General features: G+C 41.9%; 4 protein-coding genes across 4 annotated transcripts in view; 2 read left to right on the top strand and 2 right to left on the bottom strand.

The window, feature by feature from the left end:
• The first annotated feature begins 9651 nt into the window (after positions 1–9651).
• Positions 9652–17232, top strand: LOC145396053 (vacuolar protein sorting-associated protein 26C). Its single transcript, XM_080269517.1, has 7 exons — positions 9652–9825; positions 10195–10338; positions 11121–11354; positions 12416–12574; positions 13285–13381; positions 15073–15198; positions 17070–17232. Exons 1-7 carry the CDS (start codon positions 9769–9771, stop codon positions 17150–17152), a joined length of 900 nt encoding a protein of 299 aa, XP_080125643.1. The 5' UTR covers positions 9652–9768; the 3' UTR covers positions 17153–17232.
• Positions 17233–23239: 6007 nt separating this feature from the next.
• Positions 23240–41387, bottom strand: l(2)dtl (WD40 domain-containing protein denticleless). Its single transcript, XM_080269549.1, has 8 exons — positions 41282–41387; positions 39234–39482; positions 36737–36928; positions 33964–34068; positions 28369–28498; positions 25386–25591; positions 24678–24880; positions 23240–24322 (listed from the first exon to the last, which is right to left on the bottom strand). Exons 1-8 carry the CDS (start codon positions 41385–41387, stop codon positions 23240–23242), a joined length of 2274 nt encoding a protein of 757 aa, XP_080125675.1.
• Positions 41388–41719: 332 nt separating this feature from the next.
• Positions 41720–50428, top strand: LOC145396054 (small ribosomal subunit protein eS19-like). The gene is made up of 5 exons (XM_080269518.1): positions 41720–41749; positions 43438–43511; positions 45838–45880; positions 46131–46257; positions 50159–50428. The coding sequence occupies exons 2-5, from the start codon at positions 43441–43443 to the stop codon at positions 50398–50400; spliced, it is 483 nt and encodes a 160-aa protein (XP_080125644.1). The 5' UTR covers positions 41720–41749; positions 43438–43440; the 3' UTR covers positions 50401–50428.
• A 21191-nt stretch (positions 50429–71619) lies between these two features.
• The window catches only part of LOC145396055 (U6 snRNA-associated Sm-like protein LSm2), an 8548-nt gene continuing 8078 nt past the window's right edge, over positions 71620–72089 (bottom strand). The window contains exon 4 of the mRNA XM_080269519.1: positions 71620–72089. This exon is cut by the window's right edge and continues 2392 nt beyond it. The gene's annotated coding sequence lies outside the window, so the exon portion shown is untranslated.

Here is a 72089-nt window from a genome sequence, read left to right on the forward strand (position 1 = left end):
TGACAAGTATAACAACCTGAGACTTTTAAAGTGTGGCTATTTTAAGATAACCTCAGGCTTTTGTATATCGTTGCTGACTATATTAATGTGGAACTAAGGCTGCTCACATCTAACAAATAGGTGATCCATATATCGAATTTGTAGTCTTAAATTTGGGACTATTACGACGTCATGCACTCTGTTCCATTATTTCAGCCAAAGCATCTCTTTTTAAGTGGTATGAAACTTCGCAGCACTTTATCTAACTTGCACACATTTTCTCTCTCTTGATTGGTCTTTGCAGTTTTGATATATGCTTTGTATGCATCGTTAACAATGGAATATTTAAGTGTTATGAGAGGAATTAATCGCTAGCAAGGTGTTACGGGATAGCCAGTATTACTTAAACAACAATCCCATGTCTCGTGTGAATAATTTTGCATTATCCTTTTCAGTAGTGCAACATCTTACTCGCTTTTCCTTCAGACGACTGTATTTAGCTTTGAAGTGATTTGCAGTTACAAATTATATTATAGCACTCGACCTTTTTAGTAATACAGATCCTTTCCTCTTTGACTAGTTCAAGATACCACGAATTACCCTTAGTCTACTTTCACTTAGCAAAGATCTCCAACCTGTTTCAGACCAATTTATGGTGGTTAGATTAAATAACCAAAGAGACTTATTCATACCTCAATTAAGGCCCCATCAAATTTTATGCACGTACGGTTTAGTATTCTAATAATCAGAGCAAACCAGTTTCGTTAAACAAACCTGGTATGACAAGGACTTACCAGGCAATTTTCAGGTTCTTACAAATATACAAAAATTTCAGACCCAAGTAGACTGAAGGACGTCAGTAATAATGTCCCAGATTTATGCCTTTAATTTAATGATCTGTACATATGTGCAAATAAATACCGGTTAACATCAACCAAACAAGAGATGGCTAACTCATTTCATTTTAGATACCCTCTCTAACTAGCTAGCCTAAAAGAGAAGACAGTTGTGAGGAGTAAAGGGAACCGCTCCGGCCTTTAGTCACTGTACTCCAAACCAGCAAACTATTTTGTAGAGCCGCACCCTCTCAGTCACAATCCCAGACTCAGAGGAGGTCAATGTGAAATTTACCGGCAGTTTCGATAATAAAGAATCATCTGTCTGTTGGATTAAAATCAGGCATTAAAAAAAAAAAAACACCAAGTTAGTGCAGACTTAGGATTACACTGTGAACCTATTGACAAGTAGGCTGCGTGAAGTATATACTAAAGTTTACACCAGTGATCAGGATCCACAACTGCAACCAAGTCTCAGTACTGGCGTCACAAAGAGACTCAGTATTCTCCAAGGTAAACTTTCAGGCGTTCACTAAACAATTTCCATGAAGTTCTCAGTAATTCTGTCACAAGGAGAAAGTGTTTCCATGGGAAGACAGTTTCACGCAACTTCTAACATATGCTAGAAGTCTTTATCACTAGCACATCATTTAAGGTAGGTAGTTATCTGCTGACACTGGCCCTATAGCCTCTGTGACGAACGAGTCCTGCCACAACTGGAAGTCTCGCCTGACCCCACACTACCTCGTCTTTGAGTTAAGGCAGCACGAGTCCACCCTGCACAGAAATCGAGTTTGAAGTGCCATCCGACCCTACACTGCCGCGTCGTAGAGCTGCAAGTGCCATCTAACCCCACACTGACACGTCGTAGAGCAGCAAGCGCTACCTAACCCCACACTGCCGCGTCGTAGAGCTGCAAGTATCGTCTGATCCCACACAGCCCAGTCGTCGTGTTATTAAGAGTCATTTGAGCCCACACTGCCCAGTCATAAAGTTTTAAGTATAGTCTGAGCCCACACTGCCCAGACGTTGCGTTTCAAATGCCCTCTGAGTCCACACTGCAGAATCATAGAGTTTTAAGCGCAAACTAAGTCCGCACTTACGAGTACTATTGCCAGAAGTTTTTCCCGGAAGAGGGGGGGGCCGCAGTCACCCTGTCCTCCGCCATCATGCTGCCCTCTTATCTGGCCACACTCCCTCCGTCATATACCTCTCCACTCAACCCCACCATCTGTCTCCTCCTCCTCCCCAACTCCAACTCATTCACATACGCTCTCCTAGTCAGTCTCTCATTCTCCACTCTCTGTTCACACCCCTCTGTGCATGGGATTTCTGTCAAGATGAATAAAATCGTTTGACAAAAGCAAGAATAACATAAAAAAGGCGTGATGAAATGACTAGCTCTTTCAGTTCAGTAACGTGTTTTATGTTTTATTCTCGCTGCCATTAGACAATTTTATTCAAATTTGGACAGACTTTTAACAGTGAAGGAGGTAAAGAAACCATGTGCGTGAACTTAAAATAGCGAGGTGGGATGCGGACCCAAAATTTTTGACGACAATTTTTGAAGCATTTGAGGATGATGGAATGTATTTGGCTTTCCTATATGGTTGCTGGCTGCATTCTGTAGTATAGGATGCAGGTTGACCACACGTAATAGCCACAGGCATTTCCTAAATGGACGTCAAAATTTAAACGTTTGCACTCCACTTGGCTATTTCTAGTTTAAGCATGCGACACTGACTCCTCCAGTTCAGACAGTGTGCAAAGCTAGATTAAATGGTCTAGTGATGGTAACAATAGAATATCAGATACGTCATTGGAATGAAGTAGATTAAAAAGATGACAGATCCTCTTCATTCTCTCTCTCTCTCTCTCTCTCTCTCTCTCTATCTATCTATCTATCTATCTATCTATCTATCTATCTATCTATCTATCTGCAGTTGAGGATATAGACATTAATCCACTTGAGTTTGATTACGAACCAGTGCTGGAGAGGGACGCCTTCATGTGGTGGCACCGATATATCCGAGCTGCAATCCTGCCCAGTTATACAAGCGTCCCTCAACTCTCTTCCTCTTCCTCCCCAAAAAGGATGGAGGCTTCAGGAGGGGTGCAACTTTAGCCTGCAGTCCAACGGGTTCACGTAATGATGGACCTAGGCTTTTACTACTACTACTATTACTACTACTACTACTACTACTCTTACACCCGCAGCCGGCGACGAAGATGAGGTGCGTCAGCGCCTGTGTAGCAAAATGGCCTCAGTGTCGTGGCTTCAACCTCCTCCGGCTGCCTTCTGCTGCCCCTTCCACTGCTTACGCCTGCCAAATTATGCTCTCCTACTCCGACCTCCTGAAGGACCCAGCCGCCACGCTCTTTTATGATCGTGGTGGGTCATGCTATGCTCTTCTTACATGAATTTGGCTCAGATTTTCGTCCTTTTGCAGCCTATTTCACGCAGCTCAGTGGTAGGAAAAGACAATGCTACGGATATATATTATTTTCATTTTTTTTTTGTGTGTGTGTGACCAGCATCGTATTCTTGTGTTAATCTGCTACTGCAAAGCAGCATTCAAGATGGAGAGATGGCAGTTATAGACCAACTTTGAGTAAAAACAGAATAGTAGACTGAATCTTTTATCAGGGAAAAAGGTTGTTTGCGAATGTTTACACACACACACACACACACACACATGGTCGTAGTCTTGGTTTTGCTTTGCCTAGGCAATCTCTTTGGCATAGGATGTCAGTATCGTCTTGTGTGTTAAAGATGCAAAACTCCTGGATATTGAAAACACAAAATAACACAAGTGAGCAAACAGTACAACATAAACACCGTATCACTAAGGAAAACGAACTAAAAAAAATTACATCAGTGAGATAATCATATCTCCACACATGGAAGGAGGGAGGGGCCAAGTTGGGGGCTAATCCTTATTCAGGGAGGCTCACTGCTACGAAGTTGAATACAGGTAATCAGAAATTTCCAATGGAGGCTTAGGGTCTCATTAGCCTCTCCGGGATCCCCCATAGTTACTTTACTGGCTACGAAGTCCTTTGTGTCAGTGAGAATTTGACTTCATCTTCCTTTCAGACATGTACATCGATTTTGGGTTTCACTACGAACTGGATCGGTTTGTTTACTACCCGCGCGGTGTGGTGTCTCCCGGGAGCTGGTCAGAGGCGTGGAACTGGTGTAAGAAGAGGTGGTCGGAGCTTCTTGTGCCTCGCCGCCTGACGGAATGGCTGTGGATGCTGTTGGTGTACCAGAACCAAGGCTATCAGGGTCTCTTCGTGCCCATCAAGGAGTTAGGAGAGGCTGAATACTGGGAGCATGGTTATGTGTGGGAGACGTGGAAGGCTAACTCGACCTCAGGTAATGGGTCATAAGTCTGCAGACGGTAGGATCCTGTTTACTTTATTATTATTATTATTATTATTATTATTATTATTATTATATGGGTGTAGCAGAGAGGAAAAGTTTCGATATAGTGGAGATGAGGTGTCTGAGGAGTATGTGTGGAGTGACGCGTATGGATCGAGTGAGAAATGATTAAGTACGGAGGAGAACTGGAGTTATGTGGGAAATGGCTGATCAGATTGAGCAGAGAGTGTTGCGTTGGTTTGGGCTTATAGAGGGAATGGATGATGAGCGATTGGTGAAAAAGATAACTGGATCGGATGTGAGAGGTGTCAGGTTGAACTGCAGCTGAAAGGAAGGCCATGGATAGGATGGACGACAGTGTGAAGTGAGCATTGGATGCGAGAGGGATGTCTTTTGGGCAAGGAAGAGTGGCTGTGCGTGATAGAAATGACTGGAGAGAAATTGAATGATTAATGATGATGTGACCCCAAGGGGATATTCTCCCTCATTTGTTTCTGATCGGCTGATCTGGTCAGATGCGGGTAAGGGGATGGGTCCATTATGATGTGGCAGGGGTAAACCAGCTCTGCTGTTGGGCACTGCCTCGGATGTCGCTGATTTCAATGCGCAGTTGACCCCGTGAGGTGGGCATCTTTCCCTTCTCCCCTTGGGGCGAAGATACGAGTAAATGAGTGTGTCTGGATAAATTGGGAGTGTGTCGTTCTGTCTCGGCTACCTCCCTTTCTCTGGGGGAAGCAGCCTGGGTATATAGATAGGTAGAGATTATTATTATTATTATTATTATTATTATTATTATCATCATTATTATTATTATTATTGTTATTATTGTTTACCCATCTGTCTCTTTATTATTTGTTTAAGTTTTGGTTACTGTCAGGTGTTTTGACGGCAGATGGGAAGATATACAAATAATAAAAAAAAAATCATCGTATTGCAAGACTTAATTCCTTACGTTTTCTCGCTTCTCCAGCAAAACATAATACAGGATTCATTTCCCTATATTTTCTTCCTCCTCTAGCAAGTTTGGGCTTAATTCCCTATTTTTACTACCCACAGCACCAGGCATCCTTCCCATCCAAATCCTACCAGACGGGAAATCTTGCTGGAACCAACCTGGCTGGATCTGTGACCTCAAGGACTGTGGACGTCTGGCGGTGTCTTCGGTGCGTGAAAGTGTGCAGACGGTGATCATCGACGAGTGTTTTAATTATTTCCAAGGGCACGGTTACATCTGCGAAGGGGGTATACAAGACATGGACGCCTACTTCATGCCACACCTTTGAGGGATTTGTGGCTCATGCTCTCTGTCGACGGCTGGTGGTGGGAACTGTACAGGAGATTGGCTTTGACGTGTGTTAGAATTTTCAGGACCGCGGATATATCTGTGAAGCGGGTATGCAAGAAGAGGAGGCCTACTTCTTACCACACCCTTGGGAGAAATTTTGGAGCAATACTCTTAACTTGGCCGACATTTTCGTTGTTTTGTAGCTTATATCACATTGCTAAGTGGACGAAAAAGACAATACTTCGGCTCTCCATCTTTTCCACAACACAGCTTCGCGACTAGCACGATATTCGAGTGCTAATCTATTGCTAAAATCTAGAAATCAAAATGGAAAGATGACAGTATTAGGCCAAGGTACAGTAATAATAGTCTATTGGTGTTTTTAGTGGCGGAAATTGCACAGGAGGTTGGCTCTGGTGAATGCTATCATTTACCAAAGACATAGCTGCATCTCTGAGACGCGTATACAGGACGAGGATGAAAAATGACACACTCTTGAGAAGTTACAAAGACCATGTGCAGCTGGTGGGGTCCTACGGCTGTTCGCGGGAAGCGTAGAGAAGTTGGATACTGAAGTGTTACAGTGCTACCAGACTTTCTCAGGCTGAGTTTGTTTTTCTTCTGCTATATTTTCCTGGTCTTAGCATCTGTAATTCTTCAACGTTTGTAGTTACATAGTAATTCTTTTCGTAAATTTCGAAGTAGGGTCACCTAGAAAGAACCATAATGTTTGTGTTTCTGCAAATTTATATAACTGTGAATTATGCAGTTCTTACAATAACTCAGAGACTTGAAATATAAGAGTTACATTGATCTAATTTAGTGTTGTTCGCTGACATATACAAGTATTTATTATAATGGAATACCATCAATCCCTTCATTAGGTAGGGCTTCTTCTGAGCTGAATAAATTGTTTGGAAGTAGAAAAAATAAGATACAATAGGCGCAGTTCAGTAAAGGTGTAAACAGAAATGGTTTTTAACCCCTTCAGTACGAGTTGGGTTTATAAGTGTCGTCTTGGGGTGGTAAGCATAAGAGTGGTGCTGATCAGGAACCCTTTCATGTGGTGGCAAGATAATTGGCCTAATCAACTGCCTGGTCATACAAACGTCCGTCAGCTGCTTCCCGATCCCCCGAAAGGAGATTGGTGGACTGCAGGAAGAGGGCACCTTAGACCTGCAGTCCACAGCGTTCACTTTTCTGATGTGTCTGGGGCAACAACAAAAGCAAGAAAAAAATAAAAAAGGCATCAAACTAAAGGGTTAAAAGAACCTGCTAAAATATACAGACCATGACAGATAACAAGTTACAAAAGGATGGAAAAAAGGCAAAATATAAGAGGGAAGTGGAGAAGAGATTGGGTAAATATGGATTGAAGCAGATGGGGGACGTGGAAGGTGTGTACAATATATTCACAAAAGAAGTCTGTGCAGCATGTGAGGTGGTGTGTGGGGTGAAGAGAAGATGAAAAGGGGGTACAGGGAACAGCATGGTGGAATAAAGAGGTGAGACAGGCTGTGGCACAAGAAGAATGCATATAGAGAGTGGATGAGAATCAGGGATGTGGAAGAAGTTGTGGGACGGAAGAAAGAATTATATGCAGAGAGGAAGAGAAAGGTGAAAAGATTAGTAAGAGAGAGCGAGACGAGAGTGGATGAGGAATTTGGAAGGAACTTGAGTGTAAAGTGGAGGGAATGTGAGAAAATGTTCTGGAAAGAGGTAGAGAGAGTTAGACAGGGTGCCAAAGAAGTTAGTAGGGGAGTGAAAGATAAAAATGGTAGATTACTAATGGAGAAAGGAGAAAAAGTGAGCAGATGGAGAGTACACTTTAAGGAATTGTTGAACATAGAGAATGAAAGTAACGCAAGTATAAGTGGCTGGGGAATGGCTGGGAGAAGGAGGGATGTGAGAAGAGAGGAAGCAATCAGTAGGATGGAAGATGTGGAAGCAATGAAGAAAGTTATAATGGAGAAAGCCCCAGGAATTGATGTATTGTGTGGTGAAATGCTGAAGCATGGGGAAGAGATAGTAGTAGAATAGATGTGGAAGATGTGCGGATTGGTCTGAGAGGAAGGTAGAGTCCCGGAGGATTGGAAGTCAGGCACTGTATAATTATTCCCCTGTACAAAGGAAAAGGGGAAAAAGAAGTTTGTGGTAATCATAGGGGCATTTGTCTTCTTAGTGTAATGGGAAAAGTATATGGTAGGATACTTGTTGACAGAGTTAGGGATAACAGAGGAATTAGTTGGATAACAGGGAGTTTTTAGATAGGGAAGAGGCTTTGTAGATCAGATATTCATTCTTGGAGATTTAGTGGAAAAGTTTCTTGTGAAGGGAAAGAAGTTGTATGCGGCCTTCATGGATTTGGAGAAAGCATATAACAGGGTGGATAGAGAAGGCTTGTGGAAAGTATTAAGAATACATGGAGTAGATGGGAAGTTGTTGAAGGCCGTGAAGAGTATGTATGAGGGTGCTAAGGCTGCAGTGCGTGTGGATAGTCAACTGAGTGAATTTTTCTATCTGAAGGTTGGATCGAAACAAGGATGTGTCATGTCTCCATGGTTGTCCAATTTGTATATGGATGGGGTTATAAAAGAGATACAAAGTAGGGCAGTGGATGTTGGAGCGGCCCTAGTGAGAGAGGGCAGTGTTTGGAAACTTCCTGTACTGTTGTTTGCAGATGATGCTGTGTTGTAACGTGAAGTCGAAGGGGAGCTGCAGGGCTTGGTGGATGAGTCTGGGAGAGTGTGTAAGAAAAGAAATCTAAAGGTGAATGTAGGGAAAAGTATAGTTATGGTGTTCAAGCGAAGTGAAGTCACTGAATGTACAGTGAGTTTGGATGAGGAGGAAATGGAAAATGTGAGTGCGTTTAAGTACTTGGGTTGTATGATAAGCAAGGATGGAAGTTTAGAGTGTGAAGTGCTTGAAAGGGTACAACAGGGAAGAAAGGTTGTTGGTTCCTTGAAAGCAGTGATAAGAGACAGGGATGTGAGCATGGAAGTGAAAAAGCTACCACATGACAGTATTGTGATACCATCTCTAACGTATGGGAGTGAAGCTTGGACCTTGTTGGAGGGACAGAAGTCAAGAGTGAGAGCAGTGGAAATGAGTTATTTAAGAGGGGCGTGTGGAGTCACATGGAGAGACAGACTGACAAATGGGGAAGTGAAGGATCGTTGTGGTGTGGATGTGGATGTGATAGGAAGCGTTAGGAGAAACACATTGAGGTGGTTTGGCCATGTGGAGAGGAAGGGGAGTGGGAGACTGACGAGGAGAGTGTATGAGACTGTATGTGAGTGAGGTGGAGGGGGGGAGAGGAAGGGGGAGGCCAATGATGAGATGGAGGGATGGAGTGGAGAGGTATCTGAGAGAGAGGGGTGTGAGCTGGGAGCAGGGCAATGAAATGACGGGGGACAGGGCGACATGGAGGCGATTTGTTTGTGGCCACCCCTTCGGGGATTAAGGTGTCTGGCAATAGATAGATTGACAGATAACAAAAAGCAAAACAAAGTGTGATGTAAAACAGATGACTCTAATCCAATCACGGGATCTCAGACGACCCTGTGTTCTATTAATTACTTCAGTCAGGCTCTTTCTTGCCACCCTGAGATGACTATATTCGCATCAAGAGAGACCCTCCTAAGATGAAGAAAATCGCTTGGAGATAACAAGAATAAAATGATAGGTCATCGTATTTGAAGGGCTAAATTACCTTTGAGTTTATTAAAGCGCTGTATTGTGATTACTTAGTTTTCTGTCTCCATGACATGCCAGTCACACACACACACACACACACACACACACACACCTCCCTTACTTTATCACTTTCCATAGTATTGCTTCGTGACTAGTATTAATATATTGTTACAACTCAGCATTCAGTATGTAGAGATAGCAGTCTTAGACCCAGTTAAAGTGAAAAGATAATAATGCCTCCATCCCCGAAACATCACCCTGCCTCACATACTGTGAAGTGTTTGCACGACACCCATTATTTATGTTCACTTATTATGCAAGAAATATTACCCACCATACCTAATTAATTCTAATCTGTCACTATTAGGAAAAAAAATGTTAATACTTGCACACCATCATATCAGTATGAAAAAGGGATACTGGGCTGTTATTATCAAGCTTCTGTGATAAAGCGACCAAACATGGGCGGTGTCAGTAATCTTTGGGTACGGAGTAGGTGATGAATGTACAGTGGTTCTCAGCAGTATCTTTGAATGACAAGCCCCCTCAGACAGAAACAGTAACTCCACTGTGAAAACTGAATCATGTCCATCACCCTGGATATTCAGCTGAAGAGATACAACAGGATATATCATCAAGGAGTAAGATGCAAGAACTTTAGTATTGGTGAAAGTGTTATCTACATACTCAGTATTTCCATAGCAGATTGATGCATGGTTAGACTAGATACGGTGTACGTAGAAAAGATTCAGCCATATAGTTCAGGAATTTAGTAGGAGAGATGTTAGTCATAATATGATGCAAAGGATATTCACTGCCTGAACGATTTTGAGCATAGTAGGATTATGCATTATGTCACCTGTCCTGTATCATCAGGAACTGAATTACACATTAGTGCTAGATTTTCATTATCTAAAGATTTGCATAACGGTATGTTTTGCAACCCTACATTAGCCTTAGTTGTGTTAAATCTTTGATTCAGAGTTGATCATTTATATTGTTAATGACAGGAGATAGTGAGTGGGGTGGTGGTTGTGGAGAGCCGGTCTGAGACTCGTCACGATGGCATCACCCTCACCATGGATGGTGTGGCCAGCATTCAACTCTCGCCAAGGAGTGCTGGTCTTATTGAGAGCATCGTCAACTCATCCAAGGTATGAGTATGGTCATGCAGATTCTAGTGAAGATTTACAGTTTTGAAAAGACTGTGATGAAAGTTTTTATTTTACTGGAGGATTATGGTATACGTGGTGAAGTAGATTCTGGTGGAGGGTTGCAATTTAGTAAGATTCATATGATTCATGAACACTAAAAAGAAAGTTAAGTGAATCATTATAGTTGTTGGTATTGTAAACCAGTCCTGGTCTGTCTGATCAAGCAGACCCCTCAGCCACAGACAAGCATTCACCCCTAAAGAGCTCTCCCGTTCAGTGAACTGATAATCTCTTTGATTGACAATCTTTCACAACAGCAATACCAGTACTTTATGCTGTTGAAAATGATGTCCTTGTTTAATATCCACATTTTCATCATATAAGAGGTGTAGTTTACAGTTGTGTAAGTCCTCTCTTTTATGGCACTGTACCTGTAGAAAGCATCATATTCTGACTTTTCTTCTTTTTCTTGTTTTTGGTGTGTAGAATCCATAGTGGTGCAATATCTGTGGCCAAGATCCATCACTTTGACCGGTCACTCATCGTTCATTCCCATTGACGAGATGAGTTTATTGTCCCTGTATGCACTCTGACATGACCACAGCTTAACACAGAACCACTGTTTCAGAAACTTTATTTAATATGAACTTATAATCTTAAGTCATTAATGGACAAGCACGTGAAATTATAGAAGCGTTAGTTTGTGCTGCTGACCAGTGAGCAAATAAAACATCCCCCACAGACGAGAGTATAAAGTGTTAACATCCAGTTCCTTCCCACAGCCCTTCACCCTCATCAATCAGTCAGTGGAGGTAGCAAAGTCTGGGCGTCTGGCAGCAGGAAAAACAGAAATTCCCTTTGAGTTGGCATTAACTCCACGTTCTTCCTCCAAGACTCTTTATGAGACCTACCATGGAGCTTACATCATGGTGCACTATTCCCTTCGCTGTGACCTGAAACGTAGTCTGCTGGCCAAGGATGTAAACAAGTCTCAGGAGTTTATTGTGGAGTATCGGGTAGGTGGGGAAGAATATCAGGAAGAATGAGGATTAAGCCCATTGTTATGATGTCCTTTTTATGCTTTATTCTTCCTTCTTACTTTACGTAGCTAATTTACTTAAACAGTTGTCATAATGGGAGCCTGCTTTGTTACTAAGGTCTGTTTATCAACAACTCAGTAATTACTGTAACTACCAGCTTTATTCAGCTAATGCAGGTAGTCATCATTATAAGTCACGAATATGTTCCAAAACATAATCTTTGCACTTTTTCTGTACATGTGGTACATTACTGTAACTTGGGGAAAATAGACAAGTCAGCATAATAAATAGCAGTGGAATTTTAATGGGCAGTTCTTCTGTAATTTACTGAGGACTAAATAAAAAATAGAATGCTAAATACTGTAAAGGTGACCTGTAATGTGGACTTGATGTGCTTCAAGAATTTTGTTAAATTCACCTGTACTTTTCATATTTCTTACCAGTACCCGGAGAATGGCAGAACCTGATCTTAAAATAACCAACTGTTGTGTTTATAATGTATATACCGTACTGTATGTGATTGTTATAGTTCATATATCAAACATAATAAGTCAATTTGTCATCATCATCATCATCATCATCATCATCATCATCATCATCTCTGATGCTTTGCTCCCTCCTGGAAATCCTCCAGCAGTTTATGGCCATGACAGAACAGCCTCCAGGCTAGTTACTTTTTCGTCTCATACTGTACCTTTTTCATTCTTGCACTCACTCCTCTCTCTCTTCCTTCTCTTGCCAGTGAACTGAACCACTGTGTATTATGCCATTTAAAATTACTTTTTCTAGTGTGTACTGTATTCATAGTAAAACTTGCCTACTTTTTTTCACTGTGCTGGAATGAGTTATGCTTTACCATTGGTGTTAAGAAAACATCTTGTGTTCCATAATGTTTGCTGTTTACAGTACCATACAAATTTGTTACAGACAACTTGTGCCCTGTAATGTATGCTATTTATGGTACTCTACAAATTTGTTACCACCCAGTGTAATGTATTTTATATGCGTCATTGTTTAGCACAGCCTCTTTTCCATAGCCAGGCAGTGTGGCCAAGGAAGAGATGCAACCTGTGCCTTTTGAGATCCGGCCAGAGACCCTTCAGAATGTGAGGGACCGTGCTCGCATTCCTCGGTTCCTGGTCAAAGGTCACCTGGACTCTGCTGTGTTTCCACTTTCCAAACCGCTCTCAGGGGAGGTGGGTGTGCTGTTATGGTTCTGAATGCATGATTGAAGTTTGGGTGAATGCCAGTAGGTGAATTGTACCCAACAGTATCCCAGTCACTGTAACTTATGAAGCAACTTCACCCTCCACTCCTTCCATACATTCAGTGCAAATGGTCAGTCTGCATTGACAAAATCAACCATCTTTTCAGTTTTGTCTGAATATATCCTAACAAACTAGCCAGCAAAGTGGAATGCATGTTTCAGATGGTTAGGCTGTACCATACTTAAATCTTTACTGCATATTTCATTTATAGTTGTACTCTATATATCATCACTCATTCTTTGATTCAGTAATAACCTCAGGTTATCTTTCACAGTAAATTTGCAATATGTAGAAACAAAAATATATTCATATTTTTACATTGTAAAGAAACTGGTTATAAAAACGTTCATAAGCTGTATTTGGTGCTCTCGGTTCACTAGGCTAATCAGAATTTTTTAAAGGGGAATAGCCAGCCCAAGCCAAAGTGAGCAGAGTGCAGTGTAAGTGCCTCAGTGCTAATTAATGTGACGATGTATAGGATAATGATTTTGTATTGCAGTTTTCTTAATCTAGTGATGATCTTTTACTAAGGTTATGTTGACAGATTGTTTAGGAAGTAAGAGTGAGGTGTATTAGGTAAATGTGTTGCAGTGTAAAGCAGTCATACAGCATTAAGGTCCATATCCCGCTCTGTACAGTTGACGGTGTGTGAGTGTGAGCGAGGCATCAGCAGCATTGAACTCCAGCTGGTGAGAGTGGAGACCTGTGGATCAACAGAAGGACACACCAGAGAAGGTTGTAGTACCTGTATTGTACATCAATGCTGGCCTATTTACTGTGCTATTAGTGTAATACAGCTATACTCTGTTCCATGCTAACCTGTCTATAGCTTTACTGTTTATAATAATTCCCTCTATTTGACTGAGTTAATTTTCTCCCTGTTTATAAATTTGTGATCTCCCTCATATGATATGTTCATATGAGTCAAGTAGTGGCTGAATAGGTGTTGCTCTGTGGACAAATTGGCCTGCATGGAGTATAATCCATTTTATAAGGCACTTCATATACCGGGTATGTTTTTCTTTTGCTGTTGATTCCTCAGTATATTGCAGAATTGCACTAAGTCCTCAGTATATGTCAGGAGTATGTTGTAAAATGCTACAAGTTATTCCATACAGTTCCTACTGTAAAAAAGGGGAAACTGGTAAATACATCTGTAGGTAGTAATGGAACTTTAATAGGCAGTCTTTCTGAAGTTTAATGTGAGCTTATTGGAGAAAGGAATATAAAAAAAAGGTGTCATATCCTAAATACTTGCCGCAATACTGTGCATTATTAAAAATTACGTAACTTTTGACAATAAAGTCACTGTATTAGACGTTGTAATTATTTTTTTTACAAGAGCATGCACGTTCAGATATTTTGTCATTAATGAAATCATTAGTCTGAGGAATGATGACCCATATTAGGCTGGTGTTTATGTCTTCAGGTTATGGTAACTGAAATTTTATTATCTTTTTTGGAAGAGAACTAAGCATGCCGTTCACCTATTCTTTGTGGGTCAAAATAGGGTTGTACAGTAGTTATTATCATTTTCCCAGATGAAAGTTTATGAATTTCATTTTTGCTGCTTTCTCTCTGAAACACATGTATTTGTTCTTTTTCTGCCTTAGTTAAACCTTTAGCCTATTATTACTAATTTTGAAAGGCGGATAATTTAATTTTCACAGACATCACATAATGTGAAATATGTTTTGGCTGTGATGTGAGTAATGTTTTGCAATTTATAATGGTATGCCTGTAGGGGGAATCAGAAAGGCTTAATTTAATTCCCATAACATGATAACATCCTTGTAGTTTGTTCTTGCTACTTCCAGTTAATTTTACAGTATTCAGCTTAGAAGGGCCACCACATTTCAGTTGGGTTATAGAAGACACTATCTAACCCCTCCAGTTCAGAAATCATTCCTAACATATATATAATCATTAAGAAATAACAGGAAAAGAGTTCTTGTGCAGAATGGAATATTGGGAGCTGCTGAGGGATATCAGGTAGGGGCTCATGCAAAAGTTAGGATATAATATACTCATATATTAATTAACTTTTTCATTCTTTCTTTGCTGACTCTGGGCAGAGACTTATTCTATAGTCCTTTCTCTCAGGCCTGGTAGTCCTCCTATGTGTTACACACCTTCACATGTTTCCACTTGGGTACTAATATCCACCATCAGTATTCAGTACAGTACATTCTGGAGCAGTCTCTCTCAGGACTGATGGGATGGTATTGGCAAGTTTTTTTTTTTTTTTTTTTATGACATTGGTGGGTCATGTGGAAGATCACTAAAGTCTTATAATAGAATCAAATGATCAGACTTCCCTGCCACAACTGAAATTGAATTGATGTCCTTTCAGAGAGCAGCTTGCTGCTCTAACTACCTGACCACCACCACCCTCATATCACGTAACTCTTGTATTTACCCCTCAGCTTCAGAGATCCAGAACATCCAGATAGGGGAGGGTGATGTGTGTCGAGGAGTTGCCTTGCCTATACACATGATATTCCCACGTCTCTTCACCTGTGCCACCACTACTGCCCCTAACTTCAAGATTGGTAAGTGCTCTTGTCCAGTTCTTTGTTACAGGATAATTTTTGCAATTAACCCTTTACTGCTACTTATGTAGTGGTTGGTGGTGCCAACCATCCACCCACTAGATGTAGTGCTGCCTGCTTCTTCCATTCCTTCACTTTTATCAGTCTACTTCTGCATCATCCCTCCTATCTTCCTTCTTCTCCCTTTCCTTCCTGCCACTTTATGTTGCTCTTCTTTCCATTTCAGATGGCTCTACACCAAGTGTCAAATCTAATTATTTCTTGTAACCCAGGAAACTATTTACCACAGAAAGGTAGTACTGTATTGGGTTGGCCTTTACCTATTTTTTTATACAATATTGTAGTTGTTGCTCAGTGTATGTCATAATGTATCAGTCTATAGTGCCAGACCATTATTGTACATAATAGTACATATATTGTGTAGTTCTTCTTCTTATTATTTTTTTTCATATTATCTTTACATTTCATTTTGTTTATGAAGGCTCCAACATGCTTCCATGTGTCACTTAATGGTGGCTTTCTATGCTGCTCAGTCACTAGCAGCCTCTCTATTCAGTCCCTTATTCCTGAGGTCACACTGTATGACCTCGTCCCACGTCTTTTTCGGTTTGCATCTCTCAGCTGTACCTTCAGTATTCATTTCTCTCTTACTCTGCACTCAGTTGTCATCTTCCATCCTCTTCACATGCCCAAACCATCTCACTCTATCCTTTTTCATTACATCACTAATACATTCAAGTCCCATCTCAACTCTTCATTGAAAATCCTACCTCTCCCTAGGCCTGTCATTCGAGGATGCACTACCATCCATCTGATCATTCTCATCTCAGTACATTTGAGCTTACAAATATCCTTCTCCTATACTGCCTAAACCTCTGTACCAAACAGCATTACATTTCTAATACATGCTGTGTACAAGTACAGTGCACCCTCACACAATGGGAGTTTATGGGTGGCAGAGACCCTCGCATTCTACAGTTTCACATTGTGTGAACCAAAGAACTTATGGGAAAAATAGTATATGGTGGACAGCCCACGCAGGGCTTGATCTTCGTGTCCCCTTCCAGCCTACTTTACCCTGCTAATACTTTGTCTAATAGTACTTCTAGTTGGACCAGCAAATAACAACAAATAGAACACCACGTACCTTTATTTAAGTGGCTTCTGGGCTTGTTAAGAAGGGAGGGGGGTCGGTATCTGAGGCACGGGGCATCTACTCTTGCCCCGTGGGGCGGGGCACCCCGTTATCACTCTCACTGCCACTGCTGAGGTCTCCTGGAGGTGCCATAAAGTCTTCAAAGTTGACAGCTGAGACCATGATGAACAGGTGGGTACTGTTATGATGCTAAAACGCACCACAGGATTAGAGGTACAACATGTGTTCTCACGGCAATATGAAGGAGAAGTGTGTTTACCCAGGAAAGTCAGTAGATAGCTGGCCAGCCACCCACCATTTTGAATCTGGCTCGTTGCCAGTCACCTGCTTTCGTGTGACTGACTCTCATTGTCCAGCCCGACACTCGTAGTAATGGTGGAAAGTCCATTTTTGCCTTGGAATCATACAGCCGATTTGCATGTTGGGAAGTTCGATTCGCAGATTTCGCATTCGATAAAAATAAGCATTTTCTGGACTGACCTCGCATTGTAGGTGATTTGCACCGTGTGAGTTCGCATTGTGTGGGGGTGCACTGTACTCCTTCGCACAGAGGGAGAGCCCTCTTAATGTAAGGAAAGGCACCAACTCCTTTTCTTTCAACCACTCCTTACCCTTACTAGTGAGGTAGCTCCAGCTCCATGTCAAGCACACATTATGTCACCCAAATAAGAAAACCTCACACACTAAAATACAACTTGTGACTCCTTTGGTGCAGAGTTTGAGCTGAACATTGTCATCATATTTGACAACGATCATCTGGTTGCGGAGACCTTCCCCATCAAGCTGGTGCGATGCTGAACTGGACTCCAACTGTCTCATTATCCAGCACTGGTTTGTCCCTCACATTTACTTTAATACACCCATATAAGACACTTAACACATCAGGTTACACATTGTCAAACACTGTGCTCCTTACAGCACTCTACAAGCATAATACATACTCATTGCTCATGGTGTTTGTGTGTGAATGTGCTTGGATGTCCATAAGTGAACAGATATTTGTTCACTTTGCTGATAATTTTCCCATGAATGTTACACAAGTCTCTGCAGTTGTGTTGATAATGAACGTTTTGATATTGGCTTAATTATGTCCAGTACAGTATTATATGAATGTTGAGGTCCATCTCTAAATTGTACAGTATCATTTTGAGCAAAATTATGTGATCTGAAGTTTTGGTACCATGTTATGAAAATTATTTGTAATGATATTGTTGAGGTGTTATTGGTTTCCAGTTACAGTAATTTTTGTTGAGGAATCATCATAAAATCATTATCAGCCTTATCAGTGGAGGGTTGGATAGAGATCATTCTTAATTCGACTGCCAGATAAAGATCATTCATAATTTCTTCACTCAGACCTATTATTTATGCCCAGTCTAGATTGTCGTATGGTACTTTCTTTTTCGTTTTTTTAATTATGTCAGTATTGCAAATATTATTGATGAGAGTACTCAGATTATAATTTGTAATATTGATTACAATAATTTAAATGCCATAAATGTCCATGTTGAATTCATGTGAATCATGTACTGTACTTTGATTCACTGTACATTAATGCTACATTTTTTTTTTATCCATAATCCTTGTATGTATGGGTAGAATAATGAAGGAATTGAAAGTAGCTGTCAAGACAAACATTCCAACAGGTCACTAAAAATTGTAAATGTAAGACTGAGCATGTTTCACATTGTTTCTCCTTTATTAATAGCAGTTTCTTTTGTGGGTACCAAATCATATCCAAACACAAGTCAGTGATATATACTGCTTAGGTACTAGCCATTACTTAATTATATATTTCCACAAGCTATTTATTGAAAATAAACATTTTGTTGATCAACCCCAGTTTATCTGGCCAAGCAGACTCATCAGCCACAGGCAAGCAACTGCCCTTGCAGGGATGTCCTATGCAGTGAACCAGTGTTCCTTTGTGGCTGACCGCCCTATCATAGTGAGGCATGGGAAATAGTATAGCGGTTTGGTTCCCAGATGGACGCTGCACTTGCATCTCTCCACCCAGTTAACGGGCACCATAGCAGGCTCCACTTCACACCATAATTTAATTATATGGTTACCACCCAGCATTGTTAATGGTTTCCTGGGTCACAGGAAACCATCAGGCTTGCCACTTTGTATTGGCACCTTAAGTGGAAAGAAGAGTAATAAACAGTGACCAGAATGAAGAAAGGGGGAAGTAGGAAGAAAGGAGGGTGGACAATAGCTAGAATGAGAAAGGGAAACAAGTAGTAGGCAGCATTACATCAACTGAGTGGATGATTGCTACCACCACATACCACCAGAAAATAAGCATTATTAGTAGTATCTATATAAAATACAAATTAATATTACTCACAGGTACCATTGTGGTCAGTCAGTCTCTGTGCCAAGTTCAAAAGAACTATTAGTTTTCATCATAATCATCAGGACTTCTTTTCCTACCCAGGGCAGGGTGAGGAGTAGCGTCCAAACAGCTTAAGTTTACCCATTTCAATGGGCCACGCTTCCATTCACTCATCATTCAAGCCCACAGAATTCTGGCTCCATCAGATAGGCCAAAAAAAATTTCATCACGTTCAGTAGCATTATACATACCTATCTGATAGAGTCAGTCTGAATGCTGTCACGTTAAAAAGGGGTGCCAAATCTCTGGTTATGAGCTCTGCACAAAAGTCATCTAGCCAGCTTGGTCTCTTCAGTCCTTTAGCCTCACCAACTTCTATACCTCTCTTCCTCACACACTCGTCCACCATATCCCTCCACTTTCTACTTGGCCTACCTCGCCTTCTCCCTCCTTCAGATTTGCTCAGATATACCTTTTTCACCACCCGATTGTCATCCATTCTCTCCACATGACCAAATCATCTCGGTACACTCTCTTTGATTCTGGTGTCCACAGAGTTCCTCACTCTTCATCTTTCACAAATCACACTATTCCATATCCTATCCACTCTCTGTACTCCACATACATTCCTCAGCAGTCCCATCTCCACTGCTCTTACTCTTGAATTTTCATTTTCATGCCACACCTTAATCAGACATCAGTATGTTTAAGTTGGCACCCTCATGTAAGCCTCGCGCAGCTGCAACGCCCAAGCCTCTGTTTTTTATCAGTGCCTTCATAGCACCAGCTAATTTCCTTCCTTGTTTCAGTCTACTTTCCACTTCTTCTGCACATATTTCTGTCATTTCTGTCACTGTGCCCAGGCATTTGAACCCTCACCAATTCTAGTCTTTCTCCATTTACTGTACATCACACTGGGAATCGCCTTCACACTCAGTAACCTTCACTTTACTCTTTTCTACATTTACTTTCAAAGCACGACACACTCAGCACTAACCTACCAAGCTCTCGTCCAGTGTTTGCAAGTAGCACTGCATCATCAGCGTACAACAAATTTGAGATATTCCATCCATCACCATTCATTACCAATGCCATCCCTCTCTCCATTTCTCTTGTTTTTACTTTTCTCATCACCTCATCCATAAATATATTGAACAACCATGGGGACATCACAGAACCTGGTCGCATGCCCACATTGATCATGAACCAATCACTATTATTTTTTCAGCATAATAATGACAATGAGATATAGTGTCTTTACCAAAAGACAAGAATCAGCTGTTCTTACCCATTCATATTTTCCCTTCAAAAGGCATTACTGTACTGTATATCAGTACAATGAAATAGTCCAGAGAGTACTGTCCATGGTGCAGCAAACAAGCACACCAATATAGATATTTTTATCTAAATTGTGGGTATATTTTTAATAAAGTGACTGGCTCTTTTTGAGTAAGTATATGATATATTGTTGCTGATGGGAACATAACAATCTGCTTTTGCAATGTGGATAATAAAACAACACTAAATATTAAAAAACTATATTATCATTTTACATACTTAATACTACTTCATGAAGAGCTGATTTACTGTATGCCCAGTATAAATATGAAGTCTTTCAAATCTCTAGTCATATGAAATCCTCTAATATTTTTCCAGAGAATGTACCATTTACAGTACCTATACAAGAATCCATCCATCATCCAATCCTACATTGCCCCATGAGGAGCGTAGGAGCCCGGGGCTAGGCAGTTGGTCTCGACATTTAAGATGAGAGTGACCAGCCTCACTCATCCCTGAGTGGCATTACATGAGCAATCAACCCCAACCATCCCTTGGATATAAACCTTCACCGGCTCAATCCGACTGGAGCACAATAATTACCCACTAAACCACCAGGTGCCAAAATTTGGCTATATGGTTACCACCCAGCGTAGTGACAAGCCAAATGGTTTCCTGTACACCAGGAAACCATTTGGCTTGTCACTCAGTGTAGAGTCACCCACAGGCAGAAGGAAAAGGGAAGCATGAAGGAAAGAAAGACAGAAGAGGAAGTGTAAAGTCACCCGTAGGCAGAAGGACAAGGAAAGGATGAAGGAAAGAACGGAAGAGGATGGAAGGAAAGAAGGATGGAAGAGAGGAAAGGGCAGACACCCGATAGCAGCACTACATCGAGTGAGTGGATGGTGAGTGCCCCCACCTACCACATTAAAAGATATCAGTAAATGAAGAGAGGACAGAAAGCAAAGGATCACTTGAAGCTTCAGTTTTGTCAACTGGTTCAGCACAATAATTGAGAGGATACTGGTTAATCACCTGTCCAAGTAGTAATAGAACTTTAACCCCTGCCACACAAATTCTTTGTAAGAAGTTTACCTCCCTTCCACACAGATTCTTAGTAAGGAAGTTTACCTCCCTTGAGTCACTGTTTTATAATCAATGTAAACTTTACCTCATTTGAGGTCTGCAGTGTGTCCCATCCAGACCTTCATTGTGCCACATGAGGTCTGCAGTGTGGCAAGGGTTAATACATAAGTACTGATAAGACACTGTGAACTTAAGAGCACAAAAGAGCACGAAAATAGACAGCAAAGATGAGGACTTACTGTACAATGCTTGCATTGTATATCCCTGTAAAATGACTTATGTGCCAAATCTGACACTGCTAAGCTCTATAAACTTTGGTCATATAGCATACAACTGGATTAACCCCTTCAGTACCAACTCAAAATACAATTCACATGCAACCCACCATTGGTCACTGTAATGCGCCTCCTACCCTGCCCCGCACACTTAATCACCTAGCACACCTTACTTTCATAACGCATAGTCTGTCAGCATATCACAAAAGATTTCTAAAACACTTGGGTGAAGTGGCCAGTTTCCTGCAGTCCATGTAGTTCACATCCAGATGAGTCTGAGGTCACAACAACAACTCTTTTAGTCCATGGGGTTCCTCAGTAAGCTGAATGAATTAAATCTTGGACAGCATTTCAGTAGTCTTTGGGCTGTGAGCTGAGGCCTACTGCACAATGACAGTTTATCTGAAATTTATTCAGCAAAATTGTGCACTAATCTGTAACCATTACACTGAAATGCAAACAGCAACTCCTGTGCACTTGCAAAAATAATTGTAAATACTGTTTATGTTTCATTTGTAGAATACTGGATAATGACACTAAGCTGTAAATATGAGAACAAAACAATAGTTACAAGATGCATAAGGAAATTTTAAACCAGAGCCTTCTCTGTTGTAACAGCTGCACCCTTAATACTTTCTTTAGTAAATGGCGACATTCACCAGCCACCTCATATTGCTGTAAGGCTTAGGTAGCCATTAGACAGCATTCACTTTTTGCATATCATCACATCTTAACTAAAATTGCAATCTTATATACGTATTCCTTCTTGCACTTTGATTCACTCCATAATTCCACATCACCTACAATATATCTTCATCCATTTTAGAAGTAATATAGTATCAAAACCTGCATCCTTTCACAAGCTCATTTCATTTCAACTTAGTTAGTCAGTGACGGCTAGAGGAATAATTATAATACAGTAATACCTCTTTATTCTATGCACTATCATACCATCATATAAATACTGTATGTATATAACATGTGCATCCATCAAGTGGAACATCTAATAAGAATACCATACTGAAACTGTGTATTGACTCCAGTCAGATCTCTGCCTGGGTGGTTTTGGAAGCAGGAAGCAAAAATAAAAATTCACACCAAGGAAAATTGGGGTGAAAGTCAGTTATAACCAGAGCTCACAGGACCATAAGAACTGTACTCTAATGACTTCCAGGCACACATCCACACTAAACTTTATGTGTACTGTAACTGACAGCTCTGAAAGTGACCTACTGTACCTAATAGAAAAGACCTTCCCCACTAACAGTTTTACTTCCCATTACAAAACTTTTGCATTAAAAGAAAGGGTGTGGGTGACACAGAGTTTAAACTGTACAGTACTGGTAGGTTACATCTAAAAAAAAAAAAAAAAAAAAAATTAATATGCTACAAGTATACAGTATATGTAAATCATCATTTTACATAACAGGTACAATTTTTTTTAGGTTTTAATCCATCTATCATCCAATCCTATGTTGCCCCAAGAAGAGTGTAGGAGCATGGGGCTAGGCAAGGTGGTCCTGACATTTAAGATGAGAGTGACCAGCCATATTCATCCCTGAGTGGCATTAAGTGAGCAATAAACCCCAACCACCCCTTGGCTCAATCCAGTTAGAGTGCCTTAATTACCCACTAAACCACCAGGTGCCATAATTTGGTTATATGGTTACCACCCAGCTTAGTAAATGGTTTCCTAGTGTACAGGAAACCATTTGGCTTGCCACTCAGTAGTAACCCATAGGCAGAAGGAAGAGGAATGAAGGAAAGAAAGACAGAAGAGGGATTGTAAAATCACCCAAAGGCGGAAGGAAGAGGAAAGAATGAAAGAAAATGCCAGAAGAGGAAGGAAGGAAAGATGCCATATACAGTTAGCTTTGCTGATTATAGCTACTGCAATCAGTTATCTGCCTACTGAGTATTTGCACTCACAGGCATCTTAGATTTAATTTTAATAATTTTTTTAGAATCAGTACTCTGTGTTCTTTTCAGCCTTTTCTGATGGCTAAATGATGTTAGCCAGTCAGTACTGTGCTTTTTCTCCACTTTTATCTCTGGTCGCTTGTGTGGAGACGTCCCATCAACAATATAGTTTGGTAAATTTGCAGTTGGGGATGAAAAGTGACCAAAATGAAATGGCTTAGGTTTACTGGAGGAAGCAGATGAATGAATGTCTTCCTCTGTTCTTACACATTTTTCTGGATATCGCAATATACTGTTAGTCACTGGTTTTCTAAAACCAGTAGTAAGAACTGCACTGACCTGTGTTTCAATAGGCTTGACACTATCAGCCTCATCAGTGGCACTGTCATCTTTTTTCTGATTGTGCAGTTTAGATTCTTGCTCATCCCCATACCTGAGCATCTTAGCTGCAGTAAATGTGGGTGTAGGAGAATTCAAAACAGATGATGCACACAAGACATTTTTGCTGGAAGCAATGGGTGATTTAGGTTTTGCATCACTTGCATCGTTTTCTTGTTCCTCCTCCATCAGGTCAGTCAGTTTACGTTTAAGGCTTTCCTTCTTACTGTCACTCACGGTGATTCCAGATGTCCCAGGGGAATCTCTTGGTCCAGGAGTCTTAGCTGTTGACAGCCACTGAAGTAGGGTGTTCCTCTCATTAGTTTTTGGAGTGCATGGGGTAATTTTCCCACGACCTGAGTGTCTGTGTCGTGGTGTGGTGTGGTGGTGTGGGGTACTGGGACAGGACTGAGGGGTGCTGTCTGAGCTCTTCCCCCTTGTCTCAGAAGGGGTGGCAGGTTGGGGTGCTCGCTCTTTGGAGGTGGTGGGAGTGACGGGTAGAACTGAAATTAACTCCTGGGATTCAGATGTGCTCCTCTCTCGGCTACATTTTACAATATAGGTTTCCTCTATGCCCATCCTCCTGTATTGAGCTGATATACCTCGAATGCTATGCTTCTCTTCAAAGTCCTCCATGTTAGTATTTCGTTGGCGGAACACCCTTACTTTCATGTCATCAGCACAGGTCACCAACTGAAAAAGTACATTTCCTCATTACCCTTTTCAGAAACTTAAAAAATACAGAATACTCTGATGTACACTATTCTGCAATAATCTTTGAAATACAGTCATGCAGGGATTTCGGCACATTTCTTTCACATATTCCTATATGCAATCCAGGAATCTGGCAGAAGTTTTTATCCACACAACCCAAGTTATATAAACAGCTGCAAAATGTACAGAAGCATGGGCTGCATGTCTCAAACTCATGATTGGATGAATAGTAATGAGTACATACTAAATGGCTGTTTTCTTTCTTCTTCTTCTTCTTTTTTTTTCCATGTCACCTACAAACAAAATAAACAAACAAAAATGAAGGTTGTTTTACCTTCTCTTGGTCAACAGGGCACCAGTCCACTCCTGTAACCTCAGCAAAGTGACCTGTGAGCTTTGCCACAGGCTGGCCAGGGCTCTCAGTCAACCAAATGTAGGCAGAGTTGTCACTTGAGCCACTCAGTAAATATGATCCACATGGACTCAGACATGTCTTCACAAAATAAGTCAAAGTCACATGACCAGAATACTCAGCAACTGTGAAAGAAGAGAACAACTCAGAAAATCTTATTCAGCATCTTTACTGTTTTAATAGTTGTTGTTACAAAATGTAAAATAGTTAACACTGCAATAAAAAACAATTTTTAACCTTTATTAAGATCTTACCTCCTAAACAAAGAGAAATAATCTTTCACATATACAGTAAACTATCCATGTCACAATACATGGCTACAAGAGTGTTGAGAGTGTTGTAGATGGAAACCCTATCTTTAGACAGTGATAAAGGCCCATCACTTACAGAAGTTTCATTTTAAAGTCATTGGTATTGGTATGTTTTTTTCATGGAAACTAAGACATTATTATTATCTCAAACCTATTTCTTGTCTAAGAGATGGCGTGAGGTACTTTACTGCAAGAAAGGGCTATTTATTAAAAAAAAAAAAAAAAAAAAAAAAAAAAACCATCATATAACATGGACTTGTTTTATACCAATCTTCTAATATCAAACAATATTTGACAATGATGAGTAAGATATACCAACCTGGCTTGGGTGTGGGATTGGTGAGATGATAGGCATAAATTACATTGTCCATGCATGAGGTGTAGAGGACATCCTGAGTGGGTGAGAGTGTGAGGGAAGTGAACCCCTTGTGGAATGACCGGCCACCGTACTCCAACATACTCCGGCACTGTGGTTCCCGTCTCCCACCGCTGTATGTCTTACGTAGGTCCCACAGCTTGATTAATCTGAAAAATTACTAAAGTTGAGCATCTACAAATTTGTGCGGTATAACAAACTGCCTAACTGCCATACCTAGGAGAAAGATGGTAAAAATTCATTTTCTTATGATATAAAACTTCAAGGACACTAATTCTGAAGCTCTATAATGCATCAACTGCAAAAGGATGAGGGAGTCAGTGGTGGTAAATGAAAGACTGAACTCAGTGCAAGTACTGGAACAATAGTTATATACTGTACTGATTACTAGTAAGGGACAGCTGCTTCTCTGTGTTTGTGGTTACTAGGGTGGAAGCCCAGCATGGGCTTCCATAACATACCGCTGTTCAAATGAATTATTTGCAGACTTTTTTGTGGCTCCCATTGTCCAAAGGTCAAGTCTTTCAGGGATATCACAGCATCAGGTTTACAAGATACCTTTGCATTGATGTTGCCTGTGTTCATAAAAGCTCATAAGCATAAGTTCAAAAATCTTGGAATTTGCAGATGTCTCTGTATGACTAGTCATTGGTTAAAATGGTGACTTGGGAAGCAGTGTTTGAGATTTATGTCTGTCTGGAATGAAAAGAGTAATGGCTGACTTTCTAGGCAAGGCAGTTAATTTGTTTGTCTAAGCCAGCATTCTAGTAAGTGTATGTAATGCTGGAGCTGGCATGCTGTACAATGAGTTTTAGAGTATATTAGGGAATATTCTGAAACAGGATCTTAGATTTTGACTGAGTAGTTAGGTGCTGAAAGGTAACGGGCAAATTATTTCTTGTCACTGCCTTCTATATTAGCACCTAGCATTTTGCTGATCAGGATATGTCTTGTTACTGCTGAACCCCTTTTGCCTACTGCTGATAGTGTCGTTCTTAGTGGACACTATTTCTTGGCAAAACCAGTTCAAAACCATCCAAGGTGAGCCAGGTCCATTTAAAAAGGTGAATGGTGGTTGAGTGCTTTGAACAATATCCATTCAATGAATAAAACAGGAGAATGTGGGGTGTAATATTCTTAATTATTAACCACTGACTATGCTAGGTGGTAACCGTTTAACCAAATTATGACGCCTGGTGGTTTAGCGGGTAATTAAGGCACTCCAGTCAGACTGAACCTGTGCAGGTTTAAATCCAATGGATGGTTGAGGTATATTGCTCACATAATGCTACTCAGGGAAGAGTGAGGCTGGTCACTTTCATCTTAAATGTCAGGACAAACTTGCCTAGCCCTGGGTCACTGTGCTCCTCACTGGGCACCACAGGATTAGAAAATGAAAATGAAATTATTAATCTGCATTATTTTGGATGGTAATGATTTTGGCCTATATGATGATGGAGTGGTCAGCCCTGCCCCAGTACTGTTCTGGAATGATGACTGCTTTCTTCCAGGTATCAAGGGTCTAGCAGTGAGTCCAGGGTATACTGAAAATTTCTGGGAGAACTTTAATGACTTGTTTTTTTTTTTTTTTTTTTTTTTTTTTTTTTTAAATAGGAAAATTTTTTATTATTTGATCAGGTCCTGCTGCTTTGGATTTTATTTTAATAACTGAATACCGAGTGGACTTACTGTAAGGTGAATGGAGAGAATGTTTGTATAATTTTTTAATATTTTCTTTTTGGAGAAGGTGGAGGGATATGGTGGATAAGTGTGAGGATGAGAGGTTTGGAAGTCGGCAAAGCTAGGGGACTGGGAAGAGATCGAGCTGGCTGAATGAATATTGTGAGGAAAAGTGCATGATCAGGGATTTGGCACCCCCTTTTTAACTTGACAGCATTCGGACTGACTCTATCGGATATATTTATGTGAAGCTACAGAATGTGGTGAATGTTTTTGGCGTATCAGATACAGCCAGGATTCCGGAGGCTTGAATGGTGAGTGAATAGAAGCGTGGCCCATAGGAGTGGGCAATTTGGGCTGTCTGGACGCTGCCCTAGGGTGGAAAAGGAGGGACGGATGATGAATGATGATGATGTGATTTCTCTCAATTCTGACTTCAAGATGCATAACAAATTACAAATTTGCAAAGGACAGTAAGAGTCCTCCAATCCGACCACCAGTAATTCAAATATTCCACTACTCCAAATTTTTCAAGGCGAATTTTTTCAAATTCTTCTAGGCTTTTTCCTAATTTTTCTGGGCTTTATTTAAGGTTTTATCTGGCTTGGACCTAACCTTGGATGTACCTGCCTGCAACCATTCATCTACAATTCTATGCATTTCCTGTGAGTAAAACAATATCCCATATCATTTTAAATGTTGATTTAATGGTCATGTACATATTTCTAATGTTTTCAAAGGTCCCTCTCAATAGTCCATACAAAACAATACGGATTACAGGACATTCGGATTACAGGACTTTTACTGTATCTGGCTGATTTACCACTGAGTTCCTGAAAATAGTTCATAATGGTTGTACAGCTTAATGCCAATGTACACTGTACATCAAGTCCTCATTATATGCTGGTGGTGTTCCAAAACACAACTTTTTCCAGACAACTGATACTATAAACTGGGGAAACTGACAATCAGCTTTATATATGGATAGGATCATCAACAGACTATTTTTCTATATATTATTGTAAGGAAAAAAAAAAAAAAACTTCAGTTCGGTGTACATACTTATTTAATCTTAATGCCTCCGGATGATTTTATTCAGCACTAGGTAGAACTGTTTTAGTGCATGGTTAAATGAACACTATATTTAACCTCTTCAATTCAAAAAGTCTCTCCTGAGTTGAATAAAACTGTCTGGAGATTGGAAGAATAAACTGAACTGTCATCAAACTGAAAGGGATATACCTACCCATCTGAAGAGCCTGCAGAGATGAGTGTGTATTGGTTCTGAAACAATACTCCTATGACACTGTTGACAGCAGCACCTCCAACAGCCGTCGGGGCACGTCGTACACTGGGTGATGACAAGCTCCTGTTGCCTGTAATGTGTAAACACAGATAAGTCAAGGGGTTGTACCATATTTATGTGGTACGTGGGGGCACTCACCATCCACTCACTCGATGTAGTGTTGCTCCTGGGTGCCTGTCCTTTCATTTCCTCTTCTTTCTTTACTCCATTCATTCCTTGTCCTTTCCCTACGGGTGACTTTATACTCCCTCTTCTGTCTATCTTTCCTTCATTCTATCCTCTTCCTTCTGCCTATGGGTGACTTTGCACTGAGTGACAAGCCAAATAGTTTCCTGTACACCAGGAAACCATTTACTATGCTGGGTGGTAAACATTTAACCAAATCATGGCACCTGGTGGTTTAGTAGGTAATTACAGCACTCCAGTCGGATTGAGCCTGTAAAGGTTTATATCCAAGGAGTGGTTGGGGTTTACTGCTCATGTAATGCCACTCAGGGATGTATGGCTGGTCACAATCATCTTAAATGTCAGGACCAACTTGCCTAGCCCTGGGCTCCTACACTCCTCATGGGGCAACATAGGATTGGATGATGGAAGGATGTACTGTGCCATATTTTTTATTAGACTGGAGGGCTCCTAATACAGTCATCTCGCATAAAGTGCACGAATATGGGCGACACAGCACGTCGCACTTTATAAATTCGCACTTTGCGAAGCATAGGATGGCATTATGGGCGACATCCTCAATTTTCGTATATTGATTCACCAATACCTACCCTTAACTAAAATGCAAAAGGAAAACCTACAAAATGCAAGAGTAATACTGTATATTTATTATGAAAATTCAAGACCTTACTAGCATTGCACAGAGGGTAGATAATGTGAATTGTTGTTGTGGTAGTCGAGGCCGAACCCCGGAAACTGAATCAAAACACTCAACAGCAGTTCTGCACTTTCACTCTCATGTCTACTGGAGGGGTTATGGCTCTCTTTTGTATTTTTTTTTTTTAGAAAGAATGGTTTGTTGGCTCTTAGCCTTTGGTTCCTTCTTTCTTGCATTAAAAGAAAAAAAAAGATAATCCACCGCCTTCATGGATTTTTCACATGTACGAGTGTACCCTCGGTACACTCATACACGTGAAAAATCCTTTTGGTAATGAATCATTCTGAATCATTACTGACTGAATTTGTGGTAAATAATCATTCTGAATCATTACCGATCGAATTTTTGGTAATTAATCATTTTGGATGATTACTGATCGATTTTTTCATTACCAAATTGCCTCACATTTGGTAATAAAAAATACCAAGTGGCAACCCTGGTGACGATTGTGCCAGTGATTAACGAATGCTCTTAAAGTACAATATTGTGTGGCCAGATTTATGGAATGCACATCTTAGTTTGTACTAAGTTAGGTGCTGCCTGCTGCTGCTCCAGGAAACCCTCAAAGTCCAGGTCAGACACTACAGATGTTACAGTACATCATCCTCCTGCTGTTGTGGGCACCACTCACACACCAGCCCCACCCCACCACACATACTCACCAGCCCCACCCTTACCCATCTCACGCTACAAATTATGCTCGCGAGCTGCGAAAGAATACTGTATTTGCCTAAATTTTTCATGCCCAAACACACTGCAAGTAGCAAATGCACTTTCTAAATAATTAATTGTCAGACCCCCGTCGCACATTAGGCGAGACACACTTTGTGAAGGCGCACACTAGGCGAGATGACTGTACCTCTTCCATAAGGATATACTTTGCATATTACAGCATCATACTGTCTTTTATATCATATCTTTATTCATATGAATCTTCCAAACACCACACAATCAGGGCAACATTTGAAAATATCTACCACATAACAACTGATTGTATACCGTCAGTTATGACATGGGATCAATATATTGGGGGGGGGGGAAGTGGGGGGGGGTCCTTCTTAGTCATCATATTAGTGACTCATCACATACTATACTCTGTTCCATATAAAGTGGCGGAGAAGCTACTCCCATGTCCTAGTCGAACGCAGGTGACCGTACAAAGGGATAAAAGTGACCTCACCTGATTCTTTCTCCAGCCTACTCTCCTGGGAGAGGGAGAGGGAGAGAGAGAGAGAGAGAGAGAGAGAGAGAGAGAGAGAGAGAGAGATTTGATCTGTTTATTGTCTAATCTTCAAATATAGCAATCATATTTTTTCTGACCTAATATTAATTAATCCTACATCCAATCTAAACATGAATTTGTGTAATTTGAAGGCATTATTACGAGTTGTATCCTGATTGGCAAACCTAAGAAAATCACCAATTCATAGCGAAATGGTGAAAGGTTATAATTATGAAAATATCAGTCATATGATTTGCTGAAAATAACTTCTATCAAGATACAGTTTTATATATAAAAAAATGGTGAAATACGCATTACCCTCTCTCTCTCTCCCTTCTAGTGTGTGTGTGTGTGTGTGTGTGTGTGTGTGTGTGTGTGTGTGTGTGTGTGTGTGTGTGTGTGTGTGTGTGTGTGTGTGTGTGTGTGTGTGTGTGTGTGTGTGATTAATAGGAAAAGGGAAAGTTTCTCCCTCTCCCTTCCCACCCTCTCCCTTTGTTCTCTCCTCCTTCCCTCCCTCCCCCTCCTTCTCTCTCTCTCTCTTGTATAATATTAAACAATGCATGTATATGGCTTATATTTATATTTACAACTCTTATTTACAATAAGTATACACAAGACACCTCACACAACACTTGTTTATTCATCTTCATCGCTGCTGGACTCGTTCAATATATTGATAACAAAATTTTCTACCATGTGGTTTACAGCAATGTCATTTCTCATAAATCCTTTTTTTTTTTTTATGTGCCACACATTTCTGCCAGTTTTCTGCTGTTACTTTTTTTTATCGCATTTCTCGTCAGCTCTTCGATCACTCGTAATTTTTGACAAGAATTTGAGTTTCTCTTCCTCACATCATCCTTGACCTGAGCCCAAATCAGCTCTATGGGGTTGAGCTGGCAATGATAGGCAGGAAGCCGCGCACCTGGTGACCAGGATTATTGGCGATTTCATCAATTTCAAACAATTGCTTGTTTTTTTTTTTGTTTTTTTTTCCCACTTGGTGTAGCAGGTCAGCCTTAGTGTGCAGAGGGTTATGAGGGAGGTTGTTATCAAGAATCCACTTTATAATTTCTTGTTTTCGTAAGCTCTGTGTTGGTGCTTTATTTATAATTTTGGAATGGTATGATGCGGTGTCCATTATTATAAGTGACCTGGGCGGGATGTTGGGAAGCATCAACAAGGGCCTTACGGGAAATGCTGCATGTGACCTCACGGCAAACGCTCCACCTATCTTGACCTGAGGCCAAACACACACCTGAACCAGTACGGGTCAGCAGGTGCTCCACTCATGCATTCCCTCCTTCCTCTTCTTTGTTACCATTCATCTCAAGCTATACTCACCCAAGATTCCCAGCATGTTCCACATATTTTTATAAGAATTATCGATAGAGAATATACCTTATATGCGTGTGTGTGTGTGTGTGTGTGTGTGTGTGTGTGTGTGTGTGTGTGTGTGTGTGTGTGTGTGTGTGTGTGTGTGTGTGTGTGTGTGTGTGTGTGTGTGTGTGCGCGTGTGTCTCAGGAGAGGAAGGAGAAGGGATGGGCTGGAGGAAAGAGGGGAATAATCCTTCAAAGGTCACCTGCATTCTACGTTTGACCCAGACTTGGGAAGGAAAATACAGGTTTCTCTCCGCCAGTTTATATGGAACAGACTATAGTTCAGTGTATAATGAGGGTCTCCTCTGCTATATAAATCTGAATTCCCACTTAATGAGCATACTGTATATTTCTTTTTGGTTATTAATTATACTGTACATATATTTAGATATTTTGTATGGTATATCAAAACCTCATAGCAACTTTTCATGTACCTGTCTACAGTAGTCTACATAGGCACAACATTCATTAACCAATCCAATCAAAAGCATAGAGGGCCCAGGTCAGGCTATTCACTCCCAACATTTTAGGCAAGGGAACTTCACCCGTCTCAAATGGCATTAAATGAGCAATAAAACCCCAACCATTCCTTGCATATAACCTCCTTTGGGCCACATCTGGATATCATCCAACATTATGATGGGTTTCTTGTGCTACAGGAAACTATTTAGCTTGTCACTTAGTGTAAAGTAAACTAGATGTAGCATGCAGTAAGTGGATGATGGGCATCCCCACACAATAAAATACTGTACTATATAAAAAAGCAGATAAAATATATTTCTAATTATGTAATATGTTTATACTAAGTATTATTGGTTTACAGATATTTGGGCCTTAGTGTTTCTACCATAAGATCCCTGTGTAGCAGGAGTGGATCCAGGAATACCCTGTATATATTTTTGAGATGCTGCCCACATTATTTCTATTGTAAATAGCATTTAGCACTCCCCTTTTTCTTAGCCAACTGAGTAACATTCCATATTTTAATAAACTGAACCCAGAACAAGAAGCTATGAAAACAGAGATGATACCTATAAAGTTAATCAACCAGGGATGGACTGTAGGGTATCATATTTATATGGAAGAAGTAATCATAATTGCCAGGAAAATTGCAGTCTGTATTATGTAAAATACAGTAAGTGCTCACTTAACCCATGGATTGCGAGCCATAGCTCAGGCTGTGCTGGCCATGCATCACCGTAAACAACTCAACCCCTGTGCAAACTTACACATGGCGCAACGCAAAGACAGAGAGAGAGATTTTTTTTTTTCCACCAGATGATGCCCTGGATGTTTATCTTATAATAAACAAAAAGAAAAAAATTATTTCCCCCCCCCCCACTACTCCCGTACGTAGTCTTCTGCATGGCCTTACGCAAAGACGAAGAGAGAGATTATTTTTTTTTTTAACCAGATGATGCCCTGGATGTTTAACTTCAAGTTTATAATAAACAAAAACTAAAAAAGAAAACGTTTTCCTTCGTTTTTTGCGCACCACGGGGTGTGATAAAAAAAAGGTAATTGCGCAATCCACGGGTTAACATTGTAGATGTGTTCTTAAAACTGACTGTTAAGTGAAAATCGTGAGGGTTCGGTCTCAGCAAGAGATATTAGATTCCGATTTTATATATATATATATATATATATATATATATATATATATATACTGTATATATATATATATATATATATATACTGCAGACAACTATCAAATTGGATTTTTCATGGTGTGACTAGGTGTTCCAGTATATATGGAATTATGAAATGTATTAGTCCATAAGCAGGGTAAAGAAATTCTTGTGCTAGGTTAAGCTGTATCAACCCTAACCCTTCACTGCACATCCAAACCACTTAATTGTGAACAATGGCAAACTGCGTGAAATGTGTTTTTTCTTGACTAACAGCTTTATAATGAAAAATGTGTTAGGTAAATGTGTATTAAATGAAGGATAAGTGTAAAATATACAATACTGATCTCAGGGTGAAAAATCTTGGGTGTTACCCAGCAACCCAGATAGCACTGCTGGGTCCATCATGAATGGAAACTAACCAATGTTGTGATGGGCTGGAGCAATTTCATCAGCCTTGTGGTGTGGCTTGCAGCGTTTGTCCCAGATGATGATATTACAATCACGTGCCCCTGTGGCCAACACACCTGTAAAATAACATCAACATATCAGGCACCACAGAATAACCTGCTCAATATGACTGCAGTGATGTCATATTGTCAAGGTACAGCTACCGCAAACTGACTTAGGACCTCCCCCCACAAGGTATTAAAAAACATAGAAATCATGGTATATCACAATGTTTGTTCATGAAATGCCATTCATTAATATGAAATCATGTTTCTCTTGTTTTTTAGGACCAGTTGGATGCGTTTTGGCATGGAATCACTTAGATCTCTAAAGTAATCTAAGGACATTTCTTTGCACCAAAGATTTGTCAGTTCAGTCTTGAGGTTGTCCAGATTGGGTGTCTTCTTCTCTGCTATGATTTTCTTCATCTTTGCCCAGCAGTTTTGTATCGGATTTAGATCCAGACTGTTGCCAGGCCAGTCGAGGACCTCAATCCGATTATCCTGAAGCCACTTTGACACCTTTCTTGACTTGTGACATGGAGCTGAATCGTGTATGAAAAAGTCGCACCCACGAATAGCAAAAAAGTTTAACAAATGATCTTTCAGAACTTGAATGTACCAGCCACCATTCATCATCAAGTTCTTAGCAAGAAAGTAGAGGCCTCCCCTTCCCATTTCACCTGAGAAACACCCCCATACCATTACTGATTGTGGGTGCTTAACAGTCGGCACCGTGTACAGTAAGCAGGGTCATATCGACTACGGGAGGCAGGGTGACTAACCTTGGCAGAACACACGTGGAACACTTGAAATGTGCTTTCATAAAAAAACATAACTTTTCTCCACTCATCCAATGTCCCGTGTGCATACTTCTTGGCAAACTGAATGCGCTGCTTCTTCATGCAGTCAGTGAGAAATGGTTTCTTGGCTGCAGTGTGGCTTGGCAAACCCAGCTCCTTCTGCAAGGAGTGTTGGATAGTTTGAATTGAGACATCTTGTAACAGCTGGGGATGCATTCTCTTCAATTCTGCTGCTGTCAGTCGAGGATTCTTGATTACTTCCCTCTTCAGAAGCGTATCTGTACCTCTGGAAGTCGTCCTCTTCTTTCCATCGCCATGCTAGTGCTCTGGTACGACATCAGGTGGCAGGCCGTGCGATGCAGCAAGACTTCATGACGGTCAACTTTGCGCGTCCAGTACGTTCACAAATCGTGCTGATAGGGACATTATCCTGCCTCTTGGCAATGACAGGGACCCTCTCATCCCTTGAGCAGTACTTTCCAGGCATGACAACTTGACTCTAGGAAAATAACAGGGCAAACAGTAATGCATACGAAAAAAAAGAGGGAGGTGCAAGCTCGAAGCGACGGGAACATAGACTCCCACTCTCGCTCCTGGGCAAGCACTGACGTGCTGAGTGTTTCACCACCTCCTGCCAACACCAGAGGAGTTGCCAGTTACCTCTTGCCCAAAAAATTCACTTGGTAGAGGTGGAAACACAAAGCAAAGACAGACAACTCTCCCATAGCAATTGTGTGTGTAGGTCCTAAGTCAATTTGCGGTGGGTGTCTGGCTGAGGACAGTGCTATCATTCCATTCAGTCAAAAACTTATTAACTGTACATACTGTACATACATCATCTAATCCTGTGTTGCCCCATAATAAGCGTAAGAGCCCGGGTCAAAGCAAGTGAGTTCTGATATTTAAGATGACAGTTACCAGCCTCACTCGTCCCTGAGTGGCATTACATGAGAAATAAACCCCAACCACCCCTTGGATATACACCTACACAGGCTCAATCCAGTTGGAGTGCCTTAATTACCCACTAAACCACCAAGCACCACAGTTTGGTTATATGGATACCACCCAGCATAGTACAGGAAATGATTTCCTGGTGTACAAAAAAACATTTGGCTTGTCACTCAGTGTAGAGTCATCCATAGACAGAAGGAAGAGGAAAGATAGATAGAAGAGGAATAGGCAGTCACCCGAGAGCTGCACTACATCGAGTGAGTTGATGGAGGGCACCCACACATACCACTAAATTGTACAAATTTTCTGAAAAATGTGTTGCATTCCAAAGATCCCTTCATTATATGATTATTACATGACTGTACTGTATTACAGGGCATACAACCTAAGCATCATATAACAAACTAAACATGACTGAGGTAGGCTACTGGTACCTACCTTCAAGATTTATGCATAAAGAGTAAAAGATATATTTTTTTAATCCTGTCACTTCTGTGAGTTTTCAGCCCATGAACATGAAGCAGAAATCATTTGGGTATATATATTTTGGGGTACTAATAGCACTGGAAAGAGGTCATCATCACTTTAACTTAAAAACAAAACTATAACTGAAATATATACAATATACCAACACATGCAAAAAAATAAAAAAATAAATAAAATAACCTACTGTCCTGATTTCAAGGATATTACAGTATACAGAAAAATGGCCCGGCCTGCAGTTCATAAAATAACTACTGTAGTACGGTACTGTATTAATTTCCTCTTGTACCTAAGATTAGTTTTTGAAGGAAAAACAAAATACCAGTACAGGCAAATTCTACACATTCCTTACCTTGTCTTTCTTGCAATAACAGATCTTAGTTACAAGAGGGAACTAAGCATTAGTCTTTCCTAACTCAATCCTACCTTACCTACCCCAACCCAACTCAAACCAGTCCAGTGAAACCTGACATAGTGTAACCTAATATAACTTAGCCAGACCAACTCACAAGGATCAGCAGGGTTAACATGGACAGTTTTGATGGATCGAGTATGTCCAAGGAAAGTCTGTACTGTGTTGAGACGACCATCCTCTCTGACTGCGACCACTGCCACTCTTTGGTCCCCCGCTACTGACACCAGCTGGGTTGACCCTGGCACCCAGCACACATCAAAGATAGCACTCTGGTGGATCCGCTGACCTGCATTTGTTGATTTTAGTAAGAGATTTTATCATTACAACTGCCATAAACATCTTCATTGTCATCATCATCACCATGAACATTGCCACTTTCATCATCACCATGAACATCTTAACTTTCATCATCACCTACAACATCTCCATTATCATTACCATCATTTCAACTCCCTTTTCTCAGTAAGATATAGGATGGAGCAAATACAAAAAAGTTAAATAGCTTAATTAAACATTTAAACATATCAGGTGAACAATACTTAAGTACTGTGAATATAAAATTCTGTATCAATTAAACTGTATTTACCACAATTCACTTAGATCAGGGGTGGGGAACGTCCGGCCTCCGGGCCGTATAAGGCCCGCAAGACCATTTGATCAGGCCCGCGAGGCAATTCATAAATGTAATTTCATAAACTCATGAATGAATATCTAGGCTATCTATCTAGCTATTGCCAGACTCCTTAATCCCTCATTCGGGGTGGCCACAAACAAATCACCTCCATGTCACCCTGTCCGCCGCCATTTCACTGCCATGCTCCCAATTCACACTCCCCTCTCTCATATACCTCTCCACTCCATCCCTCCATCTCATCCTTGGCCTTCCCCTCCCTCTCTCCCCCTCCACCTCACTCACATACACTCTCCTCATCCGTCTCTCACTCTCCATCCTCTCCACATGGCCAAACCACCTAAGTATGTTTCTCCTAATGCTTCCTATCACATCCACATCCACACCACAACACTCCTTCACATCCTCATTTGTCAGTGTGTCTCTCCATGTGACTCCACAGGCTCCTCTCAAATAACTAATTTCCACTGCTCCCACTCTTGACTTGTGTCCCTCCAACAACATCCAAGTTTCACTTCCATACGTCTGAGTTGGTATCACAATACAGTACTATCATGTAATAACTTTTTCACTTCCATGCTCACTTCCCTGCTTCTTATCACTGCCTTCAAGGAACCAGCAACCTTTCTTCCTTGTTGTACCCTTTCAAGCACTTCACCCTCCAAACTTCCATCCTTACTCATCACACTACCCAAGCACTTAAACGTACTCGCATTTTCCGTTTCCTCATCATCCACCCTCACTGTACATTCACTGACTTCACCTCTCTTGAAGACCATAACTTTACTCTTCCCTACATTCACCTTTAAATTCTGTTTCCTACACACTCTCCCAAACTCATCTACCAAGCCTTGCAGCTCCCCTTCATCTTCACTTAACAGCACAGTAACATCTGTAAACAACAGTACAGGGAGTTTCCAAACACTGCCCTCTCTCATTAGGGCCACTCCAACATCCACTGCCCTACCTTGTATCTCTTTTATAACCCCATCCATATACAGATTGAACAACCATGGAGGCATGACACATCCCTGTTTCAACCCAACCTTCAAATAGAAAAACTCACTCAGTTCACTATCCACATGCACTGCAGCCTTAGCACCCTCATACATACTCTTCACAGCATTCAACAACTTCCCATCTACTCCATATATTCTTAATACTTTCCACAATCCCTGTCCATCCACCCTGTCATATATATATATATATATATATATATAAAAGGAGCGTTGTGGTGTGGATGCGGATGTGATAGGAAGCGTTATGAGGAACACACTGAGGTGGTTTGGCCATGTGGAGAGTATGGAGGGTGAAAGACTGACGAAGAGAGTGTATGTGAGTGAGGTGGAGGGGGGAAGAGGGAGGGGGAGGCCGAGGATGAGATGGAGGAATGGGGTGGAGAGGTATATGAGAGAGGGGGGTGTGAGTTGGGAGCAGTGCAGTGAGATGGCAGGGGACAGGGCGACTTGGAGGCGATCTGTTTGTGGCCACCCCAAACGGGATTGAGGCGTCTGGCAATAGATAGATAGATATATATAGCCTACATTATGTACTCTACAGTTGATTCTAGGAAGTTAATTTTGTATAGCCCGCAAATGATGTTAAAAATATCCTAATGGCCCTTAATAGGAGAAAGGTTCCCCACCCCTGGCTTAGAGATTTAGAGGAAATATATATAGCAACTTACAGCTGAAACAGACTTACATGACTTACTGAATATTTGCTTAGCACTTCTAACATTCCATACAGGTGATGGAGACGGACACATTTGTGTGGTGGCTCTAGAGGCTCTAGTATAACCAGGTGGCTTAACTGCATACAGCTGTCCCTTAACTCCCTCCCTGTCCTCCAAGAGGAGGAAGGTGAATTGCAGGAGAAGGGCATCTACAGTATGCAGTCCACCAGAGTCACATCCAGAGAGCCTGGGGACAAAGAACACCAACTTTCCATAGCTACATACCTTGAACTGCCAATGCATTCCCAGTCTTGCGTGTGTCTCTCAATCCAATCAGCCCATCCTCATTTGCCAACACTAACACATGGCCATAATTCTGTCCCCCACCAAATTTGCACGCATATATTGGTGGCTCCTGCTGCTGTGATGGTTCGGGTGTGTCTTCCTCAATGACGGTGCTATACTCATCCATCGCACGGCACTTGAAGCTCCATGCAAACAAACATCTCTGTGCTCTCTTTACTTGCCCAGGATCTGAAAATAAGAATCAGTTCATTACTCCTCGCCTGACAACATCAACAGACATAAGATAAAAAATTATTAATGTTTCATTACTGCTACCACCAGCAGATGACTGTAGGCTTTAAATTAGGAGGATCTCTAACTGATATGAGGTCAACAAAGACCATATCTAAACTTTCCAGTTTAAAAAGTCTTCACTAATAAGAATAATATAATCTCGAGCTAGAAAGAATAAAACTGAAAATATGTTACCAGACTTAAGGGATTAACCCTTTCAATGCTAGGATTTCTCCAGGTGGAACAAAACTGTCTCATATTTGCCTAATTATATATGCTTCATAAAGCAGAGGTAAACTGAAAGGTGGTGCAAAGCTGAACAAAATGCATTAATTTCAACCAAAACTCACATCGTCTACACTTTCCATCCAAAACTGAAAATCTGCCACCAAAATTGTGTAGAAACAGATGTATAGTACGGTAGTTCCTTTTATGCATAATGCCACTTTCTTCAGCACTCCATCTGTACAAAGCTTGAGAATAAATATACATAAGGAAAGAAAGTGGGCAAACTGTACTTATTGGTGCAGTATAGTATATGCAATTTAGAACTTACCTGGTATATTCCTATGACATATAAAACATGTAGGAAATCTAAGTGTTTGCCTAAGCAGTGTAGAAATGTACTAATTTTCATATAGCAGCTTTTATCATTCTTTTTCTGTGCCTGCTCTCCTCTCTTCCTATTTCTCCTATCTTTCCTGTCACTTCTTATTCCTTTTCTTTCCTTTACAGGTGGCTTTACATTGAGTGACAAGCCAAATGGTTTCCTGTAAGCCAAGAAACCATTTACAACGCTGGGTGGTAACCATATAACCAAACCATACGTGCTCCCTACATGTCAACAAGTGGGTTGGTGCCCCTCCCTGTAAAACAACTAACTCAGTGTCAAATGGCCACCCTTTGCGGGATTATGGTGTCTGGCAATAGATAGATAGAAAGACAATTTATGTACTGTACATGTTTCCACTATGAGGAGTAAACATCTGTGAAAGTGGATAGTATCTATGCTGACCAGATAAATTTGCAGAGTAATGCATAAAGTTGAGCTATTAGAGTGTTACTTGTCATTTATTTGTGTGGTGGCTCTGGTGCTCTCTAAGGGGGAGCAGTCCACAGCCCCACAGTTCCACATAATTCTTAACTGGATCCAGAAGCTCTACTGGTGATAAGAAAAATTACTGAAAAAAGATTATGAATAGGGGTGCCTCACAAAAGACTGGACTAATGCGGCTGCCTGGAAATGGCAGATGTCCACATTAGGTGTGTCATCAGAAAACAAATTCTGCAGTGCAAAGCAAAGATTAGCTGTGTGAAGATCAATTAGGGCACATGATTAAGACTCACGAGTGTTGTTTAGATTCATATTCATATAAGAAATCACATGGAAAAGTTTATCATGACTGTTGCAGATGGACAGTCACATCTACACTGCTTTAACTGCCCAGTGGTGCTCATATACAAGTTAAATACATGGTAGTCTTGAAACAGGTTATAGATCTAAAAATTATAAGAAAATAACTTCCAACTGGATGGCATGGTCACTAAGCCTGTCAAATAAATGCATTACCCAGTTACTCTGCTTTGTATACCAACCTAATATAACAGATCCCACGCATACTGGTATTAAATTACCCATGACTGCCTGCAATTTATGGGACCAGAAGCATGGAACAATTTTTGGTACCGCATTTCATGTTTCCCTGACTGGTCACTGCATAACGTTTGTATGTACTACCTTTACAATCACTTACAATCTCCTTTGATATTTCTGTACAGAAGCTCTTTGATTACGTGAGTTTTTGGTCCAGGGATCATTTTGTTCTCAGGATGTAGGATGTAAACAAAATTCGTCCACATTCGCGGGAATATTGCGTTCCAATATAATAGATATTTTAATAGTAACATACATTGTGCGTATCAGTTTATATTGAAATATATTATCAAACTTATACAAACTAAACTAACGTCATCTATACATAAGACAGGTTTAGGTTATGAAAAATTCATAAATTCATTAGTGCTAAAAATATCAGTCTTCTTGTAGCTAAGAAAATATACAACTAGGAAGCCAAGTTTTAAACTGCAATATTTTTTCATAGTAAATTATAAACCTAGGTAGCTTTTGAACAATGGAAAGAAGCAATATTCCAATGTCAATAAAAAGTCACTGCAAGTAGCGGCGTCAGAGGTCTCTTCTTCCGTACAACAACACACGCGACGTGAGTGGGCGACTAGTTCTCTATTTTGTTCACTTTACAATGAAATATTACCATCCTTGGTAGCTGTAGGCGAGTTATGCATTTTATTTTAGCTTAGAATCATAGAATAATATATAAATGGATGTGTAGTATAGGTTTATATTTGAATATTGTGATGTTTCCTAGGAGTCAGCCATGGCCGCATCCACATGTTTCATGTACCTGCTGTCTACCAGAATCAACGATGTCACACCCAGTGGCCTCATCCTAGGTTTTTTTCAGTCTACCTCTCACAACCCTACACCTAACGTTAACATTCCTCACTTTTCTGCACCCTATACACATGCCCAAACTACCTCAATATACCTCTCTTCATCAAACCAATGCACTCCTGTCCCGTCCTACCTCTGAACTCTTTCATCATAACCCCCCTCCCCCCAACCTCCCACTCAAGGACGCACTGCACATCCACCTAATCATTGTCATTTCTGTACATTTGAGCCTGCAAATATCCTCTTCATTTACTGTCCAGGTCTCACTGCTATATAGCATTACTCTCCTATCACATGTCGCAGACAAAGATCCTTTAGCACAGAGGGAGAGCCTTCTCAGTGTCAGGAGACAACAGCTCCCTGAACTTTTTCCAACTGCTCCTCACTCTTAACTACAGAGCTATCTCCAGCCCCACCTCCAGGACTGCGTTATATTAGTTTCCTGTTAATTGCAAAACGTATCAGCCTTCGCAGCCAGTGTTAAATGTTGTGGAAACAAGTCACTCAGGCCCATATTTCTTCCGGCCGCTAGTTTAACACAAAAGATCCAAAATCTAAATTATGCTGTAACTAGTGGATTTCTGTCCGGAAAGGGGGATCGGAGTAACTAGGGCCAGTAAAACTAGGGGCCAGAGTGACTTGAAACCAGTGCATTCACAGTAATCAAAGCCAGTTTCACCTTTAGGCCTGTCTGTGACATACCAATGTATACAGTTGAGGTAATACATGTATATTGTACCTCTATCACTCTTTCCTCTTAGTAATTCAACATACGGCCCCTTTAATTGGTACTTTTGAGTGCTTATACCTGACTTTATAATATGTCATCTCTTCCACTTGTCTAAATTTAAGTTGAATATATTTAGCTTTATCAAGTTTTATATACAGTACTTGCTTGTAAGTTACTGTACCGTACTATAGCTCTGTAAAGTGTAATAGTGCTGTTTTTGTCATTTAAGAGAATGTGGTTTGCATAGACTCAGTGCCAAGGTGTTGAGTCCACTCACACACTGTGTGTTGGGTGATAATTTATCCTTGGTAGAGAAATGAGATACATAACTTGGTGACCAAGCATATTTTGTCTGGTTATGTTTGTCTCTTACATTTTTTGTTGAATATTCTATTCATATTTGAATTTGTTTTGGATCTGGTTCTGATCTTTAGAACAGCTTGTTATTTTATGAAAAGCATTGTAATAGTGCAGAGTAGTGCCTAAATTTACTGTCTATAAAATTTTGCCATATAGGCTTCCTCAGGTTTCTGCAGAAGGTTGTGTACCAGAATCTCAAGTTTGTTATAGCCTTGTTCTGTGGTACTAGTAGTGAAAGGGTTATGTCCATGTAAACCATATCTTTGTGTTGAATTATAAAAAGTCTGCTGTTTAATAGCCTTTATTTGTGCTTGTAAAAAAAAAGAAACCTCCTTATTTCTTCACAGAAGATGCCTAGTGTCAGTGTGAAGGACGTCAGCCAGCAAGGCTTCACCAAGGCATTTGCAGAGTTCCTAAAAAAGTAAGATTTGTCATGTATGTTAAAGTGGCCTGAAGTATTTAGAGGGTTTTACGGTCAATTTTTACACGTTGCCCTCATCCGATTTTCGACTCTTCGTTAACATTTTCTAGTAGAACTGGTCATTCAAAGAATCTTTTCTTCTATGACATTTCTCTCGCAAATTGATAATAAACGAGTTACACGCGATTTACTTCCACCAATCACAATCACAGACGAGCACGCGCTCTGTCCGCCCACCCGCTCACATTTGAAAGTTTGTCCCGGAAGACCAAACTTTACACGTACTCCTCATTTTTACACGTTGCCCTCATCCGATTTTTTCATCCAACCTTAGTGTTTCCTGTTGTTTTTGGTGTGATTCGATCGATTTTGACCTTCATTTCTATCGCAAGTCGCTAGTTTTTGTTGAACGCGACTAGCGACTTCCGGTGGAAAGGACCGGTCCAAATCAACAAAAATCACACCAAAAACAACAGAAAACACTCAGGGGATGCCTATTATCACGTGAAACGTATTTTTTTGCGGTTCTTCCCCCTCCCCCCAAGAATACTGGGGGACCTGTGGGAAACCGGGGTGTTGGGTGGGGAAAAAACGCAAAAGCGAGTGATTTTCCTACTGGAATTGATATCAAAATCAAACGAAAAACACTAAAATCCATCGGAAGAAAATAATTTTAAGCTTCTTAGGGAGTTCGTGTTTCCTAACTGGGGGGCTTCGCCCCCCAGACCCCCCATGACATTAACCAAACCTCATCTAACCTAACCTAACCGGGTGTAAATAAGAAATAATGCATTTACCTAGCAGTTTACAGTTCCTTGTCTGCGTCTGAAGAGTCGTCTGTAGCTATAACAGCAACTGGTGACGGGCGGCAGTGCAACACTTTCTGATCCTCACGTAAAATGAGACTTTTGCCTTGATTTGGGTACTTTGTTCCTGTTGATGGTAAAATACCATGCGATCACACGAAGGCTACAGTTTTATCTTCTTGCTGGTAGAACTGTGAAATAGCAGTGAAGTAATAAATTTTGCAGGCTTCCCAGTCTATGGTTGGAGTCGAACTGACTTTCAAATCTTGCGAGCCCTAGCATGGGGCATTTGAAATTCTACTTTGTGATTGCCTGATTCATGTGCCACGCATGCGCTTTATCCTCCCACACACATAACACGCACCAATGAACACACACAATTGTCCGACCACGACCGGGAAAATCTCTCCCATAGAAAATAATGAGTGTAATAAATTGCATAACTCATCAACGGTTGATTTAAGACGGAAGTGTCATAGAAGAAAAAATGCTTAGAATTGTGTAAAGTATAAGGTGAGTTAGCCACTTTTGTTGTCAGTGAGTTGGGTGTAAGTACGAAATTATACCACCTATCTGTGATTGTGATTGGCGGAAGTAAATCGCGTGTAACTCGTTTACAGTATTATCAATTTGCGAGAGAAATGCCATAGAAGAAAAGATTCTTAGAATGACCAATTCTACTAGAAAATGTTAACGAAAATCGGATGAGGGCAACGTGTAAAATTTGACCGGGTTTTACACCCACGTCTCAAAAAAAAAATTTATTGGGACTTAAAACCTCTTCAGTTATGATATGAATGAAGGATAAATGTGTGTGAACATTATACAGTATTTTTAACATTATGTGGTGAGGGGGAGAGCGGGAGATAGGTGTGGGAGCCTCTCCCTCTCTCTCTCTAGATAATGGGCTGAGGCTGACTTAAATAAATGCTGGCAGGTTTTGCTTCTCCATTCAGCATGTCATCCGTATGGAAGCTCTGGTAGTTTAGGTGACAGCTGCCCATGGTCTGTGATACATAGAGATTTTACAATAATACTGTATCACACTAGCTTTGTATGTTGGACTATATAACAGTAGTGCAAACCAGGGTGGCACCTGTCTAGCAGCAGACGTGCATCCCTTTTCTCTCTAACTCTAATGCAAGAGTTAACTGTTACTTCCAGCCCTTCATGTATGCAATAGGTCATCTCTGGAACTGTCCTACCATGTCTGTATTTCCTACTTCGTGTGACCTCCAGTCTCAGACGCAGCGTGTCAAGCATCACAATAAACGGATCTTGAATTTGGCTCACTTTTACCTTGTTTTTGTTTTTTCTTGGAGGGTATAATCTTGTGGGCTTCTAACCTATGGTTCCTTGTTTGGAGAGAAAAGGGGGGGGGGAGCTTGAGAAGTTTATACGGTTACATTTGGCAAACCATATCAGGATTTTCAGGTGATTGAAACTCAGTGAGAATATAAGTTTTACTGTTTATATAGATGACTATCATATAACTACTGACTGACGTGCTGACTTTACAGATCTGGGAAAGTTCGAGTACCAGAATGGGCTGACCTTGTAAAGGTAAGTTTAAAAAAAAAAAAAAATGGCAAGGTTCTCATTGTTTGGCCCATATACTTTTGATGCTATATAATGCAGTTGCAATACAGTATTGTCCAAGTAAAGCATATAACTCAGAAGTGAATTGGTCAGCTATCCCCATATACTGTAGCATATGTATTTTTTGTACATGCAATCCATTTGTTCTACTTAGAAGCCATTTAGGTTGTTACTTCTTGTTGCTTCATCACCTTATTAAATAATTTATCCACAGACTGCCAAATTCAAGGAGCTAGCACCCTATGATGATGATTGGTACTTCACCCGAGTGGCAGCCGTGGCACGACACATTTACATGCGCTCCCCTGTTGGAGTTGGCGCTGTTACAAAGATGTTTGGTGGTAAGGTCCTATTGCCTTTTTGTGTGTCTGTAGGCGGGTGACGGGTTCTTATATCAGAATACTAGCTCCTTTTATGACTCAATAATATTATTTTGTAATTCAAATCAGCATGCGTATTGCAGGATTGGGAATGCAGTTTCCATGTTTCCTGAGAATGCATGTGAAGAAACTGCACAGTTACCTTTTTTAAAGATTAGTTTATGCAAAGAAAAGGCAGGGGGGGGGGAGTGAAGTTTATAGATTGGTAAATGCAAAGAAAAGGGGGGAGGGGGGGGAAATGAAGTGGATGGCAAGGGAAGAGTGGCATGTTAGAAGTTAGGATTATACAGATGTTGGGCAGTGAAATGGGATTTAGCTGTGTCGGTGAAGGGAGGAGAGGAATGAATTATTTTATAGACCTGAGATGCTTTTATTGTACACTACAGGGTATGTCAAATTTTAGAGATAGTTGTACCTGTAGTCTTCTCTAACATTCTCAAATGGACCATTGCATCTGTTGCTGTTTGCCATCCTTTGTGTTATTGTGTGAATGGAAGAGTTGGTACAGGTCGTTTAATTTATCTAATGGGTTGTTTGGTGTGCCAGGGTAAATGTGACTGAATATTGGGTGAAGAACACGTCAAGAAAGAAGATTGTACCCAAGTAATTTATATTTTGCCAACAAGTAATCATCATCATCATCATCATGACCTCTTTTTCTCACTTAATGGTATAGTATAAAGACTGGAGTGATTACTAAAATACAATCCATTCTCACTTTAAATCTTGGGTGTGTGCAGGCAAAATGCTTTGACAGTTTTTACGTTAAGACAAACGTCTGGTTCATGACCATGGGTTGAAATGCATGAAAATGTGCTCATATCTGACTTCAAAACATTTAATTTCAAAATACAAAGTACTTCAAATGCTGGAAAGGTATTAAGTCACTGAAGCTTTAGCAAGCACTAACTGTAAAGAAAATGATGCTTGAGTTTGTGGTGCTCACTGTCCATTCATTCATTGTATTACTGCTCTCGGGTTTCTGCCCTGTCCTCTCCTCCATTCTTCTTTCTGTCCATCCTCTTCTGTCTTTCTTTCCTTCATTCTTTCCTCGTCCTTCTGCCTACGGATGACTTTACACTCCCTTTTCTGTCTTTCTTTCCTTCATTCTTTCCTCTTCCTTCTGCCTGTGAGTGACTCTACACTGAGTGACAAGCCAAATGGTGTCCTGTACACCAGGAAACCATTTACAATGTGGGGTGGTAACCATGTAATGAAATTTTAGGCACCTGGTGAATTAGTGGGTAATTATGGGGCTCCATTCGGATTGAGCCAATGAAGGTTTATATCCAAGGGGTAGTTGGGGTTTATTGCTCACGTAATGCCACTCAGGGATGAGTGAGGCTGGTCACTCTCATCTTAAATGTCAGGACCAACTTGCCTAGCCCTGGGCTCCTGCTCTCCTTATGAGGCAACATAGGATTGGATGGTGATGATGAAGTTTGTTAATGATGCCTGATTGAGGGCAGTGATGATATTTTCCTGCTATGCTTATTTTTGAGAAAAAACTGAGAGTATCATGAAATAAAAAAGATTATGAGGTGCCCAGAGCAAAATAGTGCAATAGACCTGGGCAGTAAAGGAGGAGGATATTCGCAGGCTCAGACGTACAGAAATGACAATGATTAGGTGGATATGCAGTGCTTCCCTGCGTGCAAGGTCTGGGGGGGCTGGGTTTCCGATGGAAGAGTTGAGAGGTAGGATTAGATTGGAATGTATTGGTGTTGTGATGAAGAGAGTTAGATTGAGGTGGTTTGGGCATGTGAAGAGGATGGGGGATGATAATTGGGTGCAGAAGGTGAGAAGTAATACTGGGGGTGGGGTTATGAGGGGTAGACCGAGAAAGACATGGGACGAGGTCATTAAGTGTGACCTCATGGTTAAGGGTCTGAACAGGGAGGCTGCAATAGATCGTGCAGCATGGAGAGCCTCCATTAGGTGACCAAGGCCGATACATGCAAGCATGTTGGAGCCTTCAAAAATGAAAATGAACACCCTAGAAGTAGATGAATATGAGCTCAAGGATGCAGGAGCCATTACTGCCACAAATTTGTGAAAAATTAACAAAATTAGGCAAAGTATGGCTACATGTGTGTGTGTGTGTGTGTTATTAATGCAAAGGCTGTCATGTGTTGCAGGGGTATAACAGCATGATTGTACTGTACAGTATATGGAAAACTGAAAGTGTTGTAAAATTGTGCAAGTGAATGCTGTGCGTGATTGATGACTTTTTCACCTGATGACTGGGCCTCTCCCACGGCTTGAATATAGTCGTTGCATGTAATTCGATGAACATTAGTTTTGAGTTAGGAATCTATCACATAGGTTTCCCGTCAAATCACCCCTTCAGTGTGATTTTACATTGCCAACAACCTAACTAAATGGAGGTAGGGATCTTAAGTTAAACATGCTATAATGAAGAAAGCTACTTGGCGATCTAGCAGTAGAGCACTCAGGTTAGAGTTTAAGGTTGTGCCCTGCAAACAGCAGTTCAAACCTGAAGGAGATGACAGTAGATATTTTTGTCATGTAAAATGCTGCAAGGAGCTATTGTACCTTAGCCTCAGACTCGCCCTTGCATGGAAGGGAACACTGGTATACATATATTTCACTCTTTTTATGGTAGGTGGGGGCGCCCACCATCCACTCACTCGATGTAGTGCTGCTCCTAGGTGTCTGCCCTTTCCTCTCCATCCTTCTTTCCTTCCGTTCTCTTCTGTCTTTCTTTCCTTCATTTTTTCCTTGTCCTTCTGCCTACGGGTGACTTTACACTCCCTCATCTGTCTTTCTTTCCTTCATTCTTTCCACTTCCTTCAGCCTGTGGGTGACTCTACACAGAGTGACAAGCCAAATGGTTTCCTGTGCACCAGGAAACCATTTACTACACTGGGTGGTAACCATATAACCAGATTTTGGCGCCTGGTGGTTTAGTGGGTAATTATTGCGCTCCAGTCGGATTGAGCCAGTGAAGGTTTATATCCAAGGGATGGTTGGAGTTGATTGCTCATGTAATGCCACTCAGGGATGAGTGAGGCTGGTCACTCTCATCGTAAATGTCATTACCAACTGCCTACCCCCGGGCTCCTATGCTCCTTATGGGGCGGTGTAGGATTGGATGATGGATGGATGAATTATCTTAAATGCCAGGACCAACTTTCCTAGCCCCGGGCTCCTACTTCTCATGGGGCAACGTAGGATTAGATGATGGATATACAGTATATATATATACACACACACATCATGATCATCATCCGGACCTCCTTTCCCACCCAATGGCAGGGTGAGGAGTAGCAATGTCCAGACAGCCCAAAATTGCCCAGTCCAATGGGCCATGCTTCCATTCACTCATCATTCAAGTCCCTGGAATCCTGACTCTATCGGATACGCCAAAAACATTCACCTCGTTCTGTAGCTTCACATATCGTATCTGACAGAGTCAATCCAGACGCTGCCATGTTAAAAAGGGGTGTAAAAAATCCTTGATCATGCACATCTCACAAAATTCATCCAGCCAGCTCGATCTCCTGTCAGTTCCTTAGCCTCACCGACTTCCAAACCTCTCTTCCTCACACATTCATCCACCATATCTCTCCTCCTTCTCCTTGGCCTACCTCGCCTCCTCCCTCCTTCGAATTCGCTCAGATATATATATATATATATATATATATATATATATATATATGTATATATATATATATATATTATATGTACAGTGTATATATATAATGGGGAGAGCTTTTACAACAGCTTTGAAAGTGGCATTACAACTTTGATAGCCAATTTTCCAGTTAATTATTGTGGTCTTAATGGCAGATATTAACAAAAGTGACTATGAGGATTCTTGTAATCGTGTCCCCCCCAGCACGCCAGAGCCGAGGCACTGCACCGTCTCACTTCTGCCGGAGCTCCGGTGCTGTGGCTCGCAAGGCTTTGCAGACACTGGAGCAACTCAAGCTGGTAGAAAAGGCACCTAATGGCGGCCGCAGACTCACATCCCAGGGCCACCGTGATCTTGACCGCATTGCTGCGCAGATGAAGGCTGCATCTAAGGCCAAGGCTGTCCCTACTGTTATCACCGCCAGTTCTGGTGCTTCTGTGCAGTAAAGGAAATAAATGGATAGGTGATTGTAAATTATTTAGTTTTATTTTATAGCATCCTTGAAATCTAGTGATGTTTACCCAGCGTCTTTGAAATGTAATGAGACATGACTTGTGCATTTTTCTTACAACTGTAATTATTATTATTTTTTAAAATCATAATTGCGCAATTTATCAAAATTCCCAGTGAGTGATGTACAGGATGGTTTAGGAATTTTAGAGAAGTATAGTTTCATTATTTGTAGTGAGAGAGTGAAGAAGGCATGTGAGGTGGAATACTAAGTATCTACAGTATTTATGGATCTGGAAGAGTGTTGAAAGGGATAGTGGAAGATTTTACATGTGTGGTGCGGATGGAAAGTTGTAATGTTGTAAAGAGGTTATATAATGATGATGAAGCACATGTAGAAGATGGATGTCCGAGTGGTTTGGTATCAATGTTGGAGTGAACGTAGGGTGTGATGACCCTATGGCTGTTTAGTGCACAGTATGTATGGATGGGGTTATGGGAGATTAAAACCTGGTTGTGGAGATAAGAGACGGTGATGGAAGAGGGATGGCGGAGTATCTACAGTCTTACATGCAGTTTATCCTATTTTTCTGTCACAGAAAAAGGATGTTGAAGTGTAATGTGGTGTAGAACAGGGAAAGCTACAGTTTCTTATTTTCACCCAAGGGATTTGTGGGCAAAAGCTACAGTTTAAACCCCACAGACAACTTTTGAATCACCCTTACCATCCAACTTCAGTCCAGATACTGAGGGTTCCCAGCCTTTAGGTACCCTCGAATTCTCTATCTAAAATCTAGTCAAGGGAGATGGTAGATTTAAACCTGTCAGTTTTAATTTTTAATGTACATATAGTACATAGAAATCAACTGCTACATTTTTGTATAGGATTGGTGTACCATAACTCAATTTACATAGGATGAACAGTTCATTCCCTTTTGAGTGACTAGCAGAGGCCATCAGCAAAAAGGTAGGATCCATCTGATAAGTAATACTTTAATTATTTTGGCAGTCTTTTTCTCATAAATTTGAAAGGAGACTTTAGTTTTTAATACCCATATTTGCACACTGTTGTTCACTAATTCTCAGACTTTGTCAATGGACTCTTCTTGAGTCACACAGTAAGGAAGGAGTTCCATCCATCCATCATCCAATCCTATATCACCCCCTGAGGAGCGTAGGAACCCAGGGTTGGTTTAGACATTTAAGATGAGAGTGAATGGAAGGAAATAACTGTTTAATCTATGAAAGTGGAGACTTATTGTAGAACCACTGCAGAAAAAAAAAAAAAAAACGTACTGTATTTACATACTGCAGTTGTGACAAAAGCTGAAGTGGATGCAGTTACTTCAAATTTTGGTGTTTCCTTGAGATTTTTAAGGGTGTATACAAGCAAAGTATATAGACTACATAAGGGCTGAGAAGGTATCCAAATTGAGGTCGACTGGGAAGGGGTAAATTTGAAGTAGTCTGCTGGATTTGCATGCAAAGTTTCGTCGATGAATTAATTGTTACAGTATTGAGTTTCATGCCAGATTTCAATTTGAGAAAAACAGCAGGCCCCTCTTAAATGCCATTCTAAATTCTCACGGTAGGTGAAGCGTCAGTGTAGAGTTATCTGAAAGGGGTCTCTGACATTATCACTTCCCATTGTAATGCATTGATCAGCATTTTGAATCTCGGCTGGGGCAGGGAACAGTTTGGGGATTTGAATTTCAATAAATCAGGCCTTACTGATATACCAGAAGACCCGCCGACATGTCGTAAAAATACCCCCGCTAATACCAATACACCAGTCCTGTATGAGACAGCCCTAGCATGTATTCAATATGGACTGTGGGTGTTAGCGCCGAATTGGTGACATGTAGAGGTGTATGATATGTAGGAGGACTGCTGGGCCTTGATAGCAGGCTGTGAAGCCTATGCCCAGAGTCGGACACATAAAAAAAAAAAAAAAAAAATTTTGAGATCTATTTCAACTCTACTTCACATTCCATCCATGAACTTTAATGCAAAGACCAAGGTTTTCTCGCAATTTCAGACTATCGGTCCTTTTCATGTAGTGATGAACGTAAAGCATTATTTCAGCTCATTTTAGACTGGACCAATTACTATACTTTTAAAGGAGAGTTTTGAGGGCTCAGGTTCTTATGGAAGATGTATTCATATCCTGTGAACCCCCTCAGAGTACTGTACATACTTATTTTGTTTTTGTTGCTACCAGATGAATTTACATAGGATGCGCCAGTGAAAGGGATAATTTTGGCAATATCCAACACTTCCAGTTCAAAAAGTTTATCTGTGGTTCAATAAAATTATCAGCATATAGCACAAAGAAAATAAACAAAATTATCAGCATATAGCAAGAACAAAATAAACATTACATCCTAGGTCTGAAGAGACTGATCAGGGTTTTCAGATTATTACATGTATTATTATTGAAATGACGACAACGGAAGGCATCACGACACCCCCAGGAGACGGTAACGGAGGGGTAAGTAGGGCGTGCGTGACGTCCGTGCGATATGGATGCAAGTCCCATATAGCTGCGCACCCCTATTCTCCGGAATGCAACCGGTGCGAACTCAGTCCGAGTGCATTACCCTTTCACCAACCCAGTCTCCGTCAGGATCGGGGTGGAGCTAGAAACATAGCTCCAGGCAGCACCCCAATTACGGCCTGTAGCCATGCCCCTGCAACGGCCAGTAGGCGTGCAATAATGACGGCTGGTAGCCGCACATCAAAAGCAATGGCCTGCAGCCATGCAACAGCGACGGCTGGTTGCTGCGCTCTTAAGATACAGCCAGCAGTGCTGCCCACCCCTCCTGCAGAACCTGTGACAGCCAGTTGCCGCATGCGGGGAGAGAACGGTACGTTCTCTCTCCTACTGCAGTTGCCTCGAGGGGCACGACACTGGTGATGGCTGGCAGCCACACCTGTAGATAAGGGACGGCCTGTAGCTGCCCTTTGCCTACACATCGCCCCTCATATGGGACTTTGGCGACGGCCAGTAGACGCGCCCACAGGCAGGTGACGGCTGGCAGCCTCATTTCCTCTGTGGTCTTGCCAGGGAGTTGGGCACCGGTGGTGGTCAGTTGCCGCACCGATGGGAAAGGGATGGTCTGTAGCCGCCCTTCTCCCGTTGCCCCAGGGACCTCGGCAACGGCCAGTAGCCATGCCAGGGAGGGGTGTCTTAAAAGCCCCCCATCCCCTTCGACTTCACCACCTGAGGGAGACCCCTGTTTGAGCTGCCCCTCTGGTGGCAGAGCAAGTCCTGCCCTCGGCTCCCCCAACTGAGGCAGCCTCTAGGAGAACCTTTCCATCAAGGACTGGTGGAGAGGACCCGTCTTGACCCCGGGGCTACACTCCATCCGCCGGCATCAGAGGGAGACCAATGCCTGTCGGACTCCTACCGCCCACAACGCCGCAGCCCTACCCTGACGGCGAAGCAGCAGGAGCGAGACCGCAGTAGACAGGCCCTCCATGCTGCCCCTAGCACCCCAGGGCATGACCTCTCCAGTCCAAAGGAAGAGCGATGCCCTTCCCGTACCGGGCACCTTCAGAGAATCTTCGGCCCAGTCCCGAGGGCCAAACCCCCTTACCAAGCCCCTCCAGTGCGGGGCCCTTCACCACGCCCGACCACAGCCCATTCCGGAGGTCGACGCCCCCATGAATAGTCCCGTGGCCCCTCGACGAGAGGACACCTGGGGGGACGCAGCCCACACTGGGCCGCCACCTGTGGGCCGCCGGCCCCCCTCCTTGGTCACAGCCGTGCCTTGGTTGGCCGACTCCCCTGCCCTACATCCCCATAGTGACTGTGACTTCTCTGCCCGCGAGAAGAAAGTGAAAGTGACTGCACGAGTGTAAAGTACAGTGACTGTCTGAGCAGCCGAACTCTAGTGAAAGAGATGAGACATAACCAGTGTATAACGCGGGACAGATATAGAATTACTGTAACTAACAAGCAGCCCTATAACAAAGTGTAGTCCCATCTTCCCTTAAGTGCAGTGTGTGTCTGTCCGTCGGTATCCTGCGAGATACCTATAACTTATATACACCTGTCAAATCCAGTTCTTGCCTTTGGACAGTCTCGTGAATTGTCTAGCTTCCTGTATCCAGAGTTCGGTAATATACGTGTAAGGTTGTTGCCCTGTGTTTTTATGCCCTGTTCCTCTCAAACTGTGTCTAAGCTCCGGTCAAGAAAGAGAACCCAGCTATGCCTTAGGTGTTATTAAGACGGGAGGCCGACCTAAAAACTCCTAGCATAACCATTATCATTATCATTATTGTTAATATTATTGTCTGTACATCCTTTCCACAGCACTTCCTGACTAGCACCATATTCTAACGTTAATCTGTTGTGACGACTCAGCATTTTTGGTGGAGAGATAACAATTTGAGGCCAAGGTCCGTTTTCTCGTCAGGTAAGGTAGCTCCCTAGCACCTTGAGCGATTCATTGTTTATTACACCTTATCTGTGTTATATAAAACCTTTCAATATTGCCATTCTCTGCATAAATAACGTAAAAAAGATAACCACCCATATCCAAAAATAAATAGCTGAGGATGCGGTGTCAAGGAGCTTTCTCATCCGACGAGAATACGGGCCCAAGTTCAACAGGGTTTAGAGGTGTCCCTGCCATGACGTTAATGGCAAGGGCATTAACACACTCAGGCTACTATGACTCATTTGTCAGAATAAAATCATAAGGAGTTAACTGGGACAATGCCGGAGTTGTGCCCACCATGAGAAACGTTGTGAAGATTTGTCCACGTATCTTAGCAGCGTGGACACGAGCAAGTGAAGCCCGTCAGGGGGGGAGATTCTCGTAAATCAAGGGGGTAGCAGACGTCTAGCGAGGTGGAGGATAGGGGTAAACAATGGAAAGCAGAGCTGAGTTGGGGGAGAGAGCAACAATCCCGGCGGCTGTAGCGAGACGAGACGAATCCCGGAAAGAAAGTATCAGGAAAAAAAGTAACAGTAAGAAACGTAAGGGAAAGAGCTAATCTAACCTAACCTAACCTAATCTAACCTAACCTAATCTGACCTAATCTAACCTAACCTAACCTAACCTGACCTAACCTAGGAAAAGTTGTTACTTTTTGACTGTTACTTTTTTTCCTGATACTTTCTTTCCGATTCCCAGACGAGACACGCCTGACGAGGCTGTCTTGTAGCATGAGGCGAAGAGTAGCAGTGTAAGGGCAATCGAGGAGATAGTGTAGTAAAGGCCACTCGTCACATTGATGACAGTGGAGCATGAGTCTGGGGCTTGGCCAACGATTTGGTAATAACGAGGGTATCCCAGTCGCAGGTGAACGATGAGCGAGCTGGGGGTGTTCGGGGGTAGAGCGAGGGGCTCGTAGTGCGTAGCTTGGGCATACCAGGTGGCTGATCGTGAGCCGGCAGCAACCTGATTTTCGTAATCATCAAGCGTGAGTCTGACGGTGGAGGTGTGAGCTCTACGCTTGATCTGAGCGAGTGTGAGATTAAGAGGGAAGGTGACCGGCGGGATAGCAGTTGCAGCACATGCTGCAGCGTCGGCCAGCTCGTTGCCTTGTATTCCCACATGGCCTGGTAGCCAGTGGAGAAAGATGTCGGTGTCGGTGCGTGTTATGGCATCAGCCACTGCAGAGATAAAGGTCAGCAGACCAACATTGTCTGTGAAGCGTCGTGAACAAAGACTGTGCAGAGACGAGAGCGAGTCTCTGTGTATAATGACGCGCCTGTGGTGGTGTTGAGAGGCGTCTCTGAGAGCGCCGAGGATGGCGACGAACTCTGTCTCGTACACAGAGGCCCCTGTGGGGAACCTCCAGGTCTCGGCATGGCCTTCACAGTAGAATGCAGCGCCTGCTGACCCGTCAGCAGAGGCTGAGCCATCAGTGTAATACCCGACTGCCCCAGGGACTCGGAGGGTTGCGATTCTTCTGAGCGCATCCTGCCACAGAAGGGCGGGCAGGGATGCTCTCGGGGAGGCGCCAGAAGGGGCAAGTCTCCGAATCACAGGGGGCAGCCACGGTGCAGGGGGTGAATAGTCGGGGTGAGGGAAGTCAGGGCCTCCCTGTAGAGCGTCTTGTCATGTCGAGGTTGTGAGCAATAGAGGCCACGGAGCGTGCCTAGTCCTTTCTCAATTGATCGTGATGAGGCCTGGCAAAGATGCGTCCAAGCAGACACTGGAAGCTGTGGCCTGCGTTAGCGGAGCTGGGCGTCTACTGCTGTCAAACGACTCCACACTCGGTGTTTGAGTGATGGGAAGCCGCTCTCCATCCTGGATTTTCGGTACGCGTTCACGGGGGAACTCCTAGCACAACACGCAATGCAGGGTTTTGCAAGACTTCGAGCGAACGTGCTTGCGTCTCTGATAGCCCTACAAGACATATGGCACTGTAGTCAACAAGTGACTGTACGGCGTGTGTGTAGAAGGTCCTGAGGATGCGAGGAGAGGCGCCAAGAATGCGACGGGAGAGGGCTTTAAGGGCTGAGATCATTGGGGCAGCCCTCTCTCGTAGGTACCGCACGTGTTTGGAAAAGGTTAGGCGACTGTCTAACTACACGCCCAAGTACTGATGACTGCGAACATTGTTGAGTTGGTGCCCTGCGAGAGAGAGTGGAAACTCATGGAACAGTAGGCCAAAGGGCATGCATTTAGTTTTCTGAAGATTGATCTTGAGACCCAGTTCGCAGCATCTGTCATGGAGGCGGTTAGAGCAGTCGGAGCACGGCCGTAGCAACCTCTACGGGAGAAGACGAGTGCAAGATCGTCAGCGTTTCAGAGCAGGGTGATTCCCCTGCCAAAGTCGATCGACAGCAGTCGTTTGACTAGGACGTTGAACCTGAATGGACTGAGCACGCTTCCTTGAGGCGTACCGTTGATGTGAGGGTATGAAGGGGAGAGCCACCCCTGAAAGCAGACACTGGCGAAGCGGCCAACGAAGTTACGTAACCAGGAGAGAAGCCTGCCAAGAACGCCTTTGTCTACGAGCGCAGCCAGTACAGCTTCAGGGTTGGCTAGCTCAAACGCCTTCTCTAGGTCAAGGAAGACTGCCAGGCCTCGACCACATCTCAGCTCACCAAGAAAAGAAGCGAGGCACTGCGGGGCACTTCTGCCAGGGAGGTAGGCGAAGAGCCGCGAGTGTAGCGGGCCTAATTTCTAGGCAAGGCGAGAAAGTACGAGGCGTTCTGCTGTCTTTGCGATGCAGCTGAGAAGAGAGATAGGTCTTATCGCAGCGGGATCGCGTGGCTTGGGGATGGGATGTATAACGGCGGCCTTCCATGACGAAGGGAGACGTCCTTCCACCCATGAATGATTGTGCAAGTCGAGGATGAGGGATTTCCCCCTCTGTTCCGATCGTGCAAGGAGGGAGTAAGTAAGGCCGTCAGCTCCAGGGGCTGTGTCTTTTCTGCCGTGAAGGGCCTCGTCCAGTTCATCGTTGGTAAAGAGCACGTCAGTATCGTCAGGGCGCGAGCAGGTGGCATCTATAGCGGTCCTCCTTGGACATCTGAGACGGTCCTGCACGTCTCTGACTGACTGAGGGAGGATGGTGGGCGAGGTTCTTCCGGCGAAATGAGAGGCAAGGCGAGAGGCCTCTCCTGCAGGATCAGGATGAGAAGGGGGGTTAGGAGGCCGGTTGTCTGATATGCTCCTGATTCTCGTCCACATCTTCAGGGAGGAGTGTGAGTCGAGCGATCAACACCACCGTATCCAGGCCTCGTCCCTTAAACGCCGTTTTTCCTGGGAGGCGTGGCGCGCTACTGCAACCAAGTATTTTCTGGTGGTAGAGGAAGGGCGTCTCCGATGGGCCTTGCGAGCTGCGTTGAGGCGGTGGTTCAGCTCACGTACCCTCTCGTCATAGAACCAATGGTCTTTGACGAGAATGGTGGGAGGCCTGGAGAGCGGGATACTGTCTGCAGCAGCGAGTTAAAAGGGTTAATAAAACGAGGTAACATCTTTATTTTAATTAGTTCAGGAGAAAGACATGGCCTAATTTACTATTTACAGTTAAATCTGCTGTGTGTGTGTGTGTGTGTGTGTGTGTGTGTGTGTGTGTGTGTGTGTGTGTGTGTGTGTGTGTGTGTGTGTACTTCCTGTCATTCTTCTGCTGCTGACACAAACTACAGTAAATGGGTGGGTGTGGGAAAAATTGGTCCATGTCAGAAAATAGGTTGATGCGGATCCAAAATAGGTCCATGGGAGGGAAAAGGTGGGTGAAGGGAAGAACCATGGGGGCTATATTGGATGGCCTTATGTTCCATACCCTTGTCACCGTAACTTGGCCCAGATTTTCTTCCTTTTACATCTTCCATCTTTCACGCAGACTAATGGCAGGAAAAGATTACTGTACTGCGTCTCTACAGCCTTCCCGTAGCACTTCATTGTGACAGTGCATAATCTAACGTTAACCTCTTGTGACGAATCAACATTCAAGATGAGTTACGGCAATTTTAGGCCAAGTTAGAGCAAGAGGAGTATAGTTGGCTGTTCTTGCCTCATAATGAAGAGGTTACTGAAATCTATATAACTACTTCATTAAGAAAAGTCTTGTGCTAAATATAATCGGATGAGATAAGAAGTAAATAATCATGTGAATAATCTAATAATTTGACAGACTGGTGAGTAGCGAGGGAATGGTGGATGAGTGGTGCAGGGGATGGTGTGTGAAGGGAGTGGGGAGACACTGCAGCGGAGAGTGGCAGCCTCCTTCACCGTTTGCTGTGAAAGTGGCGTCTCCTCCCATCCCTCGACACTGCCAGGTAAGAACTTTAAGAAGAACGTTACTTCATTATTCACAAAGCTGATATACATCATCATCTTGCACCACCACCTCAACGTCATCTACACTAATATAAGTGGTATTCGAGGCTTCGTAATGCCTCTTTCTTAGCGATTCATTTTGCCTAGCTATTGTGTTATGGAATCTAGATCAGTAATAGGCAAATAATAATTTTAAAAAATGGTATCTTGTAGCAAACAAAATAATTGGGTAAGGGTCAGGAGGAAGCTTCAAAAGTCAACGAAAATAATTATGAATCCAGAGCCCTGATGTAAGTGGCTTCTCAGGCTTCGAATCACCTCTTACTTATTTTTCATATTACACCTAAGTATTCTCTTGTACCTTTTTCTATATTGCTTGATATCAACAGTTCTCATAAATAAAATGAAAGTGGAGACTGAGGTGGTATGTCCATAGTAAATCGCTAAGGAAAATGTGTTTCCAAATCACCAAAGCCATTTAGTAAACGACCCTTGCACTTCCGATAACGAAGCAATGTGAACCACAATAAAACTTCTTTTTATAATCATTTTTCAAACTCTTCTCGAACCAGTAACTGATGATGATGGTTATTCTGTTATTGAGGTTTCACTTTTTTGGAGAATTTTTATTGTACTACGAATATGAGACTTAGTATATGAGACAGTTGAGATATTATATGATACGTCTGTCATTAATACCAAAGATTCGAAGCTGTTTCCATGGAGCTTAAACTTTCGAACCAATGAACTTACTCAGACCAACACACACACACACACACACACATTAGTGTTTTTAGCCATGTTACCATATCACGTTAGTTAACAATAATGTCTTAAGAAGTAGTAACCATACCCTTCTCTCTGTTTTACGCCTCCCTTTTCTTTCTCGTCCTCCTTTTTTTCTCATGTTTACCTCCTCCAGTCCCTCTGTTTTCCTCCTCTCATTGTTTTCCTTCTCTGTGTTTTCTTCTTTTCCTGTTTTTCTTCCCCCCTTTTCTATTTTCTCCTATGTTTCCTTGTTTTTCTCCTCCCCTTTCTTTATTTTTCTCCTCCCTTTCTTGTATCGTTTCTCCTTTCCTGTTTTTTCCCTCCACCCATTATTTTTCTCCTCCCTTCGCTCTGTTTTCCTCCTTCTCACGTCTGCCTTTTTTCTCCATTTCCTTTGTTTTTCTCCCAAGTTGTTTCCTTTTTCTCTCTCTCTCTCTCTCTCTCTCTCTCTCTCTCTCTCTCTCTCTCTCTCTGTTTTTCTTCTCCCTTTCCTTAGTTTCCCTCTCCTTTCCCTCAGTTTTTCTCCTCCTTTCCCTCTGTTTCCCTGCTCCTTACTTGCGTCCCTTCCCCTCCCCATCTGTCCCCCTCCCCACCAATATGGCGGCGTTCCCAATTACCAGATGCCTGGGTGCGGGAGGTCTGATGGTTATCCTGCCCCGTCACCTACTTGTCCCTCACCCTCACACCCTCCTAATTACCTCCCAGCCCTCCTGCTCCTCCCTTACGCTTACTCCCGTCAACCCCTCCTCCCTTTCCCTCAACCCCGTCAACCCCTCCTCCCTCACCCTTACCCTTATCAACTCCTCCTTCCTCACTCACACCCCCGACCGATGTCCCCGTCATCCTCTCCACCCTCATCCTCATTTCCTCTTCCCTCACACTCGTCTTCATCCCCTCTTCTCTTTTCCTTATCTTCATCTCCGCCTTCCTCTCCCTCATCTTCATCCCCGCCTCTTTTCCCCTTCCCTACCCCCTCCCTCATCTTCCTCCCCTCCTGTCACCCCCACACACCCACTTAACCCTCACCCCACCACTTAATTGCTCACCTTCCCTGCCTCGTTTTTTACAATCGAGGAAATGTCTTCGCGTTCTTGGATCCGGATTCCTATGACCTCGACATTTTTCCCCTATTTTACCTCATTTCAGTATGATGTCTTTTATTATTATATTTCCTGCTTCCTCCAGACGATTTTATTAAACTCTGGAGAGGTTTTTCGAAAGAAATCGGGTTCCGCACAGCCCTAATCAATCTCACAACTAGAAATGCTTCCTAGGTTGAGTAAAACTCGTCCAGTGGTAGCGAGGAAAATTATTTAAAATGTACGTATTTTTGGTAGGAAAATGATAAAGTATGCTTATTTTTGCAAGGACAACTAGCTAATTTATTGTCAGGAAAATTAGCATATTATTTACTAACCTTCAGCCCTGACTCATTCTCCCACGGCCACCAATGTGCTTTCATCCTTTTCTCTCACGTTACTCGTTGGTTCCCTTAGTTTTTTCTTCCTTTGACTCGGACGCCTGGTTTTCTGGTCATAGAACTCTCAGGCTGGAAGAGGTTAATGGTCTTTATGCTACGGTTCGAGTCCTATAAGTGCAAAAAGTTTATCTAGCATGTAAAACGTTAGCAGGGACTTAGGTGAGTTTCCTTTATTTAACTGATCACGCAGTTTTTGCTAGTTCCAGACGATTTCTGTACTCTAGGGCCTTAGAAGATTTTTTTTTAATTGGAGGGGTTAAACTTGGCCTTCATCAATCTCATCAGTGCAAAAAGTCTGTCCTAAGATGCATAAAATCGTCTGGAGGGTGTAAGAAAAAGAGAAAACGGGTCATCGGAGTGAGTTTTTTTTTTTTTTTTTTTTTAGACTACCGTAGCCTAGCCTCGGCTTCCTCCGCTTCGAAGGGGTATTATAGGACTGGCTGTTATCTGTTACCGTTTTGCTTTTCTGAAATATCGAGGCAATTTTTTTTTTTTTTTTTTTTTTTTGCCTGTCTATTATCCACACAGTAATATTTTCTAATCTATTTACTACTGATTCTTCACAGTAGTTTTCTCTACACCCTCTTTCTTTATTAGCTATCTACACAGCCATTTTTTTCCTGCCCTTCCTTTCTTTAATATCAGCACAACATTCCCCCCACCCTATGTTCGTTTGCTATCTACACAGCATTTTTTTTTTTTTTCCTGCCCTCCCTTTCCTTATCAACGGAGTATTTTTCCCAGCAGTCATTTTTTACGCAGGTCATTGCACCTTGAACATACACTAGCCACTTTCTGTCTCAAGCCTGCCACAAGGGGATGATATACCGTGGTCGTTGTCTTCATACCCCCTCTTCCCTCTTCACTCTGCCCCCTCCCCTTCACACTGTCATTTTCCCCTCGACACTGCTCACCTTTCCACACAACTCTGCACCCCTCCACATTTCCCTTCTCTCCACACTGCCCTCTCCCCTCCACATTCCCGACGTCCCCCCTCCATGCTGTCTACTCTTCCCTCTTCTTTCCCCTCACTTCTGCTCACAGTGTTCTTTTCCCCTCCACATACTGCCCCCTCTCCATACCACATACCTTTCCTCCAGACGCCTTCCCTCTCTATAATGCCTCTACCTCCTCCATCCTGCTCCCTTCCACAGTACCCTCCTTCACCCTGACCCCTCCACACTGCTCCTCTCCCTCCTCACACTGCACCTCCCTCTCCCACCATCTCTCTCTCTCTCTCTCTCTCTCTCTGTCTCTCTCTCTAATTAGGTACAGGTGAGATAGGTGGCGTCGACCCCGCATACTGCCGTGTTGAGGACCACCGTCACGAATCCAGGTGTGTCCGCCATCACCTTAGATTTACGAGACACTTTTTCAACTTCTTCCTATAGTCCGCTCACGATAACTTGGCTGACGATTTACGACTTCCTTTTTTTAACCTCTTTCTATAGTTCGTTCACCTTAATTTGGCGGACGATTTACGAGACGCCTTTTTTCACCCTCTTGCTAACTGCACACCACTTTCCGTCACGCCTGCGCACTCTGCATACATAGGTACCATAACATATTCAAACAGGTGAGCGCTGGAGCAAGGTGACTGTGCACGAGTGGGTTTTGCATACACATGGCGAAAAGGTATATTGTTAGTTTAGAAGTTACCGAGACAATTTTCACCCCACATTTTCCACATGAATGCAGTTAATTAGAGCTTACGTTGTGTTATTTATTTCCATTTTATTTCCCGATAGAAGAGATGGGAAAAAGTGCAGGAAACATTTTTTTGGTAAAGCTTATTCAAGGAAATTTAGCGTCGGGAACAAAATTACCAAGACATACACAATTGAACTCGTACCCCCATGCCCCAACCCCTACTTCCCCACCGTCACCACTACCATCACCACCGCCACCACCATCACCATTACATCATTATCACCACCAACAACAACAACACCACCATCATCTCATTACGATACCCCTTCACCTTCCCCGGATCTTCCCTTCGACGTTCCTTTAAAACTTTTCACTGCTTTTTCCTAGTTTATTTTTGTTATCCCTAATCATTCTTATATTTTGGGAAGGCTTCTCGTACTGAAGAACCTAGACACAAACTTCAACAACTCTTCCAGTACAGTGATGATGATGATGATGATGATGATGCTAATGGTTAGTGCTACCTCTCCCAGCGCTTCCATTTTGAACCCACAGTCTCATCGAGTTCATTTTATTTACGACATTAGTTTCCCCATATCTGTTGACATGCGCAAAGCCAGTTATTTATGAGAGAGAGAGAGAGAGAGAGAGAGAGAGAGAGAGAGAGAGAATTTCCAAGCATTCCACACATAACGGCGGCTGCGCCTATTCTGAATTCTAAATACCTGATCTTATCATTCACCCGGCTGCTGCATTACAAAATATAATGTACATTCTAAACTTCACCTGAATGGGCATATTTCTTCTGAACCTGTCCCTAACAACCTAACCTAAACCCAGACCCTCCTGTAATAGCAAGAAAGTGCTTATTGGTGGATGCAGTAGTACTAGTAGTAGCAGTAGTCGTAGTAGTAGTGGTAGTCGTAGTACTAGTGGTAGTAGTAGTAGTTGTTGTTGTTCTTGTTATTGTTGTTGTTGTTGTTGCTGCTGTTTTGTTATTGTTGTAACCCAAGGATCATCTGAATTGTGAAGTTGCCCTCCTCCTACAGTCCATCACTCTCATTTCGGGGGACAGGAAAGGACATTTGCATAACCAGGCAAAGGAGCCTCCCAGCTGTCAGTGTTACCGTGCAAGGGCACCAAAAGGTGATTACTACACTTTGGAAATTTTGATGTCATTTTGATTTCCACGATGTATTTGATGTAGTGATACCTTTGCGGCTCTTCACTGAGTTACAAGCCAAATTGTTTCCTTTAACCCAGGAAACCATTTACTACGCTGTGTGATAACCATGTAGCAAACCAAAAGGACGGGTTGAACGCCTGGTGGTAGTTAAAGTTTTCCATAAGACTTGGCACCACCTCCTTTTAACACTTCTAGATAGGTTCCTCTTTCTCCGGCTATTATTAAATTTATACATTGTTCGTAGAATCCCGATGAACACAGTAATTGGCTAGTTGCAGGATACTGTGCGTTAATTATGTTGGCTTAATACAGGTAAGATTGCGCTAGGCTATGGGTCAGAGGTTTGTACTGTTAGGGTAGAGCAATGATACACAAATGAGGAATGAGAAATGGGTAGTATTTGATGAAACGTACACACACACACACACACACACACACACACACACACACACACACACACACACACACGACGAAACAGTGGGTAGGCTATGTAACCATCATTTGCCAAAGCTCATCCAAGGTGGCTGCAAATCAAAAGTCCCAAGCCTTATCAATATTTCTCCTTTCTTGCTTAACAGCGGGAGCCTCTGAAGATAGGGAAGAAAGAGTGCTACCCACGTATTTCCAGATGCATGTTTTACGTGACGAATATAGCGCATTTGCTCATACTTGACAAAAATCTCCCCCCTTTAGCTCGGTTCAAGGCCATAGTGAGTTTTAGAATGGTGGTTTCATTTCACTAGTAACGAGGGAGACTCATTCCTCTCTCAAAACTATGGCTTATCAAATTTCATGCAATCACGGCATAGTACTGAAGCTGCGAGAGTGGCTGAACTCGGTCAGATGAAAACAGGCAAAAAAGTAATAGATTGCAGGATGGTCAGCATCAGATTTTTTTCCCGTCTTGTGTTCCTTCGTCAAAAACAGTTAATTCCTGGTTACGAGATGAAAACTGTCATGGCTGTAATCTGTTTTGAATGGAAAGACAAAGAAATCAGTGAAAACTTTGTCTCCAATTTTTCCTGTAAAAACTAATCATGGTTACGACAGGGAATCGATTGTAAATCTGGCTGAGAAATCTCCCACAGTTCTGTATCTGGCACGTAAATGTATTTTCTTGTAGACTATGTATGCAAACTATGGTTTTGTTTAAGTGGCATGTAGCATATAACTGAATATTAGGTTCGTCCATGTATAGCCAGACGCCATAATCCCGTAAGGGGTTGTCGTTTCTTTGAGTTCAAAACTAAATCATCAAGGAAAGGTATTAAAAAGCCTAGATAGTACAGAAACATAAATAGCCTACAAGAGATTATTAAGATGTAATATTAGACATTAGGGGGTGGTTTGCACAATTATTTTCATGATGTAGATATTTTGTAAATTGGATGATCTCGCGACGACATCATCAACATCGGTATACACAGACGCTAGCATTTCCGCATTTTAAAGTACCTTCGCGAATCCCACTTACACGACTGAACTCTACCTACACAGATTGCCGATTAAATACTCTGTTGTGCAATAAGCTGTATGGCTTTAGATACGAAGGCTAGATATGTCAAGCTTCCAGCGCCAACATTACGATCTGTCAACTGTGTGATATGCGGACGTGCTGTGCCGTGGGAAAGCCGGCAGGTTATGTTTTCCTGTTCAAGTGAGTGTGCGTCGCTCCCCGTTCTGCTTCATTATGCGGACTCTTGACGGTATTGCGCGACCTTTCTTTGCGCCTGTTTGTGTGCGTGCACGTCGCTAGAGTCGCTTAGAAGATGGAGGGACAATGAGACGTCAGCTGCAGTGGTAAGGTAAGGGATTGAGCGAGATCTTGCTGACGCAGGCCCGTGCTCAGGATTCGTTTAGGGTAGAAGGCGAAGGTATTTTCTCTCCCTCTTTCACGTACGCAACTAGCATTGACAGTAGTAGTATAGCCTATGGAGCTTTTATATATAACGTGGTGATTTGAATTGGTGATTACTGAGAACAAAAAAAAAAAGTGTCATCAGACAAGGCTATATGGTACCGGCGCCATCCACAGAGCGCTGAGTGGATGACACGCGTTGGGGTCTCTCCCGCCATTAATTCAAGATCCAGTTTGTGCTTTTTACTTTTCGTGTAAGTTACCTGCAACACATTGATATGCCAGTGCTGATGTGATAATACTTTGATGCTGAATGTAATTGGATGCTTCAGCTGGAGTGTCTGTAACCCCCCCCCCCACTTTCTGAGTACGGGCCTGCGTATATTATTTGTTCTTGCAATGTATGTTTGTAGCTTTTCCTAGTTTTGTTTATGTATATTGGTGTTCATAGTGCTGTTAAATATTTTGTCATTATTTTACATCCATGCATTTCCCAGTGACTAATGTTGCCCCCTTCAAAAAAAAAAAAAAAAACATGCATTGTTATCTTTTGTAACTGGGAATTACAAATATATGTTCGGACAACCGATAAACACGCATCTTTGAAACTTAAAAATTTGTGTCGGCATTAATAACCCAACTGTATATTTTGAGAGAGAGAGAGAGAGATTCTTGGAAGCTTCTACTACTCGTAACTAACTAGGAGTGGTCAAGGTGGAGGTCCTGACAGATGGTGATCTTGATGTATAGCCTGGCGTCACTTCCCCCCCTCCTCCAACTACTTTCTTTCAAGAATTCCCTGAAACATTTGCTGTACACATGCTTCTGTAGTTTTTCCTCTTACTGAACTTATTTATTTATCATTCTGCTAACCATACACTCACTTGTTTCGTTCTCATTTCTTTTTCTATTTTACTTTTTTTTATTGCACTTTAAATGTCTGTCGCATGTTATTTAGTTCCAGCCGTTGTAATACTGACATAGCCTAGTTTGCATTATCATACAAGAAGATAGGGAGGTATGGCGTTCAGAATTAATAGCAAAGGCAGATGTGTTGCGAAATTAACCTATAAGATACTGAGGTGCAATGCCGGGAATAAATTGCTCAGGAAGATCTGTTACGAATCTCCATATAGCTTCACAGAATCCGACCCTCAATTTTCTTATCGTTATTTTCGTTAGTCTTTTACCTTCTCCAGCATTCCTGAGCGAAATGGTGTCGGATAATGAGTGGATGTTATCTAATGAGGAAATCGTGTTACCTGGGATTTGATGGTCAAGACACGAAGGGAGGCGGGATCTCTCTCTCTCTCTCTCTCTCTCTCTCTCTCTCTCTCTCACACACACATTTATAGATAATTGGCAGGTACTTATAGAGACAGATAGATAGATACGGTACTGGAGAGAGAGAGAGAGAGAGAGAGAGAGAGAGAGAGAGAGAATGAAGTCTATCTACCTATCTATCTATTGCCAGACACCATAATCCCGTAAAGGGTGGCTATTTGACACTGAGTTAGTTGTTTTACATCTAATGTTATAAAAACAAAACACAGCTTTGCAACAAAAGGTATAAAGGGCATGAGATATACTGTATTCAGGACGTAGAGCAGTTGAGACAAAACTGAGAAAAAGTGAAGGAAGAGTGAGATAAAGAAAAGATAGCCGAAGTCAATACCGTACACAGACAAGGGCAGAGGAAGAAAATATGTATCGGTAGTACTGAGAAAGAACCTAATGAGTTGAGGGACTGACAGGGAATTAATATTACTATAGTACCATAATTATACTGGGTCAGGAATCGAGCACCGCCTTTTACACCCGTGCCAAAATTTTAAAAGATAAATCATCATAGTCGAGGTTAATGTCTTTATTATCAGCAGTACTGTATAATCGCAAAATCCCAACACAGATTCTTAAAAAATGTGGGTAGGTTGTTGTCCTAGGGTGGATAGAGGGCATGATTTTTATCATTTATTGATATTATGGCCAGATTATTATACAGCACTTGGCTTAGGAGTGGGCCCTGGGGGGTTCATGAAAGCTTTAAATAAACCCTTCAGTTTGACAAGTCTTTCTGTGGCTATATAATATCATCTATGGAAAGACTGTAATGAAAAAGATGCCATCCTTGCAAAAGTCAAGCAAAGGCAGTCCCTTTTCCCTGATTTTGGTACCGGTATTACAGGCTGGGAAAACTGGCAAATCAGCGTAATAGGTAGCAGTGGAATTTTAATTGGCAGTCTTTCTGTAACATACCGTACTTTAGATATATCATCGATGAGACAAACACGAGGATATTTAGCTTTTTCCTGATATTAAACACGAGGATACATAGCTTTTTCCTTATATTAGTCTTCAGATACACAGGTATTCCTTTTTTTTTTTTTTTCCATTGCAAAATCGCCAGTGATTTTAAACTGATTTTCACTTAGTCTTGCACATTATTCTTTCTATAGTTCCTCTTCATTCTATAGTTCCTCTTGATGTAGCACTGAGTATTCATAACTCCTTACACATGAGTCAGAAGCATAGTTATTTGCAGCTTCAAAAGCAGCTTCACTTCCATAGCTTTTTACTTTGATGCATTCTAGATGTTGAAGTCTGCCTGTACAATATCAGCCTGCCTCTCAAGGGTTGCAGGTTTATTGTAAGAAAGCACTGAGATATTGGCTCAGTGATGATGCTTGGCTGTTACTGAACTTGCATGTCCCAGTCCCAGAAGTGACAAATATTGTATACATATTTTCTGATTTAGGACAGTACACCTCAAAATTGCAAAAATGACACAGGATATGAAAAAGCAGCAGTGAGTCAAAATATTATCCAAAAGTACTGTAGATGTAATGCCCATTTCACTTGGCACTCAGTTGATATCTCTACTTTTGTTTCTGGATCCAGTCCACCCAATGGCTGTAATTAGAAAGAAACAAAGTCACAGTGTGATGTTGCTGAGGATTATACTGTAGGTTGCTACTGCATGTGTGTGTGTGTTATTATGTTTTAAATTTTATCAGCCTAATCATCAGATACCAGTTATGTAATCCTAAGAAATCTAAAAACACCTAAACCGTTTACCATCACCATAAGTATGCTACTGATGAGAAACAACTTCATGATGTAGTAGACATTACAGAACATTAACTCAACAAAGATCCCTAGCCCTTTCAGCTCAGTTAATGGCCCAATTACAATCATATTAGGGAATTAATTTGACAATTAGCTAACCAGGGAAAGTCATTCCTACCTCATAACTAAGGTTCATTGAACTTCCTGTAACCATAACTATGTATTCAGATTGTTGAAGAGGCTTAGTTCAGTCAGGTAAAATAAAAAAAAGGAAAATGCTTAGCAAAAAATATTCCTACCATACTTTTCCTTAACTGCTCCACCACCATGAACTGTCATTGGTAGTTACACAAGTTGTTCAGTCTGATGACATACAGTATATATATTTCATTTTAATCAGTCCTTCACAAGGCAGTTTTAATTAGTACCATATCAGAAGATACTTATCCCCAGTCTGTATGGCTAAGCAGACCTGCTGACCACAGGAAACCAACTGCTTCTGTGGGGCTGTCTTATAAGTACAGCATGGTACATACACAGTTTAGGGAACTAACATCCCATGTGGTAGACAGCACCTCACCACAATTGGACCAGGGTCCTTTCCGTGATGAAGTACAGGGAAATGAATCCTCTCTGTATTAAGACTGATGGTACTGGTGGAGCCACAGCTCATTTTAGGCCACTACATCATTTATACTGTCCTTAATAAACTTACGGACTGACATAACTTTGAGACGGCATTAAAAATAAAGTGTCGCATTGCTATCACATGACGAATATTCCCTCTTTGTTGTTTGCCTTATGTCCCAGAAATATAGGTCTATCAAGGTACTGCATATGTAGATGAACAAGTATAGTAATCACTGATAATGTTCAAGGTTTACTACCTGCAATACAGTATACTGAAGCAACATCAAATCAGTGTGCACTACATTGCATAAATCTTTTAGGAATGAGATTATGCCATGTCTAGTTATTCTATCTGTCTATTGCCAGACGCCTCATTCCCGTTTGGGGTGGCCACAAACAAATCGCCTCCATGTCGTCCTATCCCCCGCCATTTCACTGCCCTGCTCTCAACTCACACCCCCCTCTCTCATATACCTCTCCACCCCATCCCTTCATCTCATCCTCGGCCTCCCCCTCCCTCTTCCCCCCTCCACCTCACTCACATACACTCTCTTCACCAGTCTTTCACCCTCCATGTCTAGTTATTAACTGCATAAATGCCTTTTGGTAAAAGTTCAGGAAGACATTAAAATATCAGTATAAAAAAATAGTGAATAACTGTGTTCAGTGACTGTTCTCTAAACTAGGTACAAGAGTCATGGAAATGAGTACTGTACATAAAATTAACCTATTGTTTAAAAAAAGAAATCACCAACCATACAAAAGAAAAGAGGGCTAAGGGTAACATGTGGTCCAGCAAACGACATTCCTTCCACCCGCCACCCTGACATCTGGGGACGTAGGCTGATGGGGCATTAAAAAACACTGATTAATTAACAAGATGACCTTCCATGGCTCAGTTTTTGTTATTTCCACTTGTTGGAAGGTATTTTAATTGGCCTATACAGGGTTTTGCTGTTACTGTAATGACTCTAGATGATTGTGCTGAACATTATTTTTATCTTATACAAGTTTAACTTTTTCTAATGCATAGGTTTTTATATAGGAATGATAGTTGAAATGGTGATGATGATGATGATGATGATGATGATGATGATGATGATGAAGATGATAATGATGAAGATGATGACAATGATCTCAAAGATAATGATAGTCATGGCAAGGATGATAATGAAGAGAATGAATACGGCAGTAATGACGATGATAACTGATTTACTTTGCACATTGTTCTTGCTGCTCCCTGTACCTTTTATATCTCATCTTTATGCATCTTCTTTATCAAGAAAGCAATTTCCGAGGGTCAGAGACATTAACAGGATAAACCGGTCTGCTTCGTCATCACTGGTTCTTTGTCAGTGCGTCCCGTTTTAGAGCATTTCCTTTTGCCACACCTGGTACAGTAGGCATTCTCCTCGTCCATTACTTCAGAAGGGTTATTATGTCTGAATTTATATGCTTTATAACAGTTGTCTTCTGTTAAACCATGTGCCTTTCCGTTTGCCACACCTAGTATGCTTCCTCTGTCATTATTTCAGAAAGGTTGGAAAAGTCACCTAACAGTTTTATTCTTGTTATGCAATATCTCCTTTTGCCACACTTGGTATCCCTTCTCTGCTGTCATTACTTCAAAAAGTTTATCACATTTGAATTGCTAAGCTGCTTAGCAACTGCATTCTGTGTTAGCTACAAAGTACCTGACTTCTGCCACACCTACTATGCATTCTTCTTTGCCCTTACTTCAGAAGGGTCAGAAGATCTCAGTCTAAATTATTTCCATACAGTGTCTTCAAATGTTCATATGGAAGAATGATATTCAAATAGGGAAATTGTGTTTACTAAGAAGATATAATAATTTCATCTTGACTTGTACCCTCTTTATGTATGGTGATGATAATCATGCTGATTCTGGTACAGATGATGATAATGTTGATAATGGTGAAGATAATGTTGACATGATTCTTCTGTTTCCATTCAGCTACTTTGTGTTTTACAAAATGCTTTTCCATCCACACACAGTATGCATTCTCTTCTGTAATGACAGTACAGTACTTCAGAACAATTAGCATATTTGAATTAGAAACATTTCCTTATGGCTGCATAATGTGTTACACAAAATGTCATTTCTCTTTTTAGTTTTCATCACTGGTATATAGTCTACTAATATTGTAAGGCACTGTATTTCTTGCTTTTTTTAGTACAGTAATTATTTTAGTGCTGTAACTGTGTGCATCTACAGTATAGCACAAAATGGATTAAGCAAGTTACAAATTTCTTGTTCCTTGGCTGGTCAGATTTCT

Source organism: Coenobita brevimanus, chromosome 34, assembly GCF_032717465.1.
Source record: "Coenobita brevimanus isolate Jiangsu-jjx chromosome 34, ASM3271746v2, whole genome shotgun sequence".
Classification (NCBI taxonomy): Eukaryota; Metazoa; Arthropoda; class Malacostraca; order Decapoda; family Coenobitidae; genus Coenobita; species Coenobita brevimanus.

Bases quoted from the DNA above. Each gene is read 5' to 3' on its own strand.
- LOC145396053 (XM_080269517.1), top strand. From the start codon at position 9,769: ATGTCCATCACCCTGGATATTCAGCTGAAGAGATACAACAGGATATAT. The intron at 9,826-10,194 runs GTAAGATGCAAG...TGTTAATGACAG, and splicing joins ACAGGATATATCATCAAGGA to GAGATAGTGAGTGGGGTGGT. The intron at 10,339-11,120 runs GTATGAGTATGG...TCCTTCCCACAG, and splicing joins GCATCGTCAACTCATCCAAG to CCCTTCACCCTCATCAATCA.
- LOC145396054 (XM_080269518.1), top strand. From the start codon at position 43,441: ATGCCTAGTGTCAGTGTGAAGGACGTCAGCCAGCAAGGCTTCACCAAG. The intron at 43,512-45,837 runs GTAAGATTTGTC...CTGACTTTACAG, and splicing joins TTTGCAGAGTTCCTAAAAAA to ATCTGGGAAAGTTCGAGTAC. The intron at 46,258-50,158 runs GTAAGGTCCTAT...TGTCCCCCCCAG, and splicing joins TGTTACAAAGATGTTTGGTG to CACGCCAGAGCCGAGGCACT.